Source organism: Paramisgurnus dabryanus, chromosome 6 (assembly GCF_030506205.2).
Source record: "Paramisgurnus dabryanus chromosome 6, PD_genome_1.1, whole genome shotgun sequence".
Lineage (NCBI taxonomy): Eukaryota > Metazoa > Chordata > Actinopteri > Cypriniformes > Cobitidae > Paramisgurnus > Paramisgurnus dabryanus.
Genome location: NC_133342.1, coordinates 14,920,794 through 14,992,882, shown reverse-complemented (window position 1 = coordinate 14,992,882; position 72,089 = coordinate 14,920,794). Strand labels below are relative to the sequence as shown.

The 72,089-nt window shown below is 37.8% G+C and overlaps 1 protein-coding gene across 1 annotated transcript; it reads right to left on the bottom strand.

Annotated features, from left to right (window-relative positions):
- Window positions 1-17,018: 17,018 nt before the first annotated feature.
- On the bottom strand, window positions 17,019-56,739 carry wnt9a (wingless-type MMTV integration site family, member 9A). The gene is made up of 4 exons (XM_065267658.2): window positions 56,582-56,739; window positions 25,609-25,868; window positions 23,002-23,264; window positions 17,019-19,807 (listed from the first exon to the last, which is right to left on the bottom strand). Exons 1-4 carry the CDS (start codon window positions 56,671-56,673, stop codon window positions 19,331-19,333), a joined length of 1,092 nt encoding a protein of 363 aa, XP_065123730.1. The 5' UTR covers window positions 56,674-56,739; the 3' UTR covers window positions 17,019-19,330.
- Window positions 56,740-72,089: the final 15,350 nt, after the last annotated feature.

Sequence of the window (72,089 nt, the reverse complement as noted above, 5' to 3'; positions counted from 1 at the left end):
AGCATATTTCCTTTAACACTCACACTATTTACTGTCTTGCCTTGTCCAGCTTTATACATATGACAGCCACCTGTAGACATGGAAAAAAACCCATTGCCCTTTCTGTCATGCAAAGGTATTCCAGAACGTTACAACACAAATAACAGACACCTGCTAGGTTCATAGAGTACAATTTCAACTCCATCTTTAAAACAACACAGTTAAAGTTATTGCCAACAAACAAATCTGGTGCTTTTACAGTTTTGAACGATAAGCAACAGTTACAGACGCTGATCACCAGTAAATCACTAAAGCTCACTTGGTACATCATTGTAGCAGCGTAAAAATCCTAAGGTCGATCTCAGGGTGCACACATAAAATGAGTATCTTGAATACAATGTAAGTTGTTTAGATAAAAATGCGAAGATAATTACGCTGATTGAATGCAAAAAGGTGTATTGTGCCCACACATATAAATTCATTTTGATGCAAATGTATGTCTGTTAAGATCTTTACAGTCTATGATCCTTTAGAGATTAGAATGAAAAATGAAGTAATAGGTGGATTTTCTGCTGAAAATAAGATTTTGCAAATTCTGACCTTTTTTTTTACAAACAGACTGATTCCCCATAGCAAACACACACGCGTCCAGCCAGAATCTGGATCTCGAAGCACAAATCCATTTCATGTTTATCTCATTGTACGTGAAATCCAACTATGGTTCTCAAGGGCTTCTCCCTAGCTGTGCAACTATGTGCGTGAATGCAAAAACCACATGCTACATCTATTATTTATAGATTCATTTGTTTATTTATTATAGTTATCTTTTCCTCAAGGAAAACGTGTTGTGTGACTAGGACAGAATTTATGATGTGTGGTAAGTCATGTTTTTGGATTACTGAAAGTGATTCCTAAAGGTTCTGTGCAACGGAGAAGGTCATCTCAGTCGGTTTGAGTTTGGATTGTGATCTATTGGATTAAAGGTATTGTACTTATCTTATATTTCATCTTATGAAGCCCGTTTCACACACATAATACAGAAACTAAACTTTTTTCCGGTGATGATTCGATTTTGGTTTATTTAGACTGTCAATGATTTTCTAGAATCTGTGATTGCGTGCGTTTACACACATCCCGTAAAGATCCTGTAAAGACAATGTACTGTATTTGTATCATGCAAGCGTCTTATGTTTGATTATTAACTATGATTTCTCTCTTAAGAAACCATTTTTTTTATTGAATCATAAACTAATGCATGCCGTGCTGTTCTATTATGCTGGGAATTATCTCATCTTCAGCGCAGATAGTAAGGAGCTCCATGATCTCTGCTTCATTCCAGTTTACAGACATTTTTCGTTGTGATCTAAAACCTCTATGTCAAAGCTGAATGATAAATACATTGTTGCGATGGAACACGCGTTCTCACAGAGGGGCAGGATTCCGATCTCTTTGATGAAGCCAATACGGAAGTGACTTAAACTGCAATTCATCGACTGGCCATTAGAGGCTGGCTCCAAAAGGAAGTCAATTCTCATAGACCACCATGTTAAAATGACCAACTTTAATGCAGAAAATAATATGTTTACAGCCTTGTACGTAATAATCAAGGACTTTGCTGCCGTAACATGGCTGCAGGAGGCGCAATGATATTATGCAGTAGCCGAAAATAGTCCCCTTGTTTACTTTGATGCAGGGGACTATTTTCGGGCACTGAATAATTACATTACGCATCCTGCAGCCATGTTACAGCAGCAAAGTCCTTGATTATTATGTCAGAATGAGAGTATAGTTCCTAGTCATATCTGCTCGAAAATCACAACTTTTAATTTTCCGTCAGTCTTAGTACACGATGTAACTACAGAAGAGTCAAGTTTTAAATAGGGAACATATTGAAACCCTTTGGTTATTTTTAGCACAATGCTAATGGTCCAATCAGATTCAATGGATTGTGCTAAGCTATGCTAAAAGTGGTACCGCCAGACCTTGAGATCAGCTGAATGGATTCCAAAACGGTAAAAATCAAATGTTTCACTCTAGGGGAGCTGGAAAATGAGCATATTTTCAAAAAAAGTGGAGTGTATCGAGTGATGCACGGTGACATGCGGCCAAGATGGCAATGAAAGGCCCGCCTACTATTGGCTTCAAAAACGATCTTCAGAAACCTGAAGATCTACGTCCATCATTTTTTACAATCTATGGTGACATCACAGACACTTTGTCCATATTTACAGTATATGATCCTCAGTAAAACACACCCCTTAAGGCATTATTTCTGCCTTATGTTGCTGCAATATTACTAAGTTCCCTTTATGGGAACAATCTTAAAATCAATTCCAGGATGTTTTTGTGCCGCAAAGAAGACATTCTTACAATTTTTTGTCCGTTTTCTGAAATCAACGCACTGTGTGAAAGGAGTTTATGTGACATAGGCCCCAGGGTCCCACAATGATCTGCAGTGATTACTCTAGATTTTAATACACAGCTTTTAATACAATGATGTCACAACAATGTTTGTTTCATGCATTATAAATGGTGGTTGCAGGAAGCACCAGTCGCTGTGAAAAAAATCACATTGTAGAAATTTGACATCAATATTCTTACCTAATGTCCCACATGCAAACCCTCATGCTGCTCATGCATGTACTCCTTTTAATTTGTTTCCTTATAGATAAAGACAGGTTGCTTGCAATTACATTTATGCATTTTATCCAAAGCAAATACAGTGCATATAGTACATTTCATTAGTATGTGTGAATTACACCAACAACCTTTGTTGTGTTAACACAATGCTCTACCAGTTGAGCTGCTGTACAGGAACACTTTGCAGTGCATCATTGCATGCTAACACGTATATCAAAAACGACATGGGGGCTCACGGCAAACATGATCCTTGAGAGACAATCTATTGCAAACAAGCCTGTCCAATCGGTGTTTCCATCATTAGCCTCATCTAAAACAGCTTTACAGCTCCACAGTAAGCTCAGTGTTTATGCCAGGATTCATTGACGTCTTTGCCACTGAGTAAGATTTGCATCTGTCACAGATAGTTTATTCCGCACTGCTTTAAACACTTTCTTCCACCTGGTGCATTTTATTTTAGCTCACATGTTTTTCCAGCATGAAAGATGAGTGGGAAGCTTGACAGGTACTTAACAACAGTTGTAAACAGGGTTGATTCTGGGGCTTGGAGCGAATGAATGAGTCTAGGCTGCAACCCTATCACACTTTCCAAAAACCAGCTCATTGCCACTCACCATCAGCCCTACCACTCCCTACTCAACAAGCCAATGAAGGAAAGAAGCTTTCAATGAAACATATATTGGACAGAGCTGAATGTGGCGAAAAATGACTCTCCCTTCACAAGAACAGGTATTTTGTTCTCTCAAATCTTCAAAACATTCTTGATTAGAAATATGGGGAAGGAATCAAGGTGACTAAAGACATAAGGTTTGTATTGCAGATCTCATTTAATGTAATGTTCCTATACATACAGTACATCTAAAACTAACACTGCTACTGTATAATGCAGTTTAACTGATGAAAACAAACATGGATGCCCGAATGTAATGTGTCTGTTTTCTGCTCTTTTCATTTATTAATGTTGTGTTTTTTTATTGCATGTGTAAGGTGGTGCCAAACCCTGACAAAAGGTATTTCAAAAGCCAGCAGCAAATGGCTGAATCCACAGGGAACTGCTTCCTAATTCCTGTTGAATTATCATCTTAAACCTCTCTCAAAGAGTTCACATCTACCCCCCAAGAACACTAGCCCAAGGTGTGAGACTGAAACCTCTCTCAAAGAGAAGAGTCACACACCCTACCACACGTTCTCATCCCCCTCTCCTCATGTTCTCAAAGCAAACTGTATATGGAATGCTACATTCTGCAAACACATGTATCTGAAACTGGTCTTGTTTGGTGTTATATGAAGTGTTTTTAATGCAAGTGGTACATCTGGGTTTATTAATATGACAACAGGATTCAATGTTAATCTGTGGCGACAAATAAGTAAATTTAACCTAATGTTGGGAGACAACTCCCACTTTAGACATGTTGATCAATCACCCACTGTATGTATATTAGGCAACACCCCTGGGCTTACAAGAACCAATCAGTATGTCATATCACAATGCTTTGTTCTCTGGATATTTAAGGAAAATGTCAGAAGATCCAGGCGGGACTTTCAATATCGAGAAATGCACCCCCATGATGCTGTCCTGGCACAGCATCATGTATTTTCATTTTATTTTGAGGAATCTGTAACCAGATCTTCATCTCCTTACCAGGTATGCAATGGTTTTTTGATTGTTTCGCATTTGAATTGGAATGTAAATTGGCTTCTAAATTGTGTTTTACCTACCTGGTTAATAAATTGTTACATTTGCATTCATTCTAATTTGCTCTGTATCATTGACTCTTCTAAGTTACTATAAAGTATTACGATATCCTTTGTTACCACAAATCTTTGATCGGGGTTAATTCATGTTAATTAGATTCTGCCTCTTAACTATGTTGGTGGGCAGTCGCATTGACTATCGGAGTGATAGTTCTATTATCCATTTTATAATTACGTTGTTATATAGTCATATGATTTAACTATAGGCAGCTAGAAGGAGCTAAGCTAAACCTCTGGTTATAATTCATTAAGTGGTGTAAGCGACTGTGGGGGCTATATGGATACTATTTAATGAGAGCACGTAAACATGAAACGGTATAATTAAATTGCTTTAGCCATAACCTCTAGTTATTGTATGGTCAGATTAATTATTTAACCTTAACTAAGTTGTTTTGTAATCGCATTTGGTAATTATGCGTCTAGAAGGAGCTAGACTGAACCTCGGATTATGGTTTTATGTTTTATATTTAATTGGCGATTTTTGAGAGCTACATGGGGACCTTTTAACAAGAGATTGACTTTGTTAAATTGCTTTAGCTACAACCTCTAGTACGGTCGAGTTTGTGTTCAGTACCCACACAATGGCCGGTGTGGACTGATATGACATTGGTAATCGAATGAATGAGTTAAATGAAAACATGAGTAAATAGAATAAGCAAACGTTTATCCAAATTCCAAAATTACATCAATTTGATTCATATTACAATACGTTTCATATCTTTGGAGTCAGATATTAAGTTGCGTAATGTTAAAACCGGAAGCACCGGAAAAGACCGAATGCGCTATAAACCGGCCATGCCGTTTGGATTCCGTCGTTGGGCCAAGCGGATGGATGGGGTCATATTTGGACTCCTAACACATGCTTTTGATTACATTGGTTAATCTATTTCATCATATACATATTTACATTCATATCTATGCATTCCGCAAATGCTTTTGTCTTATCTACTTACAGTGCATTACGCGTAGGGTTGCCAACTGTCCCATATTAGCCGGGACGTCCCGTATTTTCGGCTTAATTGATTTGTCCTGTACAAGACCTCCCATGTCACGTTTTTTTTTTGACTGCTATGCTGATCTAACCAGTGACTGATACAACAGGCTTGTTTGACTTCATGAAGCGCCAGTCCGGGCACCATGGGCGGGCACTGGGGGGCCTGGGCCGCCCTGCGAGTCACTAGTGCCCACCCTGAACGAGCCTGCGGTCTCCCTTCATCTGTTCACCAGCTCCCCAACAGTCCTTGCTTGTTTGGACATTTTTTTTATCAATAGGCTACTGTTATCAAAAGTTATTATTTTATGCCTATAAAAATGTTTTTGTTCTGATTTAAAAAATATATATTTTAAACAGATTTGATTGGTTTGTCGATAGTAAGCACGGAAATGCTTAGCATAGCGCCACCGCTTAACGTTAGTTGTAATAAAAAAAAATAAATGCTGAGCGATCTTGTGTGCCAGTGCTATGGATATACATTGGCGTTTTAATCAGACTAGGCTACTTGTCCGGTCGGGCAAGTAAAATTCTCTTTCGCTTGGCCTTTTAAAAAATCCACGTGTCCCTGATAAGTGGACAAGCATTGATGTCGATCCCTGTGACGTGTGTTTACAATGTAAATAGTCAAAATGTACAGCAAGTAAAAAAGGTGAAGCTGCTTGGTCTTTGGCTTGATTCTACATTATCATGGTCTGATCACATCAATAAAGTTGCTGCTAAAATGGGTAGAGCTGTGGCTGTAACGCGTAAATGTGCACAGTTTTTAAATTCACAGTTGTTTAAACGTGTTGTTTGTACATTGGTTTTGTGTCATTTGGATTATTGTTCTGTTGTATGGTCTGCTGGATCTAGCAGTCATTTAAAACATTTACAAGTGGCTCAAAACAAGGCTGCAAGGCTTGTTCTAAGGTGTTCTTTGAGAACTAGTGTAGTAGAGATGCATGAACGTCTTGATTGGCTGATGGTCAAGCAGAGACTATCTGTTAATATGTTGGTATACTTTCATAGAATCATTAATACTCAGACTCCTAAATTTTTTTATGACAAAATAACATACACTTCTGATATGCATTTACATTATACACGAGGGGCTAACAGTAGACAGATTTTTTTACCCCTACCTAAATCTGATTCTATGAAGAGAACTGTGTTTTATAGGTCAATTGTGTTATGGAATAATCTTCCTGTTGGTGTTCGTGAAATCAAGGGAAAAACTGGTTTTAAAAAAAGACTAAGAGTGTATTTGTCTTCATCATCATAATATTTTTTGGATTGGTTGAGTAAGGTTTGATTGTGTTATGTTGTTTTTTTAAATATTTATTATCATGATATATTTGGAAGTAATTGTGATTGTAATGATGTTGTATGTATTGTTTGGACCCCAGGAAGACTAGCTGTCGTTTCGGCGTCAGCTAATGGGGATCCTTTTCAAATAAACAAATAATAAAAATAAATAAACAATGCTTCAGTAGGCTAGGTCCAATCCTTACGACTCATCCGTTGTATTGCGTCAATTGAGAGGTACGTCAGTTCTTCCTCTTTTTTTGTCTATTTAAAGGTGCAGTGTGTAAATTTTAGAAGTACCTTTTGACAGCAATGCAATAAAATATAGATAACTATATTATCAGTGAGGTATAAAGACTTTATATAATGAACTTGTTTTAAACTTGTATTGTTTTTATTAAGTTAGAATGAGCTGTTTTATCTACATGCACTGCGGGTCCCCCTACATGTAAGCCGCCATGATTCTACAGTAGCCCTTAAAGGACAAATTGCTCTACAGAGTGCGTTTGTCACTACGTTGCCTCTGATAATGACATGTCTGTGATGGCTATCGTAGCTTCTCTATGTTCTTCGAAAGGGAGGGGTGCAATTCGCAACCTCACCACTAGATGCCGCTAAAATTGATCTCATTTGTGCCCCCCTGAAAAAATGCAATGCCGTCTGTGAATTTGTGTCTGGCGCCGGGTCTGTGTTGCGCCAAAAGAACCGAGAGGCAGATGAAATCAAAATCCAGCAAGAGCGACTTGAGAGATCATACAGAGGAGACTGTTATCGAAATGCTCTTGCGGTACTTTGATGTCATCCACGTGCCGGTTCTTATATACGTACAGTATACAGTATCGTGCAAAAGTCTAAGGCCACCACAGCCAGACTTGTTGTTTTAGAAGTTTTAATGTCCATCCATATTTATTTTTCAATCTATTTTTTAAGATACAAACAGAAAATACAGGAAATATGTACAAAACAATAACAAATTAAATTTTCAGGACTAAATGTCTTCTTTGGGGTATTTAAGTAGTTTTTACAATCAAACACTAAAAAACAATATGGGTGTGCATCTTGAGACAAAAATATGGCACTGATATACATTAATATACATCAGTACATGTTTTTAAATTAAGACAGCTCAAATTTTCATTTTAGTCTGGGACTAGGATAAACCCTGTCTGGGAAACCGTCCCATAGATCCTAAATATATTTAGTGGGGATCTGAGACTGTAACTGTGGTGGTTCATCTGATCTGATGACCTTTCTGCAAACCCTCAGCTCTCAGTTACCTAGCAGCACTACCTGTGTAAACACGGTTAACTTGCAGCGCAGACCCTTCTGTTTCCGTGGCTTCCTCACCTCACAGCCCCTGAACCTCAGGCAGAATGAAGCACGCCTCAGCAGAAAACCCCTGAGGAATGAGCCGCTACACAGTTCGGCTATACGAGAGGCTGCTGTGTACTTTTAAGCTGTCATCAGCACACCAGAGGGTTGCGACCGACAAGTTATCTCACTTTCCCACCCTCCTCGACCACGTCAACCCTGTCACTGGGCTAACCAGACGAAAGGATGAGAATGGAGGAAACGAGTCGCTTTTGTGTGTGTGTGTGAGGAGGGGCCGGTCAAAGTTTTTTTTTTATTTCTAGGGTCTTTGCTCTAGCTGCACCCACTTCCTTAATGGTAACAGCTGTCTAAACGTTTCAGGATTACAGTACACCGCAGTTACGGCTGGCGTTGGAGCTTGGCATTGTACAGGAAGCTCGGAGGGGTAAGGCGTGTTGGGAATACTACAGTCGTACGGCCCTTGGGGTGAGCTGGGATCATTCCTAGAGAGGAAAAGCTAATATGAAGAGGGCAACCATGCTAATGCGGGTAATTCTCTAACACGTGTCAGACAAATCAGAGGGTTTATGCTCTGATGGTCTAGGTTTAAACAAGGGAAAGCTGAACACTTTCTGACGCAAAGCATTTAGATCTTAGCTTTTTACTATAAGTCCCCCAAATGAAGGCATGTGATGAACCCAAAGTCTCTACGTCTGCCAATAATAAAATGTGGATATGGCAAAGATCCTGTAAGAAATCTTTAAAGATAAAGTTCACCCTTAAAATTTTAAGTCCTTTAAAGGAATAGTCTACCCTTTTGCCGTATTAAACTATGTTATTACCTCAACCTAGACGAATTAATTCATACCTATCTTTTTTCAATGCGTGCACTTTACAGTGCGTTATGAATGTGTTAGCATTTAGCCTAGGCCCAAAGATGATGATGCAAGTGAAATCATCTGTGCAAGTGTGATCCTATTTTATGTTACCGTTGAGAATGAGCTGGCCGTGACATTGGCTTAAAATTTTGAGTTGATTTGACTGAAAAATATTACTTGAATCAAAAACTAATATTTTTTAGGCAACCAGGCAACTTCACTTTTTTTATTTAACCAACATTTTTTTATTACAGTGTACACTCATTGAACACTTTATTATTCTATGAGGCCACAAGACTGGTGAAGGTTTCGGCTGTGATGATTAAAGAAAAAAATCACCAGACCTGTTAGTCTACTGTAACTCTTAAAGGAATACTTCACTTTCACAAAAAACATTCTGATAATTTACTCACCCAAGATGTTGATGTCTTTCTTTTTTCAGTCAAGAAGATATTACGTTTTTTGAGGAAAACGTTCCAGATTTTTTCTCCATATAATGGACTTTAGTGAACAGTTTACAGTTTCAATGCAGCTTCAAAGGGCTCTAAACGCTCCCAACTGAGGCATAAGGATCTTATCTAGCGAAATGATCTTATTTTTGCCTCAAAAAATAAAATTATGTACTTTTAAACCACAACTTCTCATCTTGCACTAGTCGTGTGACACGCCAGCGAGACCTTACGTATTCCGTATTTACATCGAAAGGTCACGCTTGACATATGTGAAATGCACACCTGCGGACCATCATAAACAATAAACTGAGACATTAATTAGTATCATTCCACATACAACAACATCAGAACGGTCCTTGTTCTCCACACTTGTAAACACTGGAGCGATAGTTTCACATACGTCATGCGTAACTTTTCGACATGATAACATAATAAGTAAGGTCACGCTGGCGCGTCACACAGCTATTGCAAGAAGAGAAGTTGTGGTTTAAAAGTACTTTTTTGGTGAAAATGATGATTGTTTCGTTATATAAGGCCCTTATGCCTTGGTATGGGTCGTTTTGAGCAACCCAGTCTCACCCCATGGCGTCAATATTTGACGACACTTGACCATGCGTCAATATGTTGACGCGGAGGGTATACCTTTCGCGTCACTTTTTGACGAACTGGGGACTTCAATACTATCAGGTACGCGAAATTCTCTTTCCTATTTTCTTACCATTTTCTACCATTTTCGCGTCGGTTTAGGGTTAGATTTACATAATGACATCCCTACCCAAACCTATCCCTAACCCCAATGTCAGTTGACAACTGTTTAATTTCGCGTACCTAATAGTATTGAAGTCCCCAGTTCGTCAAAAAGTGACGCGAAAGGTATACCCTCCGCGTCAACATATTGACGCATGGTCAAGTGTCGTCAAATATTGACGCCATGGGTGTGAGACTGTGTTGTTTTGAGCCCTTTGAAGCTGCATTGAAACTGCAATTTTAAACTGCATTGAAACTATAAACTGTTAAGGTCCACTATATTGTAGCAATGCTGACATTGCGGGCACGTTAAATTTCTGTGTTGAACTTCTGGGTTTCAAACGGTTTGTTACTTTAAAGGGACAATAAGTAGGATTTACCACCATCTAGTGGTGAAATTGTATTTTGCATTTAAACGAATAGTGCTCTCTAGCGCCTAGCTTTTCCAAATGCGTGTTGCAACTACTGTAGCCGTTATGTAATCACCGATCTCCTTGTTCATTTCACCTGGTTTACGTGTTCTGAATGACAACACGTTGGGAAAACTGGTTGGTAGGCTAGTGCTTTTTGTCCCTCTCTGCTATTATAGTTGATCAGTATGGTGGAACTATATGGATGCCTCCTTGGACTTACCCGTTCAATGTAAGTAAAGAGAAGAAATTCTAAGCTTACAAAGAAAGGTCAGATCATTGGCAGAGGTCATTTAACACCAACGAGGACATTTTTATGAATAAAGACATTGATTTTAAATAATAAAACACTTAAAATCCTACTTACTGTCCCTTTAAGATGCTTGTTACTTTCAACCGGTCGGTGTGCCTCCACTAGACTCGGGGCACAACTGAAAGGTAGGGTTGACAAAAGATATATCTGTTATCTTGATACTGACAAAATTTTATTTGTCAGGAGGAGGAGGTATTTAAATGAATCGCGGAAACTTAGTAGTCACGTTTGTGGTGGTAGATTAGCGAACGTCCTGTCAGAACATCAGAACTGCAGGCATCGTTCTAAAAACCATGGGTCTGAGTCTGAATATGACAAACTAATTCCAACTAAATGGCCCATTCTTAACGAGGCATAAGGGTCTTATCTAGCGAAACCATTGTCATTTTTGACAAGAAAAACAAAAAATATGCACTTTTAAACCACAACTTCTCGTCTAGATCTGGTCGTGATGCGCCAGCATGACCCCACGCAATACGTCATGACGTCAAGAGGTCACAGAGGACGAACACGAAACTATGCCTCAGTGTTTACAAGTGTGTTGAACAAAGAAAGACATCAACATTTTGGATGACATGGTGGTGAGTAAATTATCTGGATTTTTCTTTTAAGAAAATGGAATATTCCTTTAAGGAACAGTAATGTACCTCAAAAGGTAACATTGTATTATGTTTACCTGTAAAGCAGTGGTTCTCAATCCTGGTCCTGGAGGCCCACTCTGCACATTTTGTATGTCTCCCTTGTTTAACACAGCTGATTCAAATCATCAGCTCATTAGCAGAGATCTTATTGTCCATCAGATAAGAGAGACATACAAAATGTGCAGAGCAGTGGGCCTCCAGGATTGAGAACCACTGGTGTAAAGGTACAAAACTGTACCTTGGGGTACCACCCCAGCGACAAAAAAGGTACAGTTTTGTAACTTTTTCTGACAGTGAGGTTGTTATGAGGTCGAGTAGGCTAAATTATAATAGCATTGTCATTTTTAAATGATCTAGCTTTTTAATATTGAGGTAAATGAGGTAAACTGCTACACGGCATCACTGTCACTCGGATGTTCTCAGCGGTTGTGAAATTTAGAGGGTTTTTCCAATAGTTCTCTCAGTGTGAGCCTTAACACAGCTGGTGAAGAACTTGAGGTTGTTGACCGAACAAAAGCTTCTCAGTGGGGAGTAAGTATCATAATCTGGCAGAGTTGCTCAAAAATTTTACTCAACATAATCAGAGATTCTTGAGTTGATATGTCAGTATGATGTGGAACAGGTTTGCAATAATTCATAATTAAAGCGGTGCATATAAATGTCACTCTTTTGTTTATTTTACTATTCATCGTAGGTTTCTGCACCAAGACATTTCAAAATGATCTTACAAATGATGAAATTGTATACGCTACTATATTGTTTACCATATATCTTTAGTCCTGTACATCTGTCTGGCTATCCCCCGCTTATCTCATCAGTACTCACTAAATATATCTCTGGTGGCTCCATAAGCAGTCCCATCTCTCATTAGATCCGGATGTGCTGTTTGAGAGGATGTTTGGATATTTAGCATCTGAAATCAGGTGCCCATCATTATGCGTCATCATTGGGGAGAATGCACCTGGTGGCATCTCTAGACAGCTGTTTCCTACTCGTAATCTTTGTGCCCCTAAATCAGGATATGGAAAAATAGGAAATTGTGCAGACGCATGTTTACCAGTTTCATCTACCTAGTTATTGGATGGCATGGCGTTGCAGTTGATTTTGCAGGAACCTGAAGTAATTGCACAGGAAAATGACTTTACTATTGTCCTACACCTTTGTTGTCAGTAACAGTTTTAAACACTAACACCAAATGGGCTTTGTGATTGTATAACTTACTATCCTGCCAGCAAAAAAAAAAACTGAAAAAAACTGAAACTGCAATTTAGCTAAATAAAACCGCACTCTGTCTTTTAACGTGACAGCTGTAATTTGGGTTGTGCGTTAAAATCAGCTTACTTTTCAGAGTAGTGAAATAAAATTAAACTGACATTAGTTTAGTGGGTTCCTGTTTTTCATCCTGTAAGGCATTTACAAAAACATTCGGCAACGCCAAGCAATGCAAAGACATTCCTTGCTTTTTCTAGAATATTCTTGTAGCTCAACTGGTACTGTAAGAATACAGTGCTTGTAATGCCAAGGTCATGATGTAAGTTTATTATTGTTGTATCGTACTTATACGTATGACAAAAACTTTGACTTTAAAAATTGTTTAGGATAAAAACATCAACCAATTGCAAAAAATCTGTAACATTAAAGGAACACCCTGAAGTCCATGCATACCTTTTTCATCTCTGTGCCTGCCGTATCTGTCTGACGCACCCGCCGCTAAACTAGCTAAGCACAAAGACTGGAAGTGAATGGCTCCAGCTAGCATACTGCTCCCAATAAGTGACAAAATACACCAACATTTTCCTATTTATATGTTGTGATTTGTAAAGTCAAAGCGTGTACAAGTAACAAGGTCATATGAAACACAAATATCTTTTATGCATACTGGGAACTATATTCTCAGAAGGCAAATCACTGCTACTTGGGCGGAGTGATATACAAATCACAACATATAAAAAGGTTTTTTGTCACTTATTGGGAGCAGTATGGTAGCTGGTGTGTCAGTAGGGTGGCAATTCGTGCCAGTTCCCCCGGACATGTCCTGAACATGTTTTCGGGTTCATTCCCCGAAAGTCGCGTTAGTCGACCGCATACGTCATCAAGGTTTAATATTTCGGGTTTAATTTCAGAAAAGCAACCGTTACATTTCAAGGTAAGAATGAAACTACAATGATTGTATGTCTTAAAAGAAATAAATATAAATTTTCTAATGTATTTTAACTGAAATGTGAGAACCTCGATGACGTAAGCGGTCGAGCAATGCGACTTCCGGAGAACGAACCCGAAAACATGTTTGGGACGTGTCCGGCAGAACTGGCACGAATGGCCACCCTATATGACAGAGTTATGGGACGCACAGAGATGAAAAGGACTTTTCTAACTCTGGGGGATACAGTAGGGTGGCCATTCGTGCCAGTTTCGCCTGACACGTCCCAGCCAGGATTTCAGGTGCATTTTCCGGAAGTCACATTGCTCGACTGCATACGTCATCGAGGTTCTCACATTTCAGTTAAAATACATTCGAAAATTAAGATTTATGTAGCCTTAAAAAGCCTAAATGAGCCAGTACAAACCTATTATTTTTTGTAGATTTTATGAGAGATGCACACGTTTCTTACAAAACCAGAAACAAAATAATTCTTTAAAAATTATTTTATTATTTTCAGATTTTCTTGCCTTTGTTATACAAAGATGTTAAATAACTTAAATACATTCTTACCAGTCATTCATGATCAGTTTATACCTACAAGCTATACACATGAGGTAGAGGAAAATAATTTAGCGGAAAACAGCTTCCCATAAGACAAGGAAAAAGTGGACGAAGAAAACCGACTGACAAAACTCTACCCTTAAAAAGAAAAAGAATGCATTTGAACAGTTACAGCATTGCACAAACCCTGACAGAAATCAGAATAGTGACTGAGCCATTACATTGGAATTCACCACAAAATTGTATCGTCCATTTGGTCAATCCTAAGATGAATGTAGGTCTAAAAACGATCAACTGACATACTTTTTCTTTGAAAATTACGTAAATTTGACTCCACAATCAATATAGTAGTATAAAAATATTAGGATTTATGCTACAAAGGTTCAGCTAACTGGGACTTGTATAGTTTTGCTGTGGGTGTGGCTACTACATATTGGCACTCTTTGGTCTAAATTCCTTATAATAAAATAAGGACACGGTTACATACGGTAGCACAGCTGACAATGAGAGGGTCTGCATTGTGCTTTACATTACTCTAGGTGGGAAATTGTTTTATTAGCCATCAAAAGAAATTATTGAATGAAACCAACTACCTCAACCCCAAAAAGCAAATACCCAATACAGGCCAAATGCAAGCCAGAGTTTTAAAAAAATAAAATAAAAAAGAATATAAAATCGACTTTACAAAATGTACAATTGACACATGCTCATAAAACATCTCATAATAATTTAGATTTCAGCCGTTTCCTTTGTTACCACCGTATATAGAATTTTTACAGGTTACATCGGAAAGGACCATCAAAGACAAAAATGCAATTAAAACAAAACTGATGTCATGATCTCATGCTGCCTTCTGTCGATAAGAAAATATGATACAGATATTGAGAACATGCAGCATGCCAAAAAAAAAAAGGTTTAAAACTATATATGATATCTACATTGTTTGTCATTAAACATATTTATCGAGTCAAAACAGAACAGGCAGCGGAGAAGAGTTGCGTCTCGTGTGTATGTCCGTGTTTTTCTGCTCACTTCGGTTGTGGGCAGAGGCCTTGACTGATGAGAGACTCGGCATAGCCATTATGGTTTCCATGTAGCGTGCAAAGGTCTATGTATATGTTTCCAGGCATTCTTTAATTGGCATGTGTCCCCATCAAAAAACTGTTTGGAATTTAGCTCATAAGGTTAAATGAAAGACAAAAAGTGTCCCTTCTCAGACAGAAATATGTGCTATGTACTTTAGGACCCCTTGTTTTTGTGTTTTATCAAAACTTTCAAGCAAATGGTAAAACATAGTTGGTATTTTTGTCTCATTGGATATTAACTTATTCCAGGCCAGCCATTTTTTGAAAGTTGCCCGCCAGCATTTTTTTGTGATTTTCACAAAAGTTTCACAAAATACCTTCCAGGACAATATATAAACATACAAATATATCAAATGAAAGAACAGACCCTCTGCTTTTAAACAAACAAACAAAACGGGATTTTTTTTATCCTATACATATTTTTTTCTCTGCTTATAAAATCTTAAATATGGGTATTTTTCTTTAAAAAGCTGAAATAATTGCATTTTTGTGAAGGAATTTTGTTACAGATCAGATTCAGAATGTTTATCCAAACATACACAGAATTTTAAATGAGTAAATAACGTTTTGGCTTCAGTTTTTCAATAAACTGGGTATCTAGTGGATAATCGCGGTATTGCAGATCAACATAAAAACTTATCAGGTACATGTTTTTTTGCAAATGTTTTCTCTTAATTGACGAGATAAAATGTCAATGGCGGGGAAAGAGTTAAGACCTGGTTTATGTTTTGAACATATCTTGAAGCTTTTTTCTTATGGACGTGGCAAATTTTTTAAGTAACAAAAAAGTAGCTTAATCGTATAAAAAAAGGATAGGTTAAGAAATATAAACGTCAAGTCATTTTGGTTCTCGTTTGATTTGTAATTGTTTAATCTCTAGTTAATCTAGTTTTAAAAACGATGTACTGAACAACAAGACAAATTTACTGCAAAAAATGATTTTCAAGAAAAAAAATGTCTAGTTTTTAGACCAAACATATCAAATGTAAGTGATTTTGTGCATAAAACAAGCAAAAAAAAAGCCAATAGGGTAAGCAAATTTTTCTTGATTTTTTTTGGATTTAGTGTTTAAGAAAAATGTTTACGATTTTTTGCTTACCCTATTTGCAGAATTTTTTTTGCTTTTCTATGCACAAATCACTTAAATTTTATATTTTTGTTCTAAAAACTAGACTTATTTTCTTGGGACATTTTCCCCATCAAGAAAAAGCATCTTAATTTAAGAATGTTTAGATATTTTTACTGAAAACAAGACAAAAATACTAAAAAAATTTTTTCTTAAAAATAATTTTTTGCAGTGTACTTATTCCTGATTTTTGGGTTTAGCCTAAAACACAAGCTTAGTCTATATGGTACGGTCCTTATTAATTTTGGTTTAGTGCTGGTGAAGCTGGTTTATATTTATATAATATTGTATGCACACGTACATCACCAAAACGTCATTTCATTTCCATTTGGAGGATGTCATTTTTTATAAGCGTTTGCTCAAACATACAATGCAAAAAAAAAAAAATTTCAAGAAAAAAATTCTTAGTATTTTTGTCTTGTTTTCAGTAAAAATATCTAAATATTCTTAAATTAAGATGCTTTTTCTTGATGAGCAAAACGACCCAAGAAAATAAGTCTAGTTTTTAGACCAAAAATATCAAATGTAAGTCATTTTGTGCATAAAACAAGCAAAAAAAACGTAAAAAAAAGATTTTTTCTTTAATTTAGTGTTTAAGAATTTTTTTTATTTTGTTGCCTGTTTCATGCACAAAATCACTTAAATTTGATATTTTTTGGTCTAAAAACTAGACTTATTTTGTTGGGTCATTTTCCTCATTAAGAAAAAGCATCTTAATTTAAGACTTTTTAGATATTTTTACTGAAAACAAGACAAAAATACTAAGATTTTTTTTCTTGAAAATAATTTGCAGTGTACGCCATGTGTTCTCTGTAGGGTCATACAACGATGTTCACCAGATGTTTTTGCAACATTTGCAGTTCAGATTGCATGTGAATTTGCTCTATCAATAATGTTTATCAGATTGTGTATACACTTAAAATATAATGCGATCCTTGTAGAGGATACACACTTACACAGATGTTTTGGCAATGTACGTGTACCTACTGGGGATAATTTTGTTACATCTGATCCTGTATTTACTAACTCATGTCAGAGCTGATTAATTTCGACTGAACTTACTTAACAGCGTACCTCTACACGGATAGTTAGGCTTACATTGAAACATTCTGGAAACGTCTGTCCAAATCGCCCGTATGCATGCTCTGTCTGTTTGCCACAGGAACATAACCTTAGCTATTTACAAATGAAAATGATATTTATATATATATATTCATAAATACATGTCCTTAAATACTTAATAGGAGAGCGTCCAAGCTTCAGTGCGTGAATGGTGCCATTTTGCTCTTTGTAGGTCCCTCACTCAGTAGTTCATTCACACTCGACTAAAAGCATATATAATTCATTCTTATACTTTTGTCATATGTTCATATATATTTATATTTGTATTTACACTATGTAACTATCAAAAGAGTCAGGCGATCTGAATACAAAAGTCATACATTGTCACCACTAAGTTGGCAGAGTCAGCTTTAAGTGACTAAAAGTCCGATCCGAAATGTAGATCCTGTCGTTTGGTCAAACAGCAGCTAGCTGTCATTTAAAATCATTTTCAGAGTTAGCGAATTTCAGTGTTGCTATTTTACAAAACGAACATATCAGTATGGACATAAATATATAAGCCAATCTTGACCGAAGGATATAACTGTAGAATTGAAACAGAACCACTTACTGACAGGCCTAGATGTACGTCCAAGTCAGTTGGGTTCATCATCAAAAACCTTTTTTCTGATTAACAATGTGAGAGTAAAGAACCACAGTTAAGCATGAACGTCGACTGCCATCCACCATCAATTCTCAACATCAAATCCACCAGCATCAATATCGGCTGGAGATTCATTTTCTTCCCCAAAAGATCAAAAGTATGTCAGCTCTGTCCAATGCAGACTCACATGTGGCTCACGTTTGCTACCGTGATTATTCCCATCTCTTCATTGTAAATACAGTGGCCATACCGTACTGTAAAATACTGATGAATAGCGCTGCCGCAACAATTACAGCAATGAATCTGCAGCTTGTAATGAGGATGGACAGATTTGTTGTCAGGTGTAAGCCCAAATCAAGGAGAGAAATACTCCCGCTTGTGATATCTCATAGATTTCTTTACCATCCGATTGCGCATAGTGGTTTTACTTATTCCCTGAACAGCCATCTGTAGAGTTCATTTAAGGCGGAAATAAATCTTATAAGGACTGGCAAAGGTTTTCACTGTTGAGCAAAAAAAAAGAGAAAAGAAAACGAGAAGAAAAGCAAATCATTTTTGTTCCTTTGCAAAGGAATAGTCCTCAAAATGTTCATAAATTACATCCACAGAAGGACACAAATCAAAAGTATTGCTTTCCGAAGGGCCTTGTCGAAGAGAATTACAACGCAAAGTCAACGCGAGCACACAAACAATAAAACATTTGTGTGGTTAGTGGTTATTTAACATACTCAGATAAGTGGTGCGTATATATAATACAAATATAATGTAATTTTATCTATGTACATATGTATACACACACGTTGTGTGGGTGTTGAATATATGTGCATGTAGAATAAATCTGACACCATCATTTCGTCAATGCAAATTGAGTCTCCTTAACTCCTATACTAACGCATATTCTCACACATACAGCTTGAAACGTTTTCAAGCTATTATTCAGAGACTGTTGGACAAACAATTGTCTGCCCAGGACTGAATCGAATCGCTGATTGATATCTTGGCAGGCTTAGAGTTACACGGTAAAGTGTTTTGTCTAGTTCCAAAGTGTCTTTCATAGCTGTGGACTTCCCTTAGGCTACATACAGTACAGTATATTATACAGCCTTCACACTGTTCCACAGAGAAGAAAACGCCCTGCAACACCTCTTGAAAAAGTGCTTTCATCTTAAACTAGCTTGATGCGTTCGAGACCTCTCTCCAAGGACAAACGAACCAGCATGTCACTTCTTCTCCCGATCCACTTCACCGTCTCTCTCTCGACTGTTCTCAGACAGGTCAGAGTTATTCTGCATGGTTGTCACGGTTTTTACCCTTTACAGGTGTAAACCTCTTCTCTTTGAGTGCACTGTTTGCATTCGACATAGCAGCACCAGCGTACTTGGCACTGGCACGGTCTCGTCACCACTCTGCTTTGAGTGTTGTGGCCCCTGCCGCAGCAGATGGCCTCACAGTTCTTATCCTTGTAGCACTTGCGCGCCGCCGTTCCAGCCGAATACTTGCTGGGCCTGCAAAAGCTCGGCGAGTCCTCGATGTGAAGAAGATCAGTGGTGCGGGGAATGGGGTCCGGAGAGGGGTGTGGCCCCTGGGGTCGGCTCTGGGAAATTTCCCCCTCCCCGGTCGCTTCGTTGGTGGAGCTGACCACTTTGACGGAAGTCTCGTAGCGTTGCTTGAGCTGCTTGCCGATCTCGTGAAAGGGCGCCAGCTGCCTCCAGCAGGTCTGCACGGTGCACGAGCCCGAGACTCCGTGACATTTGCAGGTGGTCTCTACCCCCGCCTTGATCACCTGGGCAGGACAAACGTTGACAAAACCAAAAAAAAAAATCAAAGGCGTTACAGTCAAGAATTTGAGCAAACATCAACATTCATGTCTCCGATTATCTCAGCAGACACAGCACAGAGCTCAGCTGTGTGTTACATCAAAGACGTGTTTACTAAACCCTTATGTTGCCCCTCATATGTGAAGGTCAGTTAAATAGATGGGCAGTGTTATTTACAAAACAACTACTTCAAAAGCACATTAAGGTTAACTTTGATGCACCCTCATATTTTGATTGCTTTACCCTCTTCGACCAAAGAGCGAACGGCTACATAATAGAGGCCATTGAGGGGTCGGTATTATCCTCATTCTTAACTAATAGCCATAATTATGGTTTCATCAAATGCACTTGTCAAAAAAAGCCCTGCTTTGAAATACATCAATTATCTGTACAATTTTGTAACAGCTGGAGAAAGATGTTATTATGATGGCCATGGTAACTTAGGTAATTTTAGTCATTAGAAGTAAAGGTTTGATTTCTTGATGGTTTTAAGGAGTTAAAGTCCAACATGGATGTTTTTCAAGCGCTGTTCATGCACCAGGCACAACACAATAGTGAAACATCCAATGTGCTCATGAGTCGGTGATTGCGTTGATGTTGCTTTTTTTGTTGTTTTAAAGCGTGTTGAGATGTAGGGGTGGGCAATAAACCAGCAGACATGATTAACCGGTAAAAATGTGTCAAACAGTTGAGATTTTGGACAATCGTCTCTATCGAGGTTACGCGCCCACTTCATGCTCCTGTTCGCATGGTCTTGGAAACATAACGTTTGTACACGTATTTAAGCACTGTAAGTTAATTTAAGCCATTGAAACACAAACAACAGATCTATATGCGTGCGTTCTTTCTGTGTGTGAGGAGCGCGCAAGTCGCGCAACCGCTGCTCATTAAACTTGTGAGCAATTTTCCCGCATTTTTGGCCTTAAAATACATATATGTGTCAAAATTCCTGTCTTTGCAAGTATACTCATAAACACGACCATTTAGCTAAAAGAGAAAACGCATGTGTAACATATGGTCCGGACTTTGGTCTTAAAGGGGAAGTAACCTAATTTTGCTCCTGTCTATCACTCATGTTTATAAAATCTCTCACTGCTCTTGACTAAATCACTTTTCTACCTTAAATAAAAATTTGTTTGTTTTATCTTCGTTTTATGCTTGTATAAGGTTTTTGTGAGAATATTTCTTTGGTATTAAATATTTTAATAACAGAAAAACCTTATTAAAACATAAAAAACACTACCGTGATAAATATTGTTATCATGGTATAAAGTGAATCCTGTTGTGATAGAAGATTTTGGTCATATTGCCCACCCCTATTGAGATGAATGCATTTTAAGCAAACACACTGCACAAAATTATTTTCAAGAAAAAAAAAATTCTCAGTATTTTTGTCTTGTTTTCAGTAAAACTATCAAAAAATTCTTAAATTAAGATGCTTTTTCCTGATGAGCAAAACGACCCAAGAAAATAAGTCTAGTTTTTAGATAAAAAAATATAAAATTTAAGTGATTTTGTGCATAAAACAAGCAAAAAAATCTGCCAAGAATTTTTTTTCTTGAAAATCATTATCTGCAAAAAAAAAATGACTTTCTTACTTAGTGTTTTTGTCTTGTTTTCAGTAGAAATATCTAAAAATTCTTAAATTAAGATGTATTTTTTTGATGAGCAAAATGACGTAAGAAAATAAGTCTATTTTGTAGACAAAAACTATACAATTTATGTGAATTTGTGCTAAAATAAGCAAAATTATCTGCCAATGGGGTGAGAAAATTTTGCTTAAATTAAGTGTTTAAGAAAAAAAGAGATCGTATGTTTTGATTTTTGTCTCACCCCATTGGCAGATATTTTTGCTTGTTTTAAACACAAATTTTACCGAGCCCCTAAGGTGACATTGGAGTAAAAAAAATCTAAAGTTACGTTGAAAAAATCTGAACTATAGTTTCACGTGAGCATGCAATAGTTTTACGTGAGCACAGGAAACTAAACTTTAAAAAAATTCTGCACATGAAGGTTTTGCGTGAGCACATGAAACTAAACTTTATTTAATTTTTGCTACATGTGCCCTTAGGGGCTCCATACAAATTCACTTAAATTGTATGTTTTTTGTCTAAAACCAGACTGATTTTCCTAGATCATTATGCTCATCAAAAAAACATCTTAATTTAAGAGTTTTTAGACATTTCTACCGAAAACAAGACAAAAATACTAAGTAAGAAAGTCATTTTTTGCAGTGTGCCAGCTGTAACCATCCACTGTGCTGTTCGACCTACTCTGGATTTCTGTAATAAAAGTGAACTTTGCAATAATCATATAGAAGGTGCAGTCTGGACATTTTCTCTTGAAAAAGTGGTGGATTTGTTTAACAGAAACTGCAAATCCACCACAATGGAAGCAAAGGAAATTGTGAAACGTCAGCTTTAAAGCACAGGGGATGCCGAGGCAAGCACATTCCAAGTTAGTTCCCCATATGGGATTTGACCCCAATGCCTGTACACCTCCTTACATGTGCAGATGGACAAAAATGTATAACGCAGCGCTGTAAATCTCTTATCGCAGGCAAAATGGCCTGAGGACGACTACTTTAGATGGCCCGAGCGCAGAGGACAAGTCTGTTCTGGGCTGGGCTGTAATTTATATGCATACTAAAACTAAAACGAACAATATGAGACAATCTGTTGGTGCCAGACCTGTAGTTTACTTTGGAGCTCGGTTATGGGTCTTTTTCTGCTCTGTCTTTTTTGTTTTTACTCTTACAAGGGCCTCAACATTTCCTCGCCTCGCAGCAAAAACAATGAAAGACTTGCGTTCGGGAAAAGCCTACTGCTCTTTACACTGAAGGGGAAACCGAATCTTGATTAATGGCCACTTATTATAAATTACTGAATTAAATAGTCAATTTAAGTGATTTAAACTGGGTCTTTTACAGACTATTTAAGGGACCTAAAAGAATTTATGGATCTGATTCTTTAACCATCACAGCAAAACAGAAAACGAAGAAAGAAAGAAAACAAAAAATAAAGTTCTTTCTAAAACCCAGCGCTCTTTCCGTTTAATTTAGGGTCTTCAAAAGAAAGTTCACTTTACAAACTTCAAATTAAACGTATTTATACTGTATAAGTATGCCCTGGGCAAATTGTTAAAAAAAGTGCATGCCTACCTTCATTCCTACATTGCTGTTGTGCATGTCTATCCGGGCACGGAGATCCTTGTTGGATCTCTTACCCAGGAAGTCTTTGACAAATTTGTTGCTGTACTTAAGGTTGTCTCCACAGCCACCCCACTGCCAGGCTTTGCGGTTCTCCAGATCTGGAGCTTCGTCACAGGTGCAGCGCTCCATGCGGCCGGCGCTGCAGGCTTTCGCCATGGCATGGGTAAGGCCTGCTGAAGAGATGGCGTAGAGGAACGCTGTCTCCTTGAACCCTGTGAGAAACATGGAGGATACAATAAAGCCAACTGTAGATTCCTGACCTGAAAAACAGTGATGTTGGTGTGATTTAATGGGTTGTACACCCAAAAGAACACCAGTAACAACAACATCAATCCCTTTATGTACTGACATCCTAAAATAAAATAAAATAAAATATTAAATAGGTGTTCTGAGTTTGTCACATCAGTGGCTCCAGTGCGTCTTTGAGCCATGATTTCAGGCACGCCCAAAAATCAACTCAAAAACGTTGTAACATGATTCATTTCTAATACTTATGATGTGTTTAGAAACAAGTCTGAATTGACTTTACATGGACTTTAATGGTACATTCACAGGGGGGGAAAGTGTTGACGCTTCTTATTTACTTTTAATGGATGATGTCATGCGTTTACAAACTGAATTGTGGATCCGTCAACGTCGCGTCACTGCCGTTGCATTTCTCAACTTTTCAAGCGCCAATGTGTGCATCAGTCAATCAGATCGCCTTATGCAAATAACCTAGTGCGAGCCAGCCAATTACATTAACGCAGGACCGGAGCATGTGTTGCGGCCACATCAAGCGTTAACGCTTTCCCCCGTGTGAATGTACCGTAAGTCTTGTTAGTCAAAACATCTTTCATCTGGCATCAAACAGACATGTGCAGTGCGGTCACTATACCAACAGTTAACTGTTTGAACACTTTTAACTTGTCAGTTCTGAATTATACATCAACAAACAGTCATTTGAATATGATTAAAATGTTAAAAATGTTTAATGCTAGCTGCTAACACTAAAACTTTTGTAACATTCATATGATCTGCTAGAATTCAATGATCTAATGTAACTAAATAAACAACGCTATCTCATGGCAATTTGTACGTATTTTACGAGGTGGCTAATTCAAATTAATTAGTACAACCACATTCATACATTTTTGTATGATTTGCATTTGCGTTTCGTAATTTTTTTATGATAATCATACATTTTTATATGATTCGTTTCGAATTAACTAACTCGTAAAATATGTATGAATTCTCATGAGATCAGGCTCATGATTTTTTTTTTACATTAAAGCAAATGTATGTCATTTCTGTTCCACTAGCATCACAAGTCAAGACAACACTGCAAAAAAATCACTTTCTTACTTATTGTTTTTGCCTTGTTTTCAGTAAAAATAAAAATAAATTTCAATTAAAATGTATTTTCTTGATGAGCAAAATGACCTAGGAAACTAAGTCTAGTTTTTAGAGAAAATCTATACAGTAAAATGTAAGCGAATTTGTGCTTAAAACAAGCAAAAAAATCTGCCAATGGAATAATGCTGCATTCACACCAGCTACGGTAAAGGCATCATGTGTGAGAGATTTCAGTGTTAAAAAGTCCATGTAAAGACGCATTTACGCGTGTTTGGAGGTCTCGCAGCGCAAATGAGGCGTTTGGTGCGCCGCGGTAGACGCGAATCCGCCTCATTCGCACCTCATTCGCTCATCTATTCCCATGATGCGAATTTCCGCTTAAAGGTGCAGTGTGTAAATTTTAGCGCCATCAAGTGGTGAGGTTGCGAATTGCAACCAACGGCTCAGTCCACTGCTCACCCCTCAATTTTGAAACACATAGAGAGGTTACGGTAGCCGCCACCGGACAAACATGTCATCGTCGGAGACAACTTAGTAAAAAAAGTTCGTTAAGGGCTTCTGTAGAAACATGGCGGGCCAAAATGGCGACTTCCATGTAAGGGGACCCTCTGTGTATGTAGATAAAATCGTCTCATTCTAAGGTAATAAACACATAACGGTTCATTATGAAAGGTCTTTATACACTCCTTTTGCATTCCTGTCAAGAGATCCTTTTAAAAATTACACACGGCACCTTTAAATGTCTCGAATGACTAGAATTTCACACGCGGCTTTCACGCGTGAATGAAGCAAGTAAACTCAAAATGTTCAAGCATCCAACTACATGCTAATAGCGCATTTTTGCTGCCTCTACCACGTTTGGTGTGAATCCAGCATAAGAAAATTTTTCTTGAATAAAGGGTTTATAAAAAAGTTAACTTATTTCAAGAAAGATTTTCTTATTCCATTGGCAGATTTTTTCTTTTTGCTTCTTTCAAGTACCAATTTACTTAAAATTAATATTTTTTTTTGTCTAAAAACTAGACTTATTTTCCTAGGTCATTTTGCCCATCAAGAAAATACATCTTTATTTAAGAATTATTCAACATTTTTACTGAAAACCAGACAAAAACACTAAGTAAGAAAGTAGTTTTTTGCTGTGAAAGCCATTGGTTGGTGCCAATGTTGCCTTTATTAGGATGACAGGCATCCTTTGAAAGGCATATCAAGCACATTGCTTACCTCTCTTTAAAATGTCACCTCTGTAACGGCCCTCTAAAGTACAGTTCCACCTCTCGAAGCGAAACTGGTACTGGCACTCTAACGCGCTCATGCTGATGGCCTCTATAAGAGTCTCGGCCACACCGGGGTCCCGTCTGCACATTCTACGCTGCTTCTTCTCTAGCTTGAGTCGGTCACAGAGCTTGTAGTGCGCCTTGGCCGCCCTTTCATCTGGCTGTGTGCTCAGGGGCAGAATGGACAGGGGTTCCTTACCTGTCAGCCTACGGCAGAAAACAAATGAACAGATACAATCAGTTTTATGTAGGAGTTGTGGCTTGGAGCTGCAGCCAATGTGAGTTCATTTTCACCATAATTTCTTCTGTTCGCCCAGGATTTCCTGTTTTTTTTTCAGCTTTAGCTATTTATAAAATAAATGGAAACTTAATTTGAATGCTGTCTTATTTATTACAAAGATTTTTAATTCAATACGTTTGTGATCTATAATGAAAAGAACTGAAATGCATCATGAAATTTGTAGTTCTGCATGTTCCAATTCAAAGAAAGATGAAACGCATGTTGACCAGTAGCTTGACAAGCTTATAGTGGCACCTTTCCAAAAAGTTACCTTCTTAGACAAAATGTTGAAGCTCTCTCATTTGTAAGTCGCTTTGAATAAAAAAGTTTTTTTTTATGTATTAGTAATTGATAAGTCTGTTTGTGCACTTATGCCTTGCATATTCAGGTAGGTGTGTGTAAATGTCATGTGAAACCATCACAGTCAAGACCAACAAGAACGGCAATAGACTTCCTGCTATAAAACCACATAATTGAATAAAAGCACAAGTCGCTCTCACCTCAGATGACATGACACGGGGCAAATGCAGTAGGGAAAAATGATTGTCGGTGCCACAGGCACAAATGCTTTCTTTAAATCATTCAGTTAGTCTTAATGAATGCTTATGCGGTTAAAGTTCTTAAACGCCTGTTGCCTCCTGGAAAACAGAGGTCTAGTTCAAAAGTTAATGTTCATACTATACCCTTCAGTTCACATTAATATACGTCCAACTTTTGTAGCATTTGTAGGCAGCGCATGATGGACCAGGACCACATTTGTTGTTTTATTTTAGAGCATTCAAACACAAAACACACGGCCTGGGTCGGCCGCATAGCTGGCGAGTATCTAACCAGCATTCTGCGGTACGTGACGAAGAGTCGAGTGTAACTTCTATAGCACATACAGAGAACAAGACTGTCAGCTAATGACCATATTGGTCACACCAGTTGACAGGACTGGCAGGGTAGTAGCTCATTATGGGTAATTTCTGGGTTCCTTTCACACGTCCAATGAGAGGCAACGGAATAAATGGATTTACAAAACTCACGAACACACAGTTCCAACAGCGCATATGTTATTGCGGCGAAGTTAAATCTGCCACTTTTGTCTTCGAATATAGGTGCTGGCTATTATTAACTACAACCTAGGGGTTTCCCAGACAACATATATCAACAGCGAAGCAGATGTTGACATTAATGACAGCTCTAGAGGTTTCCAGAAGCATTCTACCCTGATCACTTTAATACAATTTCGCTGAGGAAAGACATGTCGAGAGACCAAGCTTTTGGCACTGGAAGTCGACTCTTGTCACGCTGCTAAATTTCCAAACGTTCATGCAATATATCCAGAGGTTGAAAAAGAGCCGCCTCATAAGGAAATCATGACACATGAAAACCTGATGTTTATTCAGTTGCTCGAATGTGACTTCATTGCAGGAATAGAAGGGCTTGTGCTTTCATTCCGTTCTCATCGTTCAGTCCTCGCTGCTTGACAAAATGGGGGATTTCTGGAAAAAGAGTAGCTTTAGGTTTGATTTCCTGTTAATGAATAATTCAAGCGGATTCAGAATGACCACAAGGTCCTAGACCACGTCGTGAACACGGTTAAAAGAATGTCCATTGTACCTTCCTAACACTATGTGGTCACATACCACCCGACAAGTCACCCAATATCGCCTGTGCGTTTTAAAGAGTTAATTGCTACCTCAGAGGCCAAACGTGTCTTTCTTTATTTCTCATCTCTTCACAAAACGAAGGGTTCTGGTTGTTCGAATAATTTGCTGTCAAGAAACCATAAGTGCATAATCCAATTAGGACATTAGACACGCTTGTGGCTACACTGTGTGATCCTGTAATATCTTGGCACGCGGAGAGACCTCCACTAATGTGTACCACACTCTCTGGAAATGGCAAAAAGGAATGTACAATTTCTCAGCAAAGTGTATCTTTCCATTCTACCTACATCCTTGTATTTTACTTTCAATTTCTTTTACAAGTTACAGATACAACCAGGGGCGAAAGCTTTTAGTCATTTTCAGTGGGAGTGTGCTCCAGCCCACAAGCTTAATATGAGCTGATGTAGCTCAGAAGATTATTTCTTACTTAAACCAAATGAAAATCACTTATATTTATCAGGATTATGTGTTTTCTGAGAGCTAAAAGTGTGTGTTTGTGACAGCTGGTTGCGAGACAACTCTAATTACTCAAAAGATTAATATCAAGGTTCCTTTAGGGCAGGGGTTCTGAAATTTTTCATTCTGCGCCCCACTTAGACAGGTATAATATATCTTAGGACCAACTAAAATACACATTTGTATTAGAAGAGAGTAGCTTTTATTTTCTTTGTATGAATGAAACATTACTTTAATTGCAATAGCAAAATATCTTACAGTAAGATAACAAGACTAGTGTCATTGCTAGTCATTAATTGGATTAAAGGAATAATCATTTTCAATATTAAAATATGTTATTACCTTAACTAAGAAGAGTTGATACATCCCTCTATCATCTTAGTGCGTGCACGTAAGCGCTGGAGCGCGCTGCGACACTTCGATAGCATTTAGCTTAGCCCCATTCATTCAATGGTACCAATCAGAGATAAAGTTAGAAGTGACCAAACACATCAACGTTTTTCCTATTTAAGACGAGTAGTTATACGAGCAAGTTTGGTGGTACAAAATAAAACGTAGCGCTTTTCTAAGCGGATTTAAAAGAGGAACTATATTGTATGGCGTAATAGCACTTATGGGAGTACTTCGACTCGCCGCAGTAACATCCTCCCTCTCCCATTATGAGAGTGAGAAGGGGAGCGGACTTTTCAGGCGAGTCGAAGTACTCCCAAAAGTGCTATTACGCCATAAAATATAGTTCCTCTTTTAAATCCGCTTAGAAAGCGCTATGTTTTATTTTGTACCACCAAACTTGCTCGTATAACTACTCGTCTTAAATAGGAAAAACGTTGATGTGTTTGGTCACTTCTAACTTTATCTCTAAATGGCAGCATTGAATGAATGGGGCTAAGCTAAATGCTATCGTAGCGTCGCAGCGCGCTCCAGCGCTTACGTGCACACACACAGATGATAGAGGGATGATTCAACAGTTCTTAGTTAAGGTAATAACATAGTTTAATATTGAAAATGAGTAGACTATTCCTTTAATGGAATCGATTTCAACCTTTGAAATCGATTCTCAATTCCTAACACCTCTGAATCGAGGAATTGATTCTTTTTGGAATCGATTCCCAGCCCTAGTATCTGTCAATAGTTGTCTGTTTAAATCCATATCGGCACCCACAAATTTATATTTGTGCATTCCTACTAAATATCTATTGGTAAAGATTATGTTTTAAAAACATTTAAAAATTGAAATAAAATCCACATATAACAAAATTCTTTAAAATTATGCTTCAGCATCCCAAATTGTGCTTATTTCTCACAGGTCCAGCTAATCCACATGCACATTGTAGAGTAAACAAACTTTTTTGCATAACTGTCAGGCATGACACTCATTCCTTATACTTTCATTTCAAGCATTGCAATGTCTCTTTTAAAAAGAAGATTCTGGCTCTGTTTCCTGTAAAATAAATACATGTATACACATGTATTTATACACATAGTCTGTCTCTGTCACCATAATGGGCTCTGATAATAATAATAATACACATAGCGAAAAATTACTAACATCTAGTAAGGCTTTGAAATGTTCGCAAAACATCAAGAGTGATCACATAAAAACAGATTTTGAGGGTGCTGACAGGTTAATAGCAGACTTTTATGGGAGCTAATATAAAAACGTAAGCGCTCATTGTAGTTCTGTGTAGGACCCATATCGCTGTAGGCTACGCTTTGGTGTTCATTCATACTTCTGCATCGTTGTTCACGTTAACATGCACTTACACATGCAGATCACTGGTAGGCAATGTCTACACCGGGCATGTATACACAGTATCAAGGCAACGCCAAAGAAGAAGCAGTTTGATGTTGGAGAAGCATCAGCAGTGATGGTGGTAAATAAACAGCAACTATTGATGCAACTTGAGTTAAATATCACTCCTGAACTTGGCCCATCTTTGTTTTTACCATCATAAGCAAAATGCTAATGAGGATGCAACGCAGAATTTTTTTAACTGATGGAAGAAGTTCTAGGAGACCAATCACAGCACTTGCTGTCCAGTACACGGAAAACGAACACGCCGTTACATTTTTGTAGAGGTGCACATCAGGCTACCCAGAGCTATGCACAGCCTACAACGTACTGTAGGTCCTACGCAGGACCTTAAATTATGCTTTAGGGTCCTGAACCCAAAGAAACTATAAACTGAAGACAGAATGTAAATGAAACTTGAGTGAAGCTAACAAGTGCCATGACACTTTCTTACAGCACCGAACAAAATCAAATGTATGATGCAAATAGTGTCCGGGGCCAAAAATACATAGTCTACAGGATTCATTCCATGTTCTAAAGGGGGAATTCTGAAGACATAACACAGATTTAAACAGGTGGCTGCGAATGTCTGCGAGACATTTCCCTAGGGAGCCCTGACAAGGCATGAGTTCATGCGACTAGTCAGCATGTTTAAAAGAACACAAGAGATATCTTTGTGAGCCGAAGCTAAGTGTAAAGAATCTGTTTGCTGCTGTAATTTGACATCTATTGACAAACTGTGAAACAGAAACCAGGCAAGCGAAGACTTGTATGAACGTCTTCATAACGCCCATGTCTAGGGCTTATTTTATTATGAGACTTTAATCCTCTGCACCACAGTGGTATGTAGCTAAGATTTGACGCAGATTCGTACATTTGATGTACACTTCATGACACTGTGGAATGTAACCATTACTTACATGATCAAATATCAACAAAGGTTTTAAAATGTATGTTTTGAAATCTCAACTGCACATGCCAGTCTGTAAAACGCAAATGCTAGCAAGCACGATCACTGTAATTGCAATATTTCAAAACAGAATTTTTATGCAAACATTTTATTCTAAACTTTGCCACTAGGGGCACCAGAGTAAAAGCGAACTACCCGAATAACAACATAAAGTATGTTTTTTATTCTTCGCCTAATCACTTATTTCTCAATCATTCTACGCGAAAACCCTACGTAAAATTGACAGAATCGATCCTTAAAAGTCTTAAGAATCCTAATCATTCAATAACATCAAGACCAAAGACATGCTAGACTGTAAAAACTCGTGGCACTGAAGACAAACAGACAGGCATCACATAAACAAAAGAAAAATTTCAAGTCATGCTTCTGAGAAGACTTGGAGACGTGCTTCTATCTGCAACACAAAAGCTACTATGGAACTGGAGAGCTGCCAGAGACATTGAGCTCCACTAATCCCTGGGCTACTGGTGATGGCTTACAGCCCAGTATTTTTAGCCTTTTACCCAGAGTGCTGGAGGGCAAGCCTGGATGTGTGAGAATGGAGAGCAGTCAAAAATTCTGGCTTTTGAGAGATGAAGTCACCACAGCTATGTGTGAGCTTTTATGTGAGACCTTTTTCCAAAAACTGTATAGATTTGACAGACAGCCCTACGGCTTATTGGTGCCTACATCAATATAAAAGTTTACTTTCTGGAAAGTCTAGTTATCTGCAAATAACTTTTGTACCGACTTCTTCAGAATGCATTCAGGTTTAAATCACTGCTATCTTGTCTGTATTATTATACACGTCACTACATTGACCCAGCCCAGAACTTGGCTTTCACCGACATAAGTTGGCCTTTGAAAACCTGTTATGTCATATGACGAATTTGCAGAAAAGGAGAAAAAATGCAGGGTGGGACTTTTTATGCATCAGAAATCAACAGAATAGTGAAAAAGCATTACATCACAAAATAGAGGCAGGTGGTTTTTTTGGAGTATCATCAATTCAATAAGAGTAGAGATTAGGGTTATGCAGTCATGTCCCATAGTACAGTGTCGGAGCCCACAGGGGGGCCTCAGCAGATTTCCAAGGGGGCCTCAAGATGACTTAAAATTATTAAAAATTGGATAAAACAAGCTTTAAAATAAGCTAAAACAAGCAAAAATTAAGATGTTTCTTATTTTATGTCTGGCCATTTTTGTAGCGAATATACATCTGTCTAGTCATTCCAAGCTTTATTTAATTTTATGTGGAAAAAATTGAGTGAGTGGGGGGCCTTGAAATATTGTTGTGGGCAACTAGGGGCCTTGAAGTGAAAAAGGTTGGTAAGCACTGCTGTACCTATATTTGCATTCATAGCTACATTGAATACAAATTGTATCTCAAGTCAAAATGTAAAATCCTCAATCAGCTGTACTCTCTCAAAAAAAAAGGTACAAATGCTGTCACTGGGGCGGTACCCATAAAAGTGCATATACAGTAGTACCTCAATTGGTAGCAAATGTCTTCATATCTGCATCTAAATGGCACATATTAGGACCTTAAAGGGTACCGTCCCATTAACAGCCTATTTACCATTCTTATTAGGGATGTCCCGATGCAATCACATGATGGAAATCGGCCCAATCACGTGGTTTCAGACTCAATCAGAATCGGACGTTACCTTCCGATCAGGATTCGGATACATATGCAGGGTTTAAATTGGGCCAGGACCGTCCGGGGCTAAGCCCCGGCACACAGACTGAAGGTCTCGCTCTGCTCCGCGCCAGTGTACGCTCTGCGCTAGTGCGTGTGAACTGACGCGAATAATGACGTGTTTTTATTCATAAGCTTCACACACTCGTGCATGCTGTGCACCCACGACAAAATCGGGTTTTTACCGCTCATTTAAACGACGCGTCGATGTGCTCAGTTAATCTGCATATGCAGCTCCGTGTCTCAACCTCAAGAACGCGCATTCGCGCAGGAGGATCACATTACACATTGTAGAGATGAGAGATAGAAAGAGAGGTAAGAATGGTGCACACGTCGAAAAAAACTTAATTGAAGTCTAGAAACAAAGTATTAAAGTATGTATAGCTATGTCAATCATATATGTTAACTAGATAACTGGATACAACTTACTGTATAGTTTAATAAAATAATGTATTTTGATTATACAAATCAATTACGATCTAACTATAGTGATTTGTTTAACTAACTGCTGGCCAACTTAGGGAATCTCTATGGCCAATTTATAATACATAGCCTATTGCTGAATCAGTATGTTGTTTTTCTTGTTAATTGAGTATTTTTGGGTAGTCTATCGTATGCCTAAGTAGTCAAGGAGGTTGAGTCTTATAACTTCCTTCAAAATTTTATCAATTGTGCATAATGACATGTGCAACAAATGCATATAGGATGTCGGACTCATAGATGTGCATAATTTAAAGTTCAGGTTTTAAAGTTTGGGTCAACCTGTGGCACAGCTTTAAAGCTCAAACGTATAAAATCCTATCAGAGGTCCAAAATGTAATTGAAGCACACCAGTGGCTTTGCTGTCATCAGGATTAAACATGTTACCCCTCGAACCTTCCCTCCTAACAGAGCATCCCCACAAAACAAATCCCAATTCAACCCCCTGTACATATATACTATATATATTCTCATTATTTTTTAACACATCTATAGTAATGCGCTGGCACAGAGTTAGACCCTTTTGACTCCACACAGAAACAGCAATGCGTGCGGCATGACATAAGGAACATCCTGGATCTGTTTTTTCGCTCTTCTTTATTCTTTTTTTATGTATTATAGAAGTATCGGATCGGGACTCGGTATCGGCAGATACTCAAAATCAGATGACTTGGACTCGAGGGCAAAAAAACCTGATCGGGCATCCCTAATTCTTATGAGAGTGTTGGATTTAGTGGAGGTTTTTGCCAAAAAAGCTTGCATGCACTTAGAGGGTTTTGCAGCGAAATAAATTTCTTAAATACCAATGAAATGATTAAAGTAACTTTTGTAAAAATATGGCATATTAATTACTGATTATTACACGGCTCTATAAAATGCTAGATTCTGATTGGCCAGTTGCAACATTCCAAGGTTTGTTCTTTTCAGATAACTACCGCTCGAAATTAATAACACACGGTAACCTGTGTGGATGCAGCAAATCATTTTACAGGTACAGTTTAATATTACACAAAATGAAATATAAATATGTCTGATAATAACATCTGGCATTACATTTACAAATGATTAAACCAAATAGTGTGTTTGTGACATCTGAACGTCTTTTAAGTAAAACAGTAAACGTAAAATGAAAATAAAATATTTCAAATGTATGTTTAATGCGCCTTACCTCACTTATGAGGTTAATAGCCATGTAATAAGAGGAATAATCTACATGCAGCAGTTTGTTATAGCGAAAAATAAGCCCCATCAGTGTGATACAAGACCTTTTTGTACTGCAAACTGTTTGTAACATGATGCCTTACATAAAAAGTAAGTACGAATATATGCATAAACTAGCCTGGATAACCCCAGATCAGTCTCATACAGAATAAAGCATGGTCTGGGAACCACGTGCTAACTTTCTCGTATTTGAGGCGTGGTTTACTTATGCCAAGAGACGTTTATTGGGCGCTACGAATGTCTATCAAATGCGTATGTACGTAGCTCATAGCCAATCGCTTCAATTATACCAGATGACATATGTAGAGCGACATAAATACAAGCGTCATCAACTTTAATCGGTACGTGTGCACACAGCTAAAAGCTATGCAACTAAACCGGGAGCTGTATATTGATATTGAAAAGCAACACAACTTAGTGACACTGTGACAACCACAGTACAGGCATAATGACAATATGATATTAATAAATACCAGTTACCATTTATAAGTTATTTGTACTTAGTCGACGACGATGCCTAGCAGGTTGGTCCTATAAAACTCTGTGGCTATCATGTCTTGCCATATCCAAACATCCTTCTTGGATATGAAATTGTTTAAACGCAAAAGTTTTTTTTTTTTTTTAAATAAACTTGCGTTCAAAACTACTTAGGACACTATCTAAGGCTGCATCGAAAAAAGTAACTTTGTGTCTGCTGCCGTGTTGGATAAACAAAACTTCTTCGGTGTGTCGCATAAATGTCGTCATCGTCTTGCTGCCCGCTCCCTGTTCTGTGATTGGTTCCCATTTTAGGGGGAAAATTGTTCCATGGTTTCCATTCTAGACTTGCAGCGTAAATACATTTGTGTGCAATGCAGCATGGGGAAACCCAGGCTATGCATAAACATGAATACAGAGAAAAATATGCAACGCTTATTGCTGTATTGCTATGTTTGATCTAATCAATCTGTGTGTTTCTCATAACAGGTACTGTAGTATAATTCCCTATGCTAAAAAAGTATTCAGGCTAATATGAATAATTGCAGATATATCAACAGCAATGAGTGATACCGTTCGACAAATCCCTAAAGTCCATCATTGCTGTCGAAGTTGATTCCATTTAACAATACTCATGCCCGGGGGGGCATAAAGGGTCTTCTTGTCATCAAAACAAGTGAAGTATATCTTAGTGTCAAGACACTGAAAGCTGAGCTGGCAGTACATTTTTAGCATGACAACAATAGGGAAGGTCTCATGTTCTTCTAAACCAGCAGTACTCAATACGGCTCTTGGTGATATACTTTCCTTCACAGTTTAGTCCCAACCCTGCACCCAACACACCTGCCTGTCATTTCTAAGTGAACTCGAAGACCTTGACTAGCTGGTTCAGGTGTGTTTGATTAGAGCTTGAGCCGAGCACCGCAGGAAAGCTGGGTTGTGTCTGAAGAGTAAACCCTGTACTGCAAAACTCTGAGATTGGAAGCCATCAGGGTTAAGATTACAGGTGGGGTTGTGGATGTCTGTGAGACAAATAAACACAGAGTATGAATGTTGCATACAATCTCACTATACTTCTTAGAGAACAAGAGCTATCTAGACACCACAGGAAAGTAGCACCCCAGGAGCTTTGTTTTGAACTCTTAACTGTAAAAATATGATACAAGACTAACTTTTCTTTTCTGATATATCCTGGACAAAATGTGTTTCCAATTAAAAATTTGCAATATGATGTCAGATGATGGATTGAATCTTGGATTAAATCCATACTGTATATCACACCAGTGATAATGTCGGTCTTGTCCACGTCAACAGGCCCAGGTAGTAAACTGTTGCCTACAAGCTGTGTGTTTGTTGTAGTCCAAGAAAAGAGATTTACGTTGGAGACGATAACTTGCGTCATTGTTTACTTTGGGATTTGTACCTTTTGCATATCGTTACTAATACACACCAAAGGAAATCGTGAATCAGACGATAGGTGCTTTTTTATCTGCTACTAGTTTTAGATGCTGTGAAAGAAACGGTCCTGGATTTAGTAAAGTCCACAAATCAAACTTTCTAAAATCTGAACTGAAGACCCCTCAATCTTACATGCCTCTTCTCAAGAGATTTCAACGTTAACATAGAAAACAATATTTCAATATTACTCGATTAAGTCAATACTCTGATTAAGAAAGTACCTTAATCCAACTAGTCATAGTCATAATCTCAGTAAACACAAATCGAATTAATGTGGAGTGTTTATATTTAAGTCGCATTAAAGTGCATAGTTGACATGCATACACTCACATTATAAACATTGTGTGAGAGTTTTCGCGACGGGACACATAAACACGGCAGTGGTCAACCGCTTGGCGGCAAACAAGAGAGCAAGGCCAAAGCCGCTTTGAGGCGAGCCTGCAAGATTTGCATAAAAACGCATAAAGCTGCAGTACACAGGGAAGGAGACCAGACGTCGTTTAATAAACAAATGTGCATGTATAGCATTACAAATAACTACACTTCGTAAAATAAAAACCGGAATCATGGCTACATACAAAAGCTCTAAAATGCGGCATTCAAGGCACGTCCGAATTCAATGGTAAATGTGTTTACATTTTATTGTAAATAATGTTCATCTTTTACACAATTTGATTACATTTTCAGCAAGAAATTCGTATTGTAGGATTCAAATATCCAATTAATTCTCAAAGGCGATCTCTGTTAATATTTTAACTCTTTCACCGCCAGCATTTTTAAAAAAGTTGCCAGTCAGCGCCAGCGTTTTTCATGATTTTCACCAAAGTTTAATGCCTTCCAGAAAATGTTCTTCTTTAAATATATAAACATACAATATAGCAAATGAAAGAACAGACCCTCTGCTTTCAAACAAAAAAAAAAACGTTTCATCCTACCTTCAGTGGTTCTTTTGTAATCAGCTTTTGAATATAGGTAGGTTTCTGCAAAAACACCACATTTTGAGCAAAAAGCAGAGATAATTCCATTTTTGTGACGGACTTTTCATAGAGATCCCATTCGAGCGATCTTTAAAACAGACACGGACATGCAGCCGCTTGCCATAGGGCAATACTTTCGGGTTTAAAAAGTTGCGGAAGGGCGCCACCTGGTGGATAATAGCGGTATTGCGGAAAGACGGAAAATCTTGTCATTGGCGGGGAAGCGTTTTCTCTTAATTGACAAGATATCTCGTCAATGGCGGTGAAAGAGTTAAACTGAATTCCTATATGCTGCATATGAAGGCTGTCTGAATGTTTTTCCCGGTCCTGCCTTCATGCACAAACGTCTCTGAAGTCTTTGCCTAAAATTTCAGACGCAGTCCATAGTGAAGAAGAACTGTATGTTGATACGTGAAAATCAAGAGGAAAACCAGACGGCGTGATATGGGGACATAATGACGTGTGCATTACTTAATTTATATTCTAGGATAATAATCTTATTCAGAATAAGGTCAATAATTAGATTACTGCTATCCATGTAAACGTAGTCATTGTCTCAAACTGTGCTCAGGTTCTCCAATACATCAAAGTCTACTATCAAAAAATGTATACCGCAATGAGACAGCAATAAACAGTCCATTTCACCTCCTGTGCAATGAAAAACAACATCTGAGCAAACACAATTTTCTCTAGATATTCATTCACTGATTTACAGTCCTGCAGCGTGAACAGTTTTTGTTTCCGGTGTTCATATGCAGCGGGAGATATTAACAGAAGTGTTGTGTAATCTGTTGGGTTGTATGATTCCTAACACTTTTTCCATCCCGCTTTCTGTGCAGTATCCTCACTAGAGTCTTTATTCAGCGCTCTGGGGCTTGTTTGCCCCGTTTTTATTACTGTCAGCACTTCATATTACCCGTGACATTACCATCATATGCATTTTCCGTGGTGTGGGCTGAACTAAAATGGTCCATTACACACTCTAAAGGTTCATGCCAGGTTCCTTATAGTTGTTGTTTATTTTAAAGTCTGTTGTCTGTTTATGCAGCTTACACGGGGAGCATAGTTTTGACCTCGTGATAAAGTGTTAATGACTTTAGAAATGTCATTAGAGAATTATTAATGGATGAGAAACCACAACAATGTTCAAAGATGAAAGCCACAAACAAACAGTGCATTGCACGAATGGACCCACATAGGTAAGTGCAATTTAAAGCATATTGTGTCATTGTATGCTTGTACAGTCACATCTAGAGCTTTTGACAATCAATTCACACATTCAGGGTCAAGACCTTTCTGTCTTGTCTAACAGATCTTTACGTGCACCACAACGACAAGTGTTGCATTTGAGGTATGAAATTGTGTGGGCTCATGAACAATATGAAGAGTTTGGTTCCAAAATGAGAAAAAAAAGTGTTTTTTGATTGTACATTTCAAATAATATTGATCACACTGCACTTGGTTTGTTTTAATTTAAGCCTTCATAACTAAAAAAATACAGCTAAGTAGCACAATAAAACACAATGAAAACATGATAACATAATAATAAACATGTTTTGACAAAAATGTTAAAACTGAGTTATCTCGTTTTGGAACCAAACTCTTCATATGATGTCAAAAGAGGGGAGATCACTTGGACAAAAAATGATAATTTGGAAGAGGTAAGGTTAGAGGATACATTCAAACCTGATGTTGCTCTTAGTTTGGGAGATTATATAAAACAGATGTGAGAAGATATGGTGTAACTAATCTTACTCAAATTCTCCCAGTTTCCCAACATCATCTACAAGTAGCACTAGGGAATATATACTTGGAGTTAAAGCGCCATTATATAAAAACATGTATATATATAGTATTTAAAATGATTTTGCTGGCAATACAAATTTGTGAAACATTACAATAAATTCCATGTGCTTTTTATTTGCCATTACATCAATCATTAAATTTGACTTGCCCACATTAAGACTTCTGCATATTCATTTGGACAATAGCTGTCCGGAAAACATATTTTGTGATTTGCAATTCAAATTGCAACTAAAAAGATGCTGTATTTTAATAAAAATGCTATTTCACAGCAAATATACAAAATAAATAGACATGATCAACAGATATATAGGGCCCTATTTTAACGATCTGAAACGCAAGTACGAAGCGCAAAGCGCAAGTGAGTTTGTGGGCGTATCTTGGGCGCTGTTGCTATTTTCCCGGCGGGAGAAACAACTCTTGCGCCGGGCGCAAATCAATAAGGGGTTGGTCTGAAGTAGGTTCATTATTCATAGGTGTGGTTTGGGCGTAACGTCAAATAAACCAATCAGAACGCTATCCAACATTCCCTTTAAACGCAAGTTCCATGGCGGGTTGCTATTATTATGACGGATTTACCAGGCGCACGCCAGGAGCGGTTTACAGCCGAGGAGACCGACGTTCTTGTAAGAGCAGTCAAAGACAGAGAAGTTGTTTTGTATGGGGATAGGAGAAACCCGCCCAAATCAGCGTAGGTTAAACAGGCGTGAGAGGAAATAGCCACAGTCTCATCAGCTGGCATCTCCATCGTTGTGCCAAGCGCTACAATGATGTCAGGAGACAGGGGAATCCCAAGCTTGCCAGCATAAATCGGGCACGCCGTGTAACGGGAGGTGGATCTGCCTCTACACAAACGCCAGCAGAGGACATTGCTGCGTCCACCCTCACCGCTGAAAGGGTTTGGGGGCTTTGAAATCGGACCCAAGAAACGCAAGCAAGGTCCAAAACCCAAAATACTCTTACAAATCAAGTTCATATACATTAGGGTTTCTTATGAAAACATTTTAATTATTATTTACATAAAATAAACATAATACAGCCACACAACAAACTTATGAAAATATTTTAATCGTTATTTGCATGAGAATTTTTTAACGCAGCCACACAATAAATAAAAACTATCACCACAATGCTCACCACTATGATTTCCCTTATCTCGTGTATTAATATTTTTTAGTGTAACAATTTATGATTTGCAAAAATAACTGTTGCATCTGTGTAGATTAGATAAGCAAAGTGTGTGCGCGTTGTGCACGCTATACATTATGGTCAAGCATGCGCCCTTAAAATAGCATAATGAACCATGCGCAACGCGCCACTGACTTTAGACTTTGTTTTTCTGGTCAGTGGCGCAATTGTTTTCTGAAACTGCAAAATAGCACCAGGGATGTTTTGCGCCGGAACACGCCTCTTTTTTTGTGCTGAAATGCCCAGGGAGCGCAAGTTCATTCCCTAGTTTGCCAACGTGCGTCTGTGGAGGGAAAAACCCGCTGTGCGCCGGTGCAAAATACGAATGATACATGCGTCACTGACAAAGTCAATTGCGCTGGGTGCAAGATAGGGCCCATAATCTCTAAGATATATTAGCCCTACTTGAAATATATATATAAAAAATTCTTGAATGTGTTTAAAAGCGATATAGGACTGCAATTTACCTGTAAACATTATTTGTGATAACTGAAACAACTTTGTGATGCTGTAATGACTTAAGTTTGTGAAATCAAATTAAATTATATAAAAAACATATAGTTAAAAAAGAAAATTGAATTCTGGAAAAAACATCACTTTCTGTCACCCCAGTCTCTCTGCTATCTGCATCAACCTAAAACTTTAAATGCAAACCAGTTATTCCACATCCAAACCATATTCACATTTACAATACTATGATCATTTAAATAATTCTTGCACTCCTACTAACTAAGGGTTAGGAAACACTTCCATACAAACATAACTGCTCGGGGCAAACAAAAACAAGTGCTTGTCTGGTGTACAAACATGCACACACGCACATGTCGAGCTGAAACTTCGAAGAGAGACGTTTAACCCTTCTGAAAGCAGACTAAGCAATGTCGCTTCCAATACGTTTGGGCTTGCTGGTTGTGTGGTCTCCCGGCTGGCAGGTCAGGGTCCCCAACAGTGCAATTACTCCAAATGCATGCCAATCATTCCCCCCAGCTGTTGACCCCAAACAAAGCCTTTTCTCAGACAAAACCCCCCAGCTGTCTACTGCGGTAACCCAAAACAAAGACAGATGTGGGGGAACGTGTGAGTTACTCGCGCAGGCCAAACAAAAACCTTTGAGGAGTCCATTTGTGTTTCTGTCTTGGCTTGGAATGCACATCTTCAATTCTCTGGACAAAAATATGGCCATCATAATCCAATCTCAGCAGTCTATCGGCAACGTGGATTTAACGTTAGTTTGTGATGATCGTTCAACTAAAGTGTTTCAAGATGCTGCAGTGACAGTTTGCACACTAAAATAAATTTGACACACGTATGTTAAAGATATTGTAAAGAAAGCAAGCAAATCTTAAACGGCCAAAGCCTGCGCAGCGTCAACCGAACGTACCCGCTGCTCTGACCCTGACCCAAACTCAACTCTCCTCTGCTTTTCTGGTGTAAAACATTTCCCTCCAGGGGCAGGAGAACGCCTCCTCCAGGTGTAGAAAAGTACATCTTCCACTGGAGACCACAGGAAGAACATCATCTCCAAAAAACTTCCCCTAAAAACATCTCCTTCTCTCGCATGGGTCTGGATGAACTTCGTGAGTCTCATGTAGAGTTTCCCAGCAGGAATGCAAGAGCGGTAGACCCAGCTAAGCAGCACTGGCAGCCTGTTTTACATCTTTTCGCCCCCAATGCTGCAGCCAAATAATCCTAATGACTCCCTTTATAATAATCAAGTTAAAGTGAATATTTACCTGTGGGGTGCGGTAAGAATGACAGGTTAGTGATTACTGCCGATATAGTCAAGACTTGCTGGATGTTTTTGTTTGTTCATGGGTTTGCGAATCAATGGTGGTTGTTATGGTGCCATTATTAAATTGGTAACTGTGTGCATGACATGTATTAAGAAGGCGGTAACCACATATTTATTGGTCATTCAGTAGGACATATCATTTATTTCATTTGCTGTGAAACTCAGGGTGCACTTGCTTTGAACCATGCCCGAGCGCGATTGTCCCCCCTCCCACTCCTCCACAAGCTTGCACTCACAGTACTTTAATTGATCTGTGCCCGAGCATGCTTTCTTCATTAGGATGCGATTGTTTTAAAGTAAACAGAAAGGCTCGTCATCCTCAACCCTCCCACGGGAAGCTTTTCTTCTGTGACCACTATTCTTCTTGTTGTTTTATTGGTAGGTGTCGTTTGAGTGATATGTTACAGATATACTGCTGCCTGCTTTATCGGAGGTGAATGCAGCAAACATCAAGTATGTGGGATTTTTTTAAGAAAAATTAAAGGGACACTCCACTTTTTTTGAAAATATGCTCATTTTCCAGCTCCCCTAGAGTTAAACATTTGATTTTTACCGGGTCTCCGGGTCTGGTGGTACCACTTTTAGCATAGCTTAGAATCCATTGAATCTGATTAAACCATTAGCATCGCCCTAAAAATAACCAAAGAATTTTGATATTTTTCCTATTTAATACTTGACTATTGAAAGTAACCGAGGGGACTATTTTCGGGCAGTGCGTAATATCACTGCGCATGCTGCAGCCATGTTATAGCAGCAAAGTCCTTGATTATTACGCCAGAATGAGAGTTTAGTTCCTAGCCATATCTGCCTAGAAAATCACAACTTTTAATTTTCCGTCGGTCTTAGTACATGATGTAACTACATAAGAGTCAAGTTTTAAATAGAAAAAATATCGAAACTATTTGGTTATTTTTTAGAGCGATGCTAATGGTCTAATCAGATTCAATGTATTATGCTAAGCTATGCTAAAAGTGGTACCACCAGACCCTGAGATCAGCTGAATGGATTCCAAAACTGTTTAACTCTAGGGGAGCTGCATAATGCGCATATTTAAAAAAAAGTGGAGTGTCCCTTTAAAATACAGGAGAAATACGGGAAATTATTTAAACAGGATGATGGGTTGACAGGTATGGCTTGGGCATGGTTAGATTTGGATAGTGTGAGCACGCCCTAAGTCCTTTTTAGTCACCAATATGTTACCACAAGTATTTTCTAGTGTAGTAACACTACAATAATTAAACTGTTGAACAATGCTAGTTTGGTATAACATTCCATTCGCTATGTAAAGGTCATGTGGGTTCGATCCTTGGGTAACACTGTCACACATACTCATAAAATGTACATATTGAATTCACTGTAAGCCACTTTGGATAAAAGCATTTGCCAAATGCAGAAATGTAAAATGCTGTACAAGCTATAATCATTATAAAACATTTTCTCCCTTTCTGCACATTATAAACAGATGGAAAAGTGATCTAAAAAACATGAAACCATTATACATCACATTACGATTATGGTTTAAAGTAACTTAACTTCAAATCAAAGTTTATTTTATCATTTATATGTTTACATTCCTAAATATTTTAACAGTTAAATACAGTATGAAGACTTTGGTTCCAAAACACGATAAACGAACAAAAAATGAGCTACCGTCAAAATCAGTATTGTATCTGGTCAGTATTAAAAAGTAAATTCTTAATTTTACGCAAAATCCAATATCCGCCGTGTTATTTTCATCTTTTCTCCCTTTTGTCCCAAAACGTGATAGACGCCAGTCTTCCTTCTCTGAAGAATGCAATAAATCCGCTCACCAAATCACAGCGCATCATACCACGCAGGGCCGGCGTCAAGGGGGGGCATTCGCGGGCAGTGCCCCCCCGAACAGGTTGTTGTGCCCCCCCTACAGTTTTTTATTACTTTAATATATATCAAGAATAATTAAAATAAATTAAGCATTGAATGTTTCATGACTTGTAATGTAATCAAATGAGGAAAATATAGTTAATATATGTTTTCTTTAATTAAAATAGACCAGTTTCTCTGATTGGATGTATTGCTGCGTCTCACCCGTCTTACGTCTTTAGCATATTTGTGACTTGATACTAGCAACGTGTTTTTTCAGGGGATTTTATGGATCGTGTAAAATATGGATATTAGAACATTTAGAACGAACCAGCACCGCCTGCTTCATCTGACTTCATGCAAACACAGACTGGCTCAAACTCAGAGATTAGAGGTCGAGGTGGAATTTACAAATCTACAGGACACTGTTTAAAGGAAGTTTAATGTTCGTACACGCCGTCTTCAGCTATTTTAAAGGTAAGTTAGCGTTGTTTTAAATTACGTAAGCTTAAATGTGAAGTGTGTCTTTAGACCGTTAACAGCATTACGACGTGATTATGGTAAAGCGGCTTTTTTAAAGCTAGGACGCGGTGTGCGCTGTGCTATGAAACCCATTCATTTCAATGGCTTGCGCCACGCGAGGGCGGTTTGTTGTTGCGTCAGCTTGCGCTCACGCCGCGGTCGAAGTTCAATAGTTTTGCGCATAGTTTGTGGTCTTTTGCACTTTATACGGGAAATGAGCTGACAGTCTGTACCAGTTGTATGAGTGTGTGCTTGCTGTATTTGTTGTTTTAATGTCTTGTTTTGGCAAGTTATTGTTGCTATTGCGTGCCCCCCGTTGGAAGCCGAGTGCCCCCCTGTCAGTTATGGTCTGGCGCCGGCTCTGATTCCACGCACTGTAAACAACAATGATGGCGCTTTGAATACACACAGAATCCTAGTTTTCCTCATCTATTTTGTACTTCATGATCAACAAACAAACAAACAAACAAACAAACAAATAATATTTTAAGTCAACGAAAATCGAGTATGACCAAAACATTTTTACAGCTGATCGCTGTCAAAAAAGTTCATTGACGACGTCCCAAGAATGACAGCAGCAATGACAGTGCTCTTAATATGACAAAATAAGTGTTTTGATAAATGCCATTCATGTTTTTTTATCAGTGTATTGCACCAGTCAACTAAATGAAAAATAGGAAAAATAATCATTTTTATAATAAATCTTTGAAAGTCAAATTATGGATTTTATTTTCTGTTATTATAACCTAAAGATGCTATGTGAAAGTTTGTAACAGAAAATAATGGTTTTCATCTTGTCACTTTCTTGGTATGGAAAACACATATTTACCCAAATTAGTCAAAATGGATTTATTCCGTTTTGGAACCAAACTCTTCATATATTAATCACATCTGAGAAAGTTTGAAAAATTGACGTTTAATGAAATCAAAGGAATTTTGAATCAGTTATGACATGCACCAATGCAACTTAGCGCAGCATTGTTCTATATGCCAAATACTGGCAAATGACAGACAGTATCCTTCCTGCACAGTTTTGCAAACTCCCTATGCCCAAACATCTAAACCCATCTATGAGTTCACCAGCAAACCGTTTGCCTCGCAAGAACAAAGCACTCCCAAATAACAAGAAGATGACGGATTGTCTGCCATTGACGAACTCTTACACAGCTCCGAGGGGAATAATCACATGACGGCAACAGATGAGTGACACACACAGGATGTGAACGAGTCACTATGACCTTTAGAGTCACCATGGACTGTGACTCTGTCTAATGGGACATGTTCTCTGGATAACATCAGTCAACTGGCTCAATGACAGAGAGGTTAAGAAATATCATGTTTGAAATTGACTGGTCTGCCCAGTCGAACTGAAACCCAAAGGGAAATTGAAGTCATGCACATACACAGGATGGTTAAAAATCAGCTATGGATAGTGATTACGGAATTTAAAAAGCATTTCACACGGAAAAGCGGCATCCGTGCCAAATGGATGAAGACGTGTTGTTCAATCACTTGGCACTAATATTTTGTTTGGCAAGGTCACATGTGACTTTATCTTAAATCATTAACGGGGTAGGTGAGCCATATCCCTACAGTAGCCAGTCCACTACAGCTGTAACCAGGTGTAATATACAGGGAAATAGTTAATGGACAACACCAAGCAGAGTAACAGTATTGCTGAAAGAAGACATACATGGAGTTCTCAGTTAGGAGTAACTAAAGATTCAACTTTGTCCCAGATGTTTTTCCTAAAATTCCTGGGAATTGTTTTTTTTTCTATTTTGCATCCCTACCGCCATCTCGGTTTAAAATATTAAAAAACAGGTTACTTTGTGTGCCAAAGTCAAATGACTCTTGCGACATCCGACTCGACAGCTCAAATTCTAAATAACTATTATACATGCATCATTGCGAATTGGGGTAAGGACGGTGTAAGGAGACCGTCTGAAACCATTTGTTAATTTTTAAAGGTCACGTTCTTCCTGATCCCATTTTTCAAACTTTAGTTAGTGTGTAATGTTGCTGTAATAGCATAAATAATACCTGCAAAATGATAAAGCTCAAAGTTCACTGCCAGGCGATATATTTTCGTTAACAGAATTCCCCTTTCAAAGCCTACAGCGAACGGCCGGTTTGGACTACAGCCCTATACTTCCCAGTTGAATGACGTCAATATAAGAGTTTTTGACTAAACTCCGCCCACAGGAATACGTCAGTCGCCAGCTAAGCTCAAACGGCTTTGCTAAGCTAAGCTGCTGTCGAAACACATTCAACAAGCTACACAATCAGAACTTGTTACGTATTTCTGAAGGAGGGACTTCATAGGACAAGGAAGTAAAGTAAATTGTGTAAAGAATACCGCATTTTTTGCACGTTTTTATTGTAAACACAATCAAAGCTTCAAAAACACAGGAAGACGGGACCTTTAATATAAAGTTATTGACTGCCACTATAAGTATGATCAATACCAATATTGGCAGCACAATGTTATAATTGACAGCACATTTGGTTTGCACAAGTAAAAAACTGCGAAAGTAATACATGGCAGTTTGAGACACTGTTGTGATCACTTATGAAACTCTAGATGATCCTATAATATTTCTATGGTTATTTTTTTATGTGAAAAACTGAGAGCAGGAGACTTATAAGAAAAAAGAGATCTAGGAAAAACAACTAAGAAACAAGAGATCTCCAAAAGTCTTTTTTTTGCTACTTTTGCCTCTTTGGGATGGTCCATATAATACCTCAGAAAAAATGGCTTAAAGGCAGGATTTCTGATTTGATCCAGAAACATTTTTAGTTATGCTGGTTAAAAGTCTCCTCAAATCCTGTTAGCAATCACTATGTTAAAGTGTTTAAATGTATTTGTATAAATATATGTCATCTGTGAAAGGTGTAAGACCAAAAAATGTTTAACAAATCATTGTACTCGACCGAATGCAAGAATTGAATGCATGCAATGTTTGCTCCCCTTCTGTGAACGTGTTTTACATTCCACTGCACACCCTGTTCACGCAGACATCATACGTCATCAGCGCGTTCACGTGCGCTCTGTAAACAGAAGCAAACAAACTTTGCGGCTGAATTGACAACCTGCACAGGAGCCACAAAACAAAAGACATCTTTTGAAACGACAAAAACCGTCTGGATCAGCAAAGAGCAAAAAGCTGAATTAACATTGGTCACTTTACTGCTTTTCCACAGCTGCAGGAGGCAAAGGGTCTGAAAGGATCGCTGCAGTGTTTCTTTTGGAAAGGTTGGTACGCGGTGTGATTGTATTTACAGTAGATGGATTCAGATCGTCTACTTTGATGAACATTGTGTTGCCTATGTAGTTTGTGTTACTTTACCTATTAGCATAACAATATTTATGTTTTCAAAATTAAGTTTGTCTACACAAACGAAAACATGCTGTATCTAATTCTAATAAAACAGTTGTTTATGTTTGTTTTTTTGGTAACTTTATATCACTGGTGAATGAGAGATGAATGGGCTTCTGGACTGTATTTGTTCATGTGTATTGGAGGAGGCGTGACTTTGGATGGCGATTTAAATGGAGGGTGGGATCATGATTTCAGTGTTAGTATGCTAAAGTTGGCCTTTTTCAAAATCAGATACCCTGCGTTTAACTAGAAGTGTAGTTCTCATTGAGGATACATATGCTAGGTTGGTGCGTACAGTACTGTGTGTGGTTAGCGTTAGTAAGAGGTTTAACCGCAGGGCTCTGTGTTGCTCAGGTTTGTGTGACTGGCACAGCGTGGGTGCACCACATGACTCTACCTATCGACCTCACACCATGGCACTGAGAAACCCAGCAGCCAGTGACAGGTACGAGAGCAGTGGCTGCAACTAAAAGCCCTTACAAGATAGACCTTAAAGATGTGTTTGTCCTGATCGTAGAGGCATAAAAATGGGCCTGAGAAGATGAAGTACTAACATGTTTTGATTGTGTGGGTCAGTAACATAGCATTTATGGTTTGCATTCAAGCTGCATGACAACATAATGACATAGCATCTGTGACTCTGATTCTACGTGTACACTGATACACCGATCATCTCAATGTGCATTTTTGGCAACTGTGAAAGGGAACATAGTTTTTACACGACCAATCGACCTCAAAACACAAGCAGCTGTGTTAGACACAGTTACTTATACCCTGAAAAAATCTCCGGTTGCACATGATTGAATTAAGTTTTCTTAAAATTATATTTCTGTAGAACCCAAGAATATTTTGGGTAGGAGCAGTAAACAGCGGCCAAATTTGACCCCCGTGGGTTCTGCGAGGTTAATTATGTACACCAGTTCAACATGATTGAATCAAGTTTTCTTAAAATTAAATTAATTTGAAATAATATTAATTTCATTTTAAGAAAATCTAATTTAATCATGTGCAACTGATGTCAAGAAGGTTTTTTTTAGTGCAGTTGCTACTGAACAATTTGAGCGCTGCGGTACAAAACTTTTGGAAACTTTTTTCTCTTGTCCTTCTCATACCTTAACTCTTTCCATGCCATTGACGAGTTAAAGGAAAACTACACCGTTTTACAATATTTTACTATGTTCTTATGAAATAAGTAGTGCTGGGCAAAGATTAATAGCTTACAAAATAAAAGTCATTTTTTAAATAATATATGTGTGTGTGCTGTGTGTAATTATTATGTATATTTATTATTTTATATCTTTCTTTTATATATATATATATATATATACACAGGTAAATGTTTCTTAAATACATGTGTATGTGGGTGTATTTATATATACATAATAATTACACATAGCACACACTCATATATTATGCCAAAAAGCACTTTTATTTTGTATGCGATTAATCTATGCCCATTACTAGAATAATACATCCCTGTTTTTTTCAATGTGTTCATTTTTTAAGCAGATAAAAAAGAGAACTATATTGTATGGCGGAAGAGCACAAGTTTGCAGCACTTCGACCTCTGGCACAGTAACATCATCGCCATGTTTTATTTTGTGCCACCATACTTACTCATGTAACTACTCATGCAATTTACATGTGTATAAATATATATACACATGTAAATGTTTCTTAAATACATGTGTATGTGGGTGTATTTATACATAACAATTACACATAGCAAACACTCATCGCCATGTTTTATTTTGTGCCACCATACTTACTCATGTAACTACTCATGCAACAGTCTTTAAATAGGGAAAACATGGTAAGAACATAGTAAAATATTGAAAAACTGTGTAGTTTTCCTTTAACGCCTCAATTAAGAGAAAGCGCTTCCCTGCCAATGACGAGTTTTTCCGGCAATCTGTATTTCCGCTATTATCCACCAGGTGGCGCTCTTACCCAACTTATAAAACCCGGAGGGCAAACAGTTCAAACTCTGTGTATGTTTTGAGGATCGCTCTGAATCTGATCTGTATCAAAAGTCCTTCACAAAAATGCATTAACCTCAGCTTTTTGCCCAAAATTTTGTATTTTTGAAGAAACCTACCCATATTTAAGAGGTGATCAAAAGAGTACAAATAAAGGTAGGATGAAAGCAGAAGGTCTGTTTCTTCATTTGATATATTCTATGTTTATATATGTAAAGAACAACATTTTCTGGAAGGCTTTAAACTTTTGTGTAAATCATAAAAATGCTGATGCAGGCTGGCAACTTTTTAAAAAATAGCTGGCAAGGAAAGAGTTAAAAGTGCTTTGTTCATTCAGTTTGTTACCCAACAAAAGGTACATTCGCAAATGCACTGTTGACTTTACTCACTGAAATCAGCACCTTATTCGTTCATACAACCAACGGTATGCTTTTTCACACTATACTATAAGACTATTTGCTCAATCTCTGATTTGTTTGTTCAAAAGTCTTTGAAAGCAAAAATGCCACTAAAACACTTTACAAAGGTGGGACTTAAGAAGTCATGCATGGATTTTCACAAAAACAATTTGTTCAAAAACAAGTCGTTCACAGCCAAAATATATCTGCTTCATTTGAAACAAACACGAGTTACTACATCATGTTTACTAAGGTTTTACCTAAAAGAAACACAAAACGACACTGACCAATCAGACGCCACGACTCTGATAACAGTAAAATCATGCATAGGCTTTTGCGGTCTCTCATAGTTTGTTTAAGAGAGCGACTGTTAGGTGGTCATATTGTATTCTCACAATAACCGTTGAGCGCTGACCCAGTTCAGCCATAAAGACTGGTAATTGAGTATTAATGCACTTAATCTACCCTAATCAAAACCATCCATTGAGACATTCAATTCTTCAACCATCAATAAAAACAAGATTCCCAGACAAAAAGGCACGTCTTTGTTATGGTAACCTCCCTTTTTGTTGCAAGACTGATGACAGACACCTCTCAAAGAATGCTGGGATCTTGGTATGTGCTTATGTATTCATGTTTAAGCAGTGCATACAGTATGTAACACGAAGCCTGAAATTCATTCTGAAAATAGGGGAATTTATAAACTTGCATAAAAACATCACTGCGCCTTACTCTGCATCATGCCAAATATGAGATAACTCATAACTACTTACAGTAAGCAACAAGTCAATGCTAACTATAATTTTATTAATGCCAGATTTTGTAATAAAATATGCAAAAACCACTTGCACATTGTGATATATTTCATGCAGTTGTGTTCTTAAATTATCCCAAAAGTTCCCAAGAATCCAGGGAAATTCCTATTTTAAAGGGGACATATCATGAAAATCTGACTTTTTCCATGCTTAAGTGCTATAATTGGGCCCCCAGTGCTTCTATCAACTTAGAAAATGTGAAAAAGATCAACGCAGTAACTTTGTTTTGGTAAACCATTCTCTGCAAGCATGTAAAAAAATAGCTCATTGAAATTTGGCTCCCCCTGTGATGTAAGAAGGGGATAATACTGCCCCTTAATCTGCACTATCCAACCACAATGCTGCCATTTAGTGCAGAAATCAGCTCATTTGCATTTTAAAGGACACACCCAAAATGGCACGTTTTGCTCACACCTGCAAAGTGGCAATTTTAACATGTTATAATAAATTATCTATATGTTATTTTGAGCTAAAGCTTCACATATGCACTCCACCAAAGATTTATTTTACATCTTAAAGAAGTATTGTGAAATGTCCCCTTTAAATAATGGCTCATCCCTTGTCATCATCTATCAATGAAGTAACATCCGTGCTATCCTCGGATCAAAAAGCATTAAAATATAATTGCTATTTTCCTTCCTAAGATAACCGAAGGGCAGGGCAGAGATACATTTTGGTTGCCCGACTAGCAGGCACAGTTGCCCCGGTACGCTGGGTTAGCGATTTGCAAGCCCTGGGCTTGGTTACAAACATCGTTCAAAATATTTTCCGTTGTGTTCAGCAAAAAATTAATACAGGTTTGTAACAACATTAGGGTGAGAAAATGATGAAAGAATTTTGATTTTTGGGGGAACTATCCCTTTAAGCTTCGCTTTTGTTATTGTTTTGAAAATGCGACCTCTAGTGGTGAAATCCTACATATTGTGCCTTTAAATATAAGTATTTTAAGTTGGGGAAAAAAGCACTTATATCAACAAATAACAACAGTCCTGACAGATGGAAATTGTAGTTTTAGTCTACATCATACAGTTTGTATTAAGAACATCAAAGATTTATTTTACCCCATGATCTCAAGGTTAATTGTGGGATTGACAGTGGTGCCCTGGTGTTGCGAGCAGCATTGGGTGTTTTCATTGCAGTACTATTACTGACCTTAAATGCAAAGCTTACTTCCCGTGCCGATCCAAAATTGTGCAAAATGCTACGCAGCTGTAAATGAAATCCACCTAACTGGATGCAAGGGTTAATGAATGCAGTCTATTACAGTTGGTTTACCATTTCTGTAATACGGGCTACTGTTTCAGATTTGTTATGCTTCAACGCAGATGAACAACTCCCAGTCCATGTAATAAATACACATGCATGGTTCATAGCTCAGGGTTTTTACAGACTTATATTTTTTCTGTCATCTAATCTTGGCTGAAGCCACTGATAATTTAGGACCACAGTCCACCCAAAGCCCTTTGTGGAGGAAAACGGCTTGTGGTGGGAAACGGAAAAGCACAGAACATGGTAGTGCCACTAATTAAGATCATCTCATCAAACCTGACCACCAAAAACTATTCGCATTTCATATTAACTTTCCAGTTTTGCCCGGCCCCATCTGCGTTGCCAATCAGTGCATTCCCAACCACGGCCTCCATATCTACGAAACGCACAGCTGATTGGGACACGGCAGAAGCAGAGCCGCCCTCTCTTAAAAAATCCAGGCAGACTTCCAAACTGTGGTTAGAGCCATGCTACCAGAATATTGAGCCGTTTGGATGCAAGTGTGCCAGACACATTTAAAGACATTCCCCGGAGCAATAATACCATATAATCAGGACGGGGTTGGGATGAGTCCTGTGGGAGAAATCATTCTCGCAGCTTGTCGAGAAAGCCATTGAGGAAAAACAATCCGGTTGAAATTAAGAGCCATAAATTTATGTTTTTAGTAAGCTTTTACTTAAAATGCCATAAAGATGTTCGTTATCTTAAAGGATTAGGTCACCCAAAATGAAATCATTTACTTGCCTTAATGTCATTCCAAATCCATAAAATTTTCAAAAGGAGATTCAGTCGGAGATTATTCAGTACGCTGGCGGTACGAAACAAAATTGGGTTAGATTGTGTAAGCACACAATGACAAAAATTTCATTTTTGAGTAAACTACTCTTTCAGGTGTGTTTTGTTTATTGTGGAGTATAATTCATTTCCAAATGACTTTAAAGTGAACTGGCATTTATTATAAAAAGTCCAGAATTATGTGTGTGTGGTTCAGTTAAGTGTCTACGGATGTGTTCGGCCACTGATGAAAGTGGTCGAAAGTTAGGGTGGAAATCTTCAGTAGACACTGCTGCTCTCTAAAACACTGAAAGGCGATCCACCACAGCTCAGGCAGCGGCTCTCATCAACATTCCCAAGCATAAGTCTAGTCTAGAGATTAAATCTGAACGTCCTCAACACGGAGCTGAGCTGCTTCTGCACAGGGGTTTTCCTGCAATCTGTGGCCAAAAACACTGCCAGATCAAACACAGACCACAACTACCTTTGAATAAAACTGCTGCTTTTTTACCTTCTCTCTGTATCCTCTTCACACTGAGTTCTGGACTGTTTTTGCCGCTCAATTCCCACTGTCCTAAGGTTTCATAAAAGAGCAGATGCTGATTGACCAGCGGAGAACTTTAGAAGTAGTAACCGCACCCCCTGGTGGAGGCATCTGGGACTACTACTGCAACACGTAAAGTATCTCATGTAGATATATAAAACATTTATTCCAACACGCACATGCACATTGTTGTACCCAACTGTATCCACACTATGCCGGATTTTTTTGTACATCTAATGTTAGAGAAACTGCTAAGCCATTATCTACTGGCTAAAGTGCATGACACGCGAGTCTTATCAACTGAAAGATTCATTGAATGGTTTCTTGTTAACAGATGTCTATAAATGTAACCAACCAATTATGAGATAATAGCAAAAACACTTCTGACATTCAAATAAAACATTGCGGAAGTGATTTACAACTAATAAAGATAACAATTAAGATTGCAATCACCAACATCTCTTCCAAAAGTCATAAATCTCTACCCCATTTACGAATTCAGGTTAACTCTTAGGGCAGTACTGCCTACGTTTGACCCCAGGCTGGCCTCCACAGGAGATCTGCATGAACTTGTCAGAGTCAGGCACAAAAGAATCTCATTCCGTGGATATTCAGGGCTTATTTTCCTCATGTTTTCCCAGCATGTTCCTTCTTCCCCTTCAGGCTGTTCGAGGTGAACACCTAGTCAAAAAGCGTGCAGCCCCCGTATTGCCTCATTTCCCAGGAACATTTCAGTGTGGCACTTTCCCCACCCATCCTGTAGCTCAGTTGGTTGAGCGTTGCATTAGCAGTGCAAAGGTTGTGGGTTCATGTGCTGATTAAAAACAAACTGAATCTAAATGAGACCCAGCTGAAATGAACACAGGGCACCTGCTGCGACAGGCTGGAGGGGACAGGGTGGTACGAACTGAGGGTTTGCATTCTTGCGGCAAGGATGACAATTTCAGCAGAGCCTCAACTAGGCAAGGAATCCCACCCAACCCTCAGAGACGCGAGCCGTGGGCAAACAGAGACTAGTGTTTAGGTTTCACATATGCTCCACCACACTGGGGAAATTGAGTATGCAACATTGACCCTCTATTTTAAGTAAATCAGTGCCATGAGGATGCGGGCATGAGCCTCATGGAAGGTATTTATTTGCACATGTTACTAGACGCACGTTTGACAACATGTCAGAGGGCAATGGTTTCATATTGTCTCTGGTTGGTATGATTTGTGATTGTGTCTGACCAGGCATGAACTCTGACTCACTCTTTCCCAACTCTTCAGCTTTACAATTGGGGAGCTGACCACCCCATTAACTAAACTAATCTGAAAAATGACAAGTCGGATCGGCATTACAATATAAATGCTCTTTGTAAGAGATAAGAAAGAACACTAATATATCACTAATGAGTTTCCTATAGTTTGTTTTTACGACCCGATAACATGGAAGTACAAGCAATTTCCATCGGAAAAGACAAAGTGCTGAAATTGGCAAAGGCTGGATGCTTGAAACAATGGTTGGTTACTCCAACATAAGAATGACAAATATCGAGACATTAATAACAGGCATTCTCTTGACACAGTGCATTAACTCATTATCAGACGTCGTGGTTGATCTTTTTTCCATTTAATGTGCCAGAAACTAAAGGAAAAATATTCTTAAGAGGCCACTGCGATCGATAGCGATCTTTGAGATCAAATATCGGAGCCTATAAATCTTCATAAAAAGTGCTCTCCCGCCCGTGATAATGCAGGCCAGCATTTCTGAAATTTATTGACTTCCTAGGAGGGGGTAAAAGAAAAAGTGTAAACCCTAATCTGCAAGCACTGCGGCTCAACAAACCGGTTTACGGCTTCACAATGTTCAACGGGGCCTTAGGGAGCCACTCCTACATTGGCCCTTGATTTGCCCTAACAATATCCTCTCCTTGCAGCACCTTTCTAGATAAAATCAGACAAAAGTTTATCACCAGCCAAAAGAAATAATGTCATGGTGTCCTGAACGGTTTTGCACCTTAGATCAATGCTTCTATAAACTACCCACCCCTTACGAAAATTAAACCATGGTTTTATTATAATAAAAGGGTTGTAAGCACATTTTTGGTACAATTTATAAAGCATCGTTTAACTAGTTAAACTTTGGCTAATGTAGCAAAATCAATTTGTGGTTTTATTTGTAGTAAAACTAGAGTTAATTTTCGTGAATGGTAACATGAAACACTGCAAAATGAGAATACCTGTCCATTCATTGTGTCTTTCGATCTATTTATGAATAGATATAGAGTATATGTGTTCAGAGCATTGCAAATCAAAAATGCCCAGGTCTGAATCTCCTTTTCAACTTGTTGAAACAAGTGACAATGTCGATGATCAAAAGTTAAACACATATTTCTGGCGTGTCCAAAAAAAAAGAGACGCATGGCAACATATCAACGCGCAGAAACGTACAGGTCATAGTGGAATACGATCCAAAGGCGTTCCCGAGGTATCACATATTCAGTGTCCACAATTACCTCAATTAAAAAAATGATGCTAGTTGAGTGTTTATAGGGCGAGCTGAGGGAAACTGTAAATTCAGCGCACATTCTTCAAGTTGCGCTTATTAAACCGAGTGAAAGAGCGCAGAGGAAGCCAAAACGAGTGTTTATGCTGGATGAAGAAATATTATCTACGATCTGAACCACCAGGTTAGAGATCCTCGTAGCTTTATTGTAACCAGCTGTTGAGAGCCGCGCGTGTTTATTCCCAGTCTTGTAGAAGCATCTATGAAAAAGAAAAACCTGACCGGCTCGTGCCATTCAAAACAGACGATAATTTCTTTCATTATTTGTTTAGGCTTAATATATAAACGTCCTTTATGAACTACGGGTCTATATCTGACTTTATTATTTACCTGTCGCAGGGTAGTTTTGAAATGTAATGCGTCTGTAAACGGACAGGTAGAAATTAAGCAGGTAGCATCTTTGTCTATAAAGCTTTACGCAGACATCGTTGCGACCATTACGCACAACTGGATCGCAACTCTACAGGTTGTTACCAGAACAGACATTTAAAATACGGCTACTTGTTTGTCTTTTTAATTTATTACGTGGTCCAACATAACATTCACCTCTGACAAGAACTTTTCATAAAAATTTTCTGACATATACAGGTCCCACAAGAAGAAAATGATTTGTACCTACCCGAAGTAGGCTGTGCTCGGTCCAGGCAAGCCGATGAGATGCACTATAAAAGTGAATGATAACCATCCCAGGAGTAGATGTCCATCCAGCATTTTGTAGCGGCTCTGGGGCAGCTCATTTCGTTCGTCCTGAGTTGCTGTGTAAAATCCCTGCTAGTGAATACAGCACTTCTTATACACCCCGAGGATTTCTGTGCCCCTCCCATTGACTTATAACAGGAGAGAGAGAGAGAGAGAGAGAGAGTGAGAGAGAGAGAGAGAGAGAGAGAGAGAGAGAGACTGCCAATTACTGAGCAGCTGGATTTTTAAAGCTTGACTGGCTTAATTATTTACGTTTTCTAAAATAAGCAGGCAAACATATTATGTCATATTTGAATAAAGTAATACATAACTTATGCATTCTCAAGCGGCCTATTACATTACACACATTAACATCATACTGTGTTATGTCTATTTTTCTTTAATATGTACACTGTAAGTAAAAAATACACAAACAAAATGTCCTATTTCTTTGAATATTTAAAGATATGAAAGGAAATATAGCCAAAATGCTTGGAAATTCCTTTAACACTCATTCAAAATTAATCCCAGGGCACATCTAATGAAGTTGGTTTAGTGAATGTTCAGAGTTGTTCAAAGACAAATCTAAAATATAAGATTGGATTTTGGCAACATCTGTATACTTTAGTTTGTGTTATTTATAATATAAGGTTAGATATGCAGGTTTCCAGGTCCCTCAAATTCAAGGAGTAAATGTGGGGACACATTTCAAGTGATAGCAAGGTTATATTGTGTTACCTTTTAAGATACATTGTTACAGTTCCCTTTAGCGAGGGAACTTGCGCTGCGTCACTGCGGTGACAATTTGGGGACGCCTCCAAGGTTAAGTGTGTCTGAATGTGTATAAAACAAATTAACCAATGGCGAGGCTTAATGAAAAAGACAGGGTGACGCGGGAGCCAGGAAGTATATCGCTATCTGAAATATTCCCAAAGACGGCGTTACAGAGATGCAGGAAGTATGGCAAGGGAGACGCAGCGCCTTGTTCCCATCTTAGGGATACGAGGCACATACATCCGTAACCCAAGACATTTTCATGTGTCAAACACAACTATGAAAATAGCATTTTGGCAGGAATCAACATTTGCATACAGAAGATATAAGCATTTAAAGCGAACAGTTTAGCACGTGTGCTTAAAAAGTCTAGAATTTTTATATTATCCTGCACTATACAGGGAATAATATGGATTTTTTTTTTTCAGAAAACTTCTTGCATACAATAGATTCAAGCACTTTCAATGACCTGTATCTACGTATGTATATTTTCAAAAACTTCCCGGGGCCTTGAATTATTTCTCCTGGATTCACAAACTTTTAAGGATTTCAAGGACCCGTGGGAACCCTGGATTTTGAACCTTTACAGGTATACTAAACATAATATAACGTTGTACCTTTTTAAGGATCTATTGTGTACTTTTAGGTATATTAAACTGTTCTGTACCCCTAAAATTTAACTGGTACACAATAGGTCCTTAGGGTATAATATTGTACCCCAAAAGGTATAACAATGTGTCATATACCCATAAAGGTACAAAAATAAACTTTTGAGGGTAGCACGCCAGCGACAGAAAAAATACAGTTTTGTATCTTTTTTCTGACAGTGTGATGTGACAAAACTTTTAGTTGGTAGGCTTGTTTATGACATTTTACAGTCGCTTATTTATGCCAAACGACATCAATGGATATGGACAAAAGACAATTTTGGCCATTTAAATAAAATAAATAAAAAGAATAAAAAATAGCAATAAAATAATCATAAAATAGCAGTTTTCCCATTAAGTCATCACATGCAGATCAGTCAGGTTTTCATTAACTAGCATCACAATATGTTTCTATGTAAATTTTTTTACTATTTTTACTTAACCCTACGAGCACTAGTAATAATTTCTCAGCAAACACTACAATTTTTACACTTCCTATTTTTTTTTTTTTTTTGCTGTATTTAATAAATTCTAGCTGAATTTTAAATGTTTGACTAAAGTTTGCAAAATACAGAAAAATGCTGTGCATGTGCAACTCACTATTACCAAGACTCAAACCGATGAAAGCTGGCATAGGATTCGGGCCTCTGTCGCTAAAGCATCTCTTTAAAAAATGAAGTGAGGATTTCACACAGCAGTTTTTGTTACACTCTGAGTCATGGCACCACTGTTAACCCGTTACTCAAACTCCATCCGAGAGGGATTCAAGCCATAATCAAAACAGCATGGTATTCGAGAATCTCTTGAGATGGGAAATGCATGTGCATATTTTTCCCATTATTATTAATATTTTTTTGTTGTTGTTGTTAACAATTGCCCAGTAGAGTGAAAGATCAACCCATGTCAGTAACTGCATGAGTATTAGTTAATTACATTTCTAGGAGGATATATTGGCAGTTCACAATAAAATGTCATACTTTTCATCAACTTTTATCAATATTTCGCAAGATCTAAAGAAAACATTTAAATGGGAACCAAAATGGGTCATTAAATTAAACAGATGAGAGATTTGTATTGGCAAGAGCAGAAGACAAGGTGCTGTCTCTTCTTGTCTGTATGTCTTATTATTAATCAGCAATAAAGACAGCATACGATCTGAATTGCATTGTAAGATATAATAATTAAGAGTGCACAAAAAATGACATACACATAAACAAAACCCCAAATAACCTTATTGCACCAAAGCAACAGGTGAAGATTCACAGCATCATTGTTAGCTGCCACTTACACATCTTTGTTTTGGCAGCGAACGGTTAGTGAGATTGGAATCTACTGTTGGACCGGTTCCAGTTCACTCTTGGGTACACCTGGAAGGAACCATGCCAGGATCGGGACGAAGTCTATTCATCCCCACCAGAACGGCGCAACAATATGGACCTTTTCATCACAAGGATCACAGTAGCAACAACAGGTGGTCTAATGGAAACCATTGCCAAGTTTCTGTTTGCTAAGCAGCCTGTTCTGCTGGATCACAACACAGGTAAAGTACAAGGCCCTGGGTAAAACGGCATTACTGGGGATCTACCTAAGCAACCGTGAAGCAATGACGTGTGTTTGTTGACAGGTGATGAGGCATTCAAACTCACAAATTAAAGAGCCAGATTGAAAGACTGTGCGGTAGCAGGCAAGTGGAAGATTCCATGTTTAAAGTCAATATGAAATCAAACCTGACCCATGTTTACTTACTTAATGCACATTCCTGCTCTTATTGTGCACAACTCATCGGTGAACATTACTACATATACAGAAAAATCTTTGTCTTCTTGCTTCACCTTTAAAACAGCTTTCCTTTTCGGCTGTCATCGTGAACCCTCAGCTGCAACCACCTGCCGCATGACATAAACATGGGATCTTTGCAGGAGTAGTTGTACTGATATTAACTTTAAGTTTGCTTTCTCCATGCAGAAAGCATAAAAATGAAGAACAGTATCACCACCAACAATGGCATTGCTCAATAAAGAAGTAAAACTTTGTGTTTGTTTAAATCTCTATAATGTGTCTGTATTTGCCTGGGGTTTCTGGAAAGATGCATCAGCGTTTTGTGAGAACATAGCTGTTTGCATGGCGTATTTCAAATGATAAATGAAGCAAGGTAATGACAGCAACTGTCAGCGTTTTAATTTTAATCGATTTGACAGCACATGGCACAGATAAAATACAGTGGTGTAACCGGCACAGAAGGTGGGGGTATGGATATATACCCATGCTTGTTCAAATGCTCTTTCAACTGTTCCGTTGTAAATTGTTATATTTTTTTATTTCATGTAAACTATTTTCTACGTTATTTTAATGCTTTGACATGCAATATGCACTTTTCCCATGCAAGTAAAGCAGAATATAGTGGAGCATAAACATAAGGAAACATCCTTAAAGGCACGCCATGAGTCTTTTTGGCCACCAGGGGATGCTAGACATGTATTTTTCACGTCTAACGCCCCTAGAGGCCACACGCGCCGCAGCACTGTCGCAAAGGAAAAGAAGACAACTCTTTAGGTTACAAAGTGTGCCTTCCAAGATGTCATATAATATAATTTCATCATGGGTTTTATTTTCATCAAACGCCAAAAAAAATTGCGTAGCTCACGTTTACAAGCCAGTTGTAACAGTGGTCGCATGGATCACCCCGTGTCCACGATGCCACCACGGCGCCACAATGTCACATGATATAAGTCTCTCTCTAAACTCTCCAAGTAGCCTCCAGTAAAATTCACATAAAAAAAGAGTGTTCGGGCGCCAGAATATAACTTTACTTACTAGTACAAAAGCATGAGGGCCAAGTCAGCATCGGTCAGAAACCCCTCCTCCTTCTTTAGTTCATGCCAGCGAGTGAACACTGGCCCAATATAATTGATCCCCGTCCTTCCTTTTATTCTGTCACCCTCCCTTTTTCTCTTTCTGGTCTCCTCCGACAAAACCTTGGGTTTCTTTTTCTTAGCTGCTTCTTCGGCCATGACAAAAACATCAGGAAAATAAATAGTTGCACTCTCACGTCCGAATTTGAGGAAGTGGAGAAAGTGATGTATGCCGTAAAGCAGATTTTTGTAGTTTTTTGTTTTGTCCTCGGGTTACTACCCGAACCCCAAGTTTGAAAGTACGAGTAAAAGCGATGCAGACCCCGTCAGGCTATGGTAGACATGTCATTCAACCTATTTTAAGTCGATGTACCATCACAAGGGTCTTGAAAATATATTATGAAGGTTGAAAACTACAAAGTGTCACTTTAATATTTAAATTAATTATGAGGGACCTGAGACATATTTAGGGACCAGAATATTATAGAAATATCCTAGAAATCTATTTTTTATTATTAAAAAACACATTTTCTTCAATAACACATTTTTAACATTTTCAAAACTTTATCCCAACTTATGCATTCCTTAATTATGACTAGATTCAGGAACTCGTTGTTTCACACTTTGTCAAAAATTGTCCTTAACTGTCAATGGGATGGTATTTTTGCACCTAAAGAGTTAAAATTAGTACCTCAGAGGAACACATTGTACAAAAAAACTGCATTTCAGTACAGGTACCTCAAAGGTACATAATAGTACCAAAGTCTGGAACTAAATTGTACACTTTAGGAACTTTTTAAAGAGCACAGCTTTGGACATTTTTGGAACTTTTTAACAATTTTTTTCTGACAGTGCAGTCAAATGTTCTCTGGCATTACCTAAAAGTGTTTTTTTATTTATTTCTCTGCAAGTCCAATAAAATTCCTATGGCGTTTAGATTAGAATACCTTTGAAACAAACTGGCGACATCATTACTCCTCTCTACAAAATACATAAAAGGAAGTGTCAGTCCAACTTGTTTACAAGATGTTTTATGAGTTTATAGTTGTTTCCCAATTCAATGTGTAGATTTAAATGACGTATTATATCAGAAATGTGGGGTGTTTTCAGACACCTGGCTGCACTTCTCCCTAATTATTTTTGTAAATAGCTTTTAAAGACATTTCAAAAACATTCTTTCCAAACAAGTCTATCTTGTTATGTCTTTTCAGAGTACAAACTTGCTTATAAGACAAGTTTGTTGTTTTAGTGAGCACGCATTTTAGATTATTTAACAGCCATCTTTGATTATGCAATATGTTACTGTTGACATACATTACACAACACGCCAAAACGTCTGCATTTGTTATTTTGTATTTTTCTGTTGGTTTATGTCACTCTGATATCTATAGAAGAGTTCTTCTGCGAATTAAAAAAAAAAGTTAATGACAAATAGGGGTGTCAACAATAATCGATTAGGCGATGCATCGCAATGCGCGCATGCACGATTCAGCAACGATGCAGCAAAGTGCCATAATCGATTATGTTACTTTATTATTTTTTGGCCTCGAGTGGATAATAAAGTTGTGAAGTTTCAAAAACTTCCGGGGGCATAACAACAACAATCAAGATGGCTGAGGAGGAGAGAGATGACCGCGATAGACGGGTAATTAAAAATGCACACTTTTCAATGAAAAGCGGACATATGGGCACATTTCGAATTTTACGAAGTTAATGGAAAACTAGACAAGACTTACGCTGTGTGTAAAATTCTCATCTCAGCTAAGCTGCTGTTTTGTCAAGAATAGTTGCACTTGACTTTACTACTTGAAAAAAGTTTAGTAATAAGTGGTACTGTGTGTTGGCATAAATAATTTTATTGCTGGGTGCCCGTTACAATACTGTGAGTGACTGCTTGTATTGCCTCATGACTGATGAAAAATTTGCCTTGATGTGTACAGTAGAATTCTGATGCATCACAATGCATCGTTGAATCGAATTGAATCGGGAGGGCAGTGCCAATGCACACCCTTAGTGACAAAAATGAAAATTAAAACCAGATTTACCATTTCATAATAGGAAACTGTATGCAAAATATGTGCCAAAATGTAAAATTAAATTAAATTATTTCATTTTAATTTTCAAGGTGATAATGCATCTTTCCTATCAAATTGAAAAATTAGATGCAATTGATGATTTGACATTTCCTTTTCCCTACAATCTTAAAAATAATATTAAAATAAAAAAGCAAATGTGAAAACACATAAAATAGCGAGAAAAAACTATTTAAAATGTAAAATATACTTTTCATTTTATGTTTTGTTTCCATTTACATTTTCAAACTCAACTTGTATGCAAATTATATGCTAATTAATGGGTGGGTGACTTTCTTACATAAGTAAAGGCCGTTTCACACGGTAAGCGGCAAAATCGCCGAGCGGCTTCAGCTTTTCTTTTGTATTGGAAGCGTTTTGTGCAGCATTTAGTGCAAATGTGGATATCTTCAAGGGCGCCTGCCATGAAGTGCGGTGTCCTTAAAAGGAATAGGATTATGGGTGCACGAGCAAGGCGTGTGGACCAACTCCGCTTCACTTCTGTAACCGCCCCCGTTTTGCCGCTTTCCGCATGTCTCCTATTGAAAAAGAACTAAACACTCGCAAATGTCTGGATGAACCTAAGCTTTACATCTGTATACATTTTGTGTCACCTGTACCGCGCTACGAGTGCCAGGTCTTGCTTTCTCTGTTAAATGCGTTAATAAAGCTTCAAGAAAATCCTTAAAAAATGTATTTGCAGTTTCATTTTCACATTTATCTTTTAATTTGAATGCTAGCAGTCAGTTTGAGATTGTAGAGCAAAATGTCAAATCATCAATTGAATTTTATTTTTATTTTATTTTATTGGAGAAGTAAGATGCATTAGTACCTTAGGAATTAAGATAAATATTAAATAATTTTACTCAAGTTTCAATTTTGGCACATATTTTGCATACAGTTTTTATATAATGAAATAGTAAATGTGGTTTTCATTTTTATCATTAACTTAGTTCTTAAAACCTTCCATACATAACTTACAATTGTTACATACAAATAACATAAAGGAATTTTACTAAATGAAAATTCAGAGCAGGTACTGAGCATAAAAATCCTTTTCACTGCTGCCAAATGTGTAAAGATTTACATAGCACACAACATAAAACAGCATTTAAAAGGATGGCTTGAAGGCTCAGCGATGATACCATTTTAAACTATTTTCTACTCACAAATTATATCCATGAAATTTTTTACAACAATTTCAATGAATAGTGACATTTAATGGAAAGAATTAGCACAGGTAACCTCGTGCATGTTTATGTTTCTGTTATGTATGCATGGAGATTTACAGAACTTTGACAGCTAAGTGAGATGATTTACAGGCCATTTTCACTGATGTGTAAAGCTATGTCATGGCTGGTGAGAAATTGTGCTTGTTGCCTTATAGGCTTTTATAGTTAGGTGTGTAAGACAAACTCACTCCCACGCACACTATGTCCACGAACATAGATTTATACTTTGTGTGTTATTCCAGACATGCCCATACATGCATCTGTAAATGATCAGAACTTTAAGGCATGTGCACGAGAGTGATAACCCTGTAAAAAATGCATTAATAAGCACTGCAACAAGTTTATCTGGAAACAAACAACAAAATGTCTCTCTGAATATTGCATACGATTTCAAAACACCCAGCTAGATGTTTACATTTTCTAAAAAAAATGTGAGCGGTTATTGCCTGTGCAAAACTTCCGGATCACCACGATTCCGGAATATCGTATAGCCACCTCCAATGTAGTTAGCTATTTTTAAATAGTTACTTTTTTAGTAGTAGTAGCTTGTAGTTTGTCAAACTGTTGTCTGATGCAATGACCAAATCTAATTTTGTGTTTGTGTGAATAACACGCACATCCCATCCATTCAATCACAGCCAGGCTCCCCCGCCCAACATTTCTGGGCACTGTGGTATTTTCAGGATGCTTAGGCATCATTAGTGGTTTGGGATGTGGAGGCTGACGCTGCATCTGTGGAGCAGAGCTGTCTCAGGTCTCACACCTCAGACTGCGGAGTCACTCGCTGGTGTTTAGTTCTGATTCTCTCTGAATCATCTGAATAGACTAGTAGTAGCCTAGTGACGTAATTCCGACTTCAAATGTTATGGCTCACTAGGATCTGGTTATATGTATCTACAATGGGCCGTTGGTGCCTATAAAACTTAAACTGTTTGAAATAAAAATTTTAAGTACATACATTTTTAGCAAGATAAAAAAATTCTAAACATCAGGTACATCATCTTCAATAGAAAAAGAAAACAATTAAAGGCTTTAATGCAGCACAAACTGATCTGACAAAGAAACAGCTGGTGAACGATAGCGTTCCTCCTCATGCTGAAGTCCATTGAAGACATTTAATCACGGAAACAAATCCCAGAAGGCTTAAGAAGACTAAAGGAAGTATCAGCACATAACAACTACAGACTTCAAATACTGCAGCGTTTAAAGTGTTATATTATTGACGTTACAGTTATGTTTTGCAGGTCCATACTGAAAAAAACCCCCACAAACTTATCACTCAGAAACTTCCATTAACAATCTCCAAACAATTGATAGATTCAGTATCTTCCCCTGATGCAAGGCTCAAACATAAGGTCTGTTTACACCACTGATCTATATAAATGACTGGATTGCGCATAGAATGCTTAACGTAACAGGGTGAGATGAAGCCAGCGCAGAGTTCGAGCGGCCATCTTGGTATACCCAACCGGCAAAGGGCGTCATTGACTTCCATTCAAAATCATGATCTAATTTCACATGCTTTACAGCGTATCAGTACAATATGTAAGGGATAATGTAGAGGCAGCCGGTTGTTATCGGGAAATAAGCCCCGACAGTGTGATCAGGACTACGCGAAGGGGCTTATTTCCGATAACTACCGGCTGCCTCTACATTATCCCGCTTATTACACGGCTACTTGCCACATAAGAAAAAAAACTGGACATGAAAATGAATTTGAAACATTTTATTGGCATATTTGTTTTAAATTAACATTTTTATCCTTCCGCGAAACTTTGCACAGATGCATAAAATGATCGTAATACCTTATTAAGATCCTCTGCTTCATACTTGTCTGTCTCCATTTTTTTCTCTTTTAGCCAGTCTTTGAGAAGTTTTAATGCCCATTCTGTATTTTTTTGTGTGTTGGCTTCGTAGCTGTCATGCTCTATTTTGTCAAGTTCAGTCTCAGTAAGCTCTGTGTCTTGTCGTTGTTCGTTCTTCTATCCACTGTTTAAATGTTTTGTTTTTTTCGTACATGTTAAAATTATGGTTGTCCAGTGTATGTCACAAGATGGCGCCAAACAGCTAGTAATCTTTATTGGCGCGGAGCGATTTTAATCGTACAAGTAGTACCGGCTATGCGTTATTACTTTGGAGCGGTTATTATTTGAAAAGAATGAACCTGCAAATGTCTCAACTGACCAATCAGAATCAAGCATTCCAGAGAGCCGTGTAATAAGTAAGGAATAATTGACGACGGGCCATTGAATTATAAGAAAATAATGCACACCCAAGGTGCAATGCAGCACGACGCGAAGTGCCATTACACCGCGGGTGTGAATTATTTTCAAATAATTCAAAAGGACCGGAGTCAATTATTCCTCTTATACCACGGTTACCACAAACATTGCTCTGGTGCCTATTTTTAAGACATTTGATAAGTTAGGTGTGCGGTTATCAGAAATTAATGCATACCCACGGAACATTTCTCAGCCAATCAGAATACAGCATTCAACAGACCCGTGGTATAAATACGTTATAAAAAACGTTAAGGTGAGTGTGCCTGCTGCATTCTGTTGATGATGCGAGTATAAATAAAGTTTTTTGACATTATGCTGTACGGTCAGCGTTATTTCTCTAAATAAGTTTAGGTAACTTGTAAAGATAACATAATTATAAAACTAGCAAATTATTGCATGCACATACGGGACAAAGCATGATTATTTATTTACATTTCAGAATGAGCACATTTGTCATTAATACTAAATATGCTGCGGTCTGTCTGCTGATCTGATACTGTAATGAAGATGAATGTATAATAACTGATTAAAAACTAAAATGTACAACTTTCATTAAATAACTAGGAACATGCTTAGGACGTTTGCGTTATAATAATGTACAGGGAGACTTCAGATATAAAAACAGAGACTAGTAAAGTGATGTTTTATCATTAAAATCTGATAACGTCCATTGATTTAATAGAATGTTTGGGTATACCAACATGGCGGCGCGGTGGCCTCACAGTTGAGACGTCATGAGCAATCCAGTCATTTATATAGATCAGTGGTTTACTCACACACAGAGCGTTTGAAGGAGCTGCTCTGTGAAACAGCCAATCAGAGCAGAGCTCAACATTATTATTCATGTCCAGTTCAAATAAGGTAATAATAGACCATTTCATTCTAAAGGCAAATCCTAGGGTTGTAAATGAACATGTAAAACCATTTTTGGATAATTTTTGCATTTAAAGGAACAGTATGTAGGATTGTGGCCAAAACTGGTATTGCAATCACAAAACTTGTGGCTAAAACTGGTACTGCAATCACACAGCTAGTGGCCAATACACAACATGAGAGCATAAATATCAGTTGAGGGCTGCAACTCCACTTTTTAAATGACAATATCCTGGCTAGACCACTGTTGTCAGTGATATAAGTATTTGAAATGAAAATGATTTCTTAATGTCTAGTGACATATCAGGGTTATTTTATGATTAATTGATATAAATTTCTTACATACTGTTCCTTTAACCAAGCCAACAAATTTCAATGTAGATATCACAGAACAATTTAACATATTATTTCAATGCATTCTTTGGCACCTTTAAATATGAAATCTAAGTGGCCAATATGCAAATATGAGAGGCAAGCCCAGTTCTGATTATGATGGGGGCTAAGCATGCCCAAACAAACATAAGATCACCCTCAGATAATAGTTTACATGAAAATCAGATTGACGGAATTTAAGCCAATACACACGGAGAGAGATGCACACACATTCACGAATCATGTCTTCATCATCCCTATCATATTTTCTGAATATCAGGTGATATACAATGTTTCTAATGATAGATAAAACGCCCAAAACAGGATAAACCCACCCTTTGGGTTAAATGGGACATTTCACAAGACTTTTTTTAAGATGGAAAATAGGTCTTGCGTGTCCACAGAGGTACGTATGTGAAGTTCTACCTCAAAATACCATAAAGATGATTTATGATAGCACGTTAAAATTGCCACTTGTGTCCCTTTAAATGCAAATGAAAGGGACACAATGTACTTAATGGCAGCGGACCGACCCCAGACCGAATTTCCGGACCTCAAATGTTGTGGGTGGGGCTAAATTCTGCTGGTACCCAGGCTAAATGAAACCAGATAATGTATATATGACCCCACAATGATATAAAACAACCCAGCATAGGATAAATTACACATATTTTATTTTTATTTTAAAGCACTTAAGTTATACACTTTCTTTAATCCATGTGTGCCCCCTGGGGTGAGAAAACCTAAACTTTCCCCTGCTAATGCAATGCTCTACCCGTTGAGCAACCTGTACAGAAACATATTGTATATATATAATGCAAATGAGGTGCACATGTCATTTTCATACATTTTCTCTTAAACCTTCATGCATCACATACAGCATAGTGTGTGCCAAGGGAAACTATTTTTTTGGTGAAGGAGAACAGGCACGTAAAGAGAATGTGAAGAATTTGTTTTAAGCATCATTTCTGCAACTGACAGATCTGCTCCAGAGGAGGCCCCCAGTCGAGGTGTCTGAGGAATGTGCAAGCAGAACTGGGCTTACATGCTGTAGAAACCATTGACTTTTGCCAGTACAGTCTACAGTAAATGAACAAAGATATCATTAAATAGCGTTTTTCTGAGTGGTAATCTGTTTAGAAAGTAGCTTTCTGAGGCAGTTATCAGTCACTTACATAAATGCACATTTCTTAATTCTTGTAAAATTCTTCAGCTTATATGTAATAACACGTAGAAACATGTAGCAGCACATCATCTCTCATAGGCTTTCACTGTAGTCTTTTTGTCCCGACAATACAAACTAGTTTTAAGTTAAACATTATAAAGATCCCCGTAGCTGTGATTCCACTGCTGCTGACCTGAGGGAAACACAATACCCTACAAGCAAACCCCAACATCATGAGAAAAGAGCTAATTGCTCTCATTGTAAAAGTGTTGGAGCAATACGTCTGGAATGAACGCGCAATAGCGCAAATTAACATTAGTTCACCCAAAAATTAAAATTCTATCATCACCATTTTCTGTCATCATCATTCCGTTGAACCGATCAGAGGCCCCATTGACTTCCTTAGTATTCTTGTATCCTACTATGCAATGGGGCCTCTGATTGGTTTGGTTACAAACATTCCTTCAAATATCTTCCTTCGTGTTCATCAGAACAAAGACATGTTTACAGGTTTGTAACAACATGAAAGTGAATAAATGATGACAGAACTTTAATTTTTGGGTGAACTATCCCTTTAACACCCAACAAAGACCACTCACCATTTGCTGTTATTGAGCTGCTGGGCATTCAATAAAAGAAATCTTGGATTTTATTGGGGTTTTATTGTTGTCTTTGTAAAATGTTACAACGTAGATAGCAGATTCTGAAACCAATAATAATACAGTGAATTGTGGTTTGTATTTTATTAATAGCTAAATGCATTCAGTAAATATTATGTAAACGAAATTCTGTACCTATAGATGGTTTCAGCAGTAACAACATAAACAAGTAGCTTTCGTTGGCCACACGTAACTTCCGGTAAACTCCGCTAAGAATAAATAACAACAAAGTAATTTAAACGTAGTTTAACGAGCAAAATAAACAACACGTAGATTACCTAGGAAACCAAAAAAATTTTTTTCGATGATCTATTTGTTTAAGAGTTCAGTTTGGCAACTAGTCAGACCATTAAAAAAACTCAAACTGGAAGTAAAGTTCGGACCAGACGCGTATCACGTCACCGCATGTGCACCTGATGTCACATAATTTTTTTATTCTTTTTTGTGGCACTGTCACAAATTTCCGCGTTTTTTCGTGATCGTATCACAAATTTCTCTTTATGTGTCATTTTCACGTATTGGTACTCAACTGTTTTGTCCTATTTTCCTACCATTGTCGCTTCGGATTAGGGTAAGATTTACATACAATTACAATTACAATTAAATGAGAAAAAATAGTATAAACCAATACTTAAAGTGACATCCTAACGCAAACACCAAATCTAAACCTAAACCGAAGCAACAATGGTTTGAAAATAGGAAAAAAGCAGTTGAGTAACCAATATCTGACAATGACACAAAAATTCGTAATACGATCACAAAACAAAAAAACAGAAATTCGTGACAGTATCATAAAAATGATAAAAAAATGATGTGACTATAGGTACGTAATTCATGAGACTGGGTAGTAGCAGCACACACACAATGTATAAAGTCTGTTAGGATTTTTGGCTTAGTGTAAGAAAATAATGTGAGTTTTTGAGAATTTGCTGAGCTGCAATATCTCCCTCAACAAGGTCTTTAAAAGAACAAAAACTGTAAAAAGATTTTTCTTTTCACGTGTAGACGCCAAGGGCTTAGACCTCAGAAACTGTAAATCGTAAGCTCAGCTCTCATTCATATTGAACAAAAAAGAAGAGCATGACTAGGAAAACACTTCATTCCTCTTTATAGTATCAGACACTATGTTGGGTTGTCTGAATTCCTAATAAACTATTTTATTTTCCATACAGTGCATTATTCTTAGGGCTCTAGTTGGATCTTCAAAGTTGTCCTGCATGAACCCTACATTTTTTTATCAAATTAACATATTTTTTAAGTTACTTTAACTTAAAAAATTAAGTGAAACAATTTCAACTTGTTTTTATGAGTCAACTTATCGTATTAAAAAGTAGGTTGAATTGACTTTCAAAACCAAGTTGTTTTAACTTCATTCTGCATTTTTTGTACAGTGTACAGATTGAAATGGCTATGACTCTCAAGCCATGCAGCTAATGAACTATTTTAGACTTTGAGGTTGTTAAATAAGGCACCTCCTTTAGTGAAAAAATCCCTTTCCTTCCCCACACCAGCGGTGTCTTTTTCAAGTCCTTTATCTCTTTAAACTGACAATATGACGGCAGTGGGCAGTGTTTCCAGTGGACAGCCCAGTTGTCAAAGGCCAGCGGCAGATAAGTAGGTCAACAATGGGAGGAATGAGGCGTCCCACCCGACTGATTTCAGTTTCTTGTATGATGGGAAGGTATAGGGGTGAGGCAGATGGACATGGATGTATTGATACTGATGGGAAGACACAATCGGATATGGGCATGTTTTACCTCCCATTTTTAAAAGGAGGAGGCAAAGAACAAACATCTGTCAAAAGATAATTTGCCACTGCCCTTCATGAAGAACAAGAAGATGAAGAGGAACACAGAGAGCTAAGAGGGACACCCATACTTAAGGAAAGATGCAACAATAAATAGATAATACTTCATCACAAAGTTATATGAAGTGTGCCGTTTTGGGTGTGTGTTTGAATAGTTCAGGATAAAGGGTGGTATTATCCCCTTCTGACACCACAAGGAGAGCCATATTTCAATGAGCTATTTTTTCACATGCTTGCAGAGAATGGTTTACCAAAACTAAGTTATTGGGTCTATCTTTTTCATATTTTATGTTGATAGAAGCACTGGAGACCCAATTATAGCACTTAAAGGATAATTCCGGTATTTAACACTTTGAGTCTCATTTCTGGTTTGTTTTGGATGAACTACAGTGATGGACACAGAAATTTTGACAATGGGTCGTGTCTTGAGTTTTTGACTTGTTTTAGAAGCGTCTCTTAACTGCTTTAGAATGGAAGTCAATGACCATGCACAAACATGTCATTAAAACAACACTTAACGTTCATTTTCAAAACTGTACTACTCACCGAGTAGTTTGTGGTGTTCGTTGATGATTAAAAACAAATATATTGGCGCAATGTATGATTTCAATCCGTGTTATTTGCTATAGTGGAACTATTTTTTCAGATACCTCACAACCGCGTATATACTTCCGCTCTATATTTGAGTCAGAAGCGTTAGCACACTCGGCATGC

Excerpts from the sequence above, each read along its gene's own strand:
- wnt9a (XM_065267658.2), bottom strand. The coding sequence starts at position 56,673 with ATGCTGGATGGACATCTACTCCTGGGATGGTTATCATTCACTTTTATA. Across the intron at positions 23,265-25,608 it reads AGGTGACATTTTAAAGAGAG|GGTTCAAGGAGACAGCGTTC; the intron begins GTAAGCAATGTG and ends TGTTTCTCACAG. Across the intron at positions 19,808-23,001 it reads ACAGCAATGTAGGAATGAAG|GTGATCAAGGCGGGGGTAGA; the intron begins GTAGGCATGCAC and ends TGTCCTGCCCAG.